This window comes from Budorcas taxicolor, chromosome 2, assembly GCF_023091745.1.
Source record: "Budorcas taxicolor isolate Tak-1 chromosome 2, Takin1.1, whole genome shotgun sequence".
NCBI classification, from domain to species: domain Eukaryota; kingdom Metazoa; phylum Chordata; class Mammalia; order Artiodactyla; family Bovidae; genus Budorcas; species Budorcas taxicolor.
In genome coordinates, this window is record NC_068911.1 from 160141762 (window position 1) to 160213449 (window position 71688).

The following is a 71688-nucleotide window of genomic DNA, read 5'->3' on the forward strand; positions in this document are numbered from 1 at the left end:
TCCTGATTTTGATGCGGACAGTCCTGAAAACTAATTATTTAACTAGCTACCGAAGGTTTACCTTTTAAACACGAGATGCGGTGGCCGCACTTTGCCCACAACAAAGATGTCGCGGAATCGCCGTCGTACAGCCCCGCTCCTCTGCGTGGGTCTTAGGTCCGCCCTTCCTCGCGTCACATGACCACGAACCTGTCTCAACTACAGCTCCCGGAAGGGACCAGTCCCGGGCGTTCTCGCGTCTCTCTTTCTCTCCCCGCCCGCTGCGGGCGTCTCCGGCCGGTGATTTGCCCGGGCGCCTCCGTGCGCTCGGCCAACGGCCTCTGAGACCGCCCACCCGAGCACCAGGGGAGCCGGCGGGCGGCGGCCCTCGCCGGGGACCCTCCAGCGGGCCCAGGGGTGAGTGCTGACGTCTTCCCGACCCGGGATCCGCGGCCCGAGCCGGATGCGGGGCCTAGCGCTGTGGCCGGGATCCTCCGGCAATGGAGGGACCGGCTGTTTGCCCAGCCGGTGCGTGGTGCGGTCTTGGCCTTCCCCAGGGGCCTCCCCGATTCAACCCTGACCTTTCCTCCTTCTCGGGGCGTTGCTCCCCCCTTTAGTGTCTGAGGAAAGCACGGGAGAGCAGCGCACCCTGTTGCAATCGTTCTGGGGCTAACCTTTCCCGCTTTAGTTCTGTGCCTTCGTTTGGTGGAAAAATTGAGTTTTCCACGTAGAAGATAGTTTCTGGCGTGGGAAACCCTAAGGGCGTCCTGAGAGTTACCACTCAAGCCTGTCATGCTTCCCAGCCGAGGTCCTGGTACCTTCCAGGATGACCTTGATCCCGACGCCTTTCTCTTTGAAAGTCGTTTTTGGTTTGTGGGGAGGCAGGACGTGTTGGAGAAGAAAAGCCTTGTTGGAAGCCCAGCGCCCCGGGGAGGTCCCTGGTCGCGCCGATCGGGAAGCATCCTTGCTGCAGGTGTGGATGCCGGGAGATGCTCCAGCGTTTCCTTCCAGGAGCTGGAAACTGGAGAAAGCTCGGATTCCCCTTCCGTCAGTGTGTGACCTTCTTCGTCTGCAGGACGAGTTCCCCTTTTGTGGTAGAAGAAAACCCCGGGCTGCCTCCTACAAGAGGCTTTCTCGAGGGAGGAGAACCCTTTCAAAAGTGGTGGCGTCTTTTAGTTGCAGAAGATAAAAAGCCTTAGCGCCTTTGTTTCAAATATAGAACCAGTTGTATACAGGCCTCTCACCCCACAGAGGGACTTTAACTGAAGGATCTTAAATGTTTTCTCTCCCTAGATGGAAAAAACATTTCTTTCGGTGTTGATTGCATCACCTAATGAGATTCCAAAGGAAAAACCCTTAGGAAAATAGATTGGGAGAGAATTAGAACGATTTAGTTGTACCTCGGAGTCTCTGCCCGTGTAATTAAATTGTGTGTAGGACCTGCTATCTTTTTGGTTGCAAGCACTTGTGAGTTGGTTTTGCTCTTTTGTTTTTTTTTTTCCCAAAGGAAATTGTGTTTTCTATCCCTTCCTGTCTGATAGGGCTACCGCGTTTTATGATTACAAAGTTTAGCGGTTACTGTCTTCCCTTTGGTGTTGAAACTTGTTTCCTGTGGATTGATAGCCTTATTTTAAAATTCGTTAACTCGTATTTTTCCAAGTTTTCAGTGACTTTTCTTTAAAAATAAAAATGAATCCTGGGTTACTACGGTGTGATTTTCTTATACACCCATTATTTAAATGTGAAAGTCAATCAGTCATGTCCAACTCTTTGCGACCCCATGGACTATACAGTCCATGGAATTCTCCAGGCCAGAATACTGGAGTGGGTAGCCTTTCCCTTCTCCAGGGGATCTTCCCAAGCCAGGAATCGAACCCAGGCCTCCCACATTGCAGACGTATTCTTTTTAAGTATAGTTGCTGGAAAAGAGAACGGAAATAGGGTGACCAGTATAAAAACCTTGAACTAGGTCCACACAATAAGTGACAAACAACCTGACTTTTTTTTTTTTTTTTTTGGTACTTGGGGAATTATAGAAATCTTTGTAACCACAATCAATTTGACCCAAGTTCTTTCTGTGACTTCCTGGGCTGTGTCTTTCGATCCCAGCATTCTAATACAGAAAATGAGAACGTAAAGCTTGATTCATTATGTCCCCAAATTGGGGACACGTTCCATCACGTGGAAGTGGATGTGACTTAACTCTAGGTGGTTTGCGGGTGAGGGGTTTTTGTGAGAGTTATGTTTTTGTTACCTGTTTTTGTGTGTGTACATTAAAGGATTTTGTCTCTTTAGTTATATCACAGAGACTCATGTACCTAGTAGATTGGAAGTGACAGAACTGGAGTTAATGTCTTAACTCCAGATGAGAAATTTATTTTCATTTATGCCAAAAGATACTACCAAAAATGTCATAGTCTAATGGAGGGGGTGTGGGGTGGGATGAGATTTTGATTGAATTTGCTTAAGCAGAAAAGCCAATAATTGGAACAGTACAATGTTAAATTGTAGTAGAAAAGTTTAATCTATCTTGTAAGTAGCTCATATTGGCTGCAGGAGAATTTGGCTTTTTCTAGAAGTTGTCTTTTCAGTGTCCATCTTTGGTGATTTAAATCCGTGATACTTTACAAACTCAGAAGGTCTTATAAGCAAAGATGTTGCTGTAGAATGAAATGCTGAGACCTGTGGTATGTGGTAGTGGAAAGTTAATACGAAGGCTGAAATGTAGTAAATGGAGTGAAGAGAATGGCACATTTGGGGGAGATACTGTTCTAGCAATTTGCATCCCTTGTTTATTATTATAAAATTTCAGTTTATAATGTCTTAAGGCTATACTCCTTTTGAAGTGTCTCTTTCAGTGTTATTTCCAAATACAAGCTTTTACTGTGCTTCAGGTACACATATATGTTAAGTATAAGAAAGGTGTCTCATTTCTTATTTAGAATGATGCACAGAAATTGATAAGCGGTTACCTCTGGGGACCTGAGTTGTTATATAGCATAGGATCGGTGGGACACTTTATTGTTCTGTATGTTCTTGTGTACTTTGTACCGTGTGCATGTGTTACTGGTTCAAATTAAATACTGAATTAAAGTTATGAATGAAATTAAATACTGAATGAAAGTAGCTGGATGAAAATCTCGCCAGTGTATTTGTTTCTCCTTAATATGTGTATGTATATATACACATATATATGCCTAAGTATTAAGATTCTGTTAAACATATATATATTTCGTCAGCTATGTTTTTCTAAATTCAAATCAGAAACAGTAGTCTTTTATCTTGTATTAACTAGTGAATGGTTGTAGGGTTCTGTCTCCAGGCCTAAAATTGGTGGTAAGTTTGTTCATTTTTTCTTTATTTATTTTCGTGTTTTTTTAATGTAAGGCAATGCATCTTTAGTGGCTTTCATCATTCAGAGGATTTCCAGCAATGAATCTCTGATGTCAGTATCATCTAGTTTTTCAGTTAGCTCCTGTTTTTTCTCCCCCAGGGACAAAAGTGGCTCTAAATCCAGCACGTGCATACTGAGGCAAGTTAATGGATTTAATATGAAGCACAGAAGCAGATAATGCCAAAGAGCAAGCAGTAATTGGTACACATTTGTGAGTAAAAATTGTCTCTTTTGGGTCTGTTGTGTTAGTCTTTAAACCATCTGCATGCCAGATCCTTAAAATTCACACATTTTGGTAAAGAATAAAAGGTGCAAGTTAGCAGTCATAATTAACCAATTGTCAGGGTGTAGCCCCGTAACCAACCTCTAAGATCTCTCCAAAGCATGTCAGTGACGTGGAGTTTGAGATGTGTGATGTGTCTGATATGGAGTTTAAGAAATGTTCCCACTGTGACTTAAATTTATACTCCTTAATTTTTTAATTGTCTTTAATTTTCATTGACCTTGACTTAAATATAATATCTTTCACTGAAAATTTAGTGTAATTTAGTTTTCAGAGTTATTTGCTTTTAAAGAAATCATTACTTATACATCAAATATTAAGCTACCACAAATACATTTTTCTGCCCTTTACATTATCTTTGTGATTTCTTCATTTGTACTTAGTCTAAAAAAGAAAAGGATCCCCTCCTCCTTCAGAATATAATACTTAGAGGAATTTTGTGACAAAATGTTTTCTTCTAATCTGACTTCACATTTGTATATATGTTTGTTTAGCTTTTCTTGACCCTGTTTGCAAAATCATACTATAGTGACTATGCTTAAAATGGCCCTTATGATTTTTGAGGTAGAGAAGAACTCTTTTTAGGAGAGATTTGAACATTGGTTTTGGTTGAAACCAAAAAATAATTTTAAGTAGATATTTACTTTGATTCATAGTTTTCATATGAAATGAATTGTTGAAATACTGATTTTTATTCTTTCTTTTTTACAGCTGGAAAAGCAGTGTCCGTGTTGTTATGTACACCTCCAAAAAAGTTCAGATCTGTAGGGGAATTGTTGTGTAAAGTAAACAACTCCAGGGTAGCAGTATTTTAATAGCTTTTATAGACGTGTATTTACTGTATTAAAAATGAGTAAAAGAACAAGCAATGACACATCACTAGGAAGGTCAGTGACATTTTATTCAGTTGAGCTGGTGCTATAGGCTTGAGACATAGTGGTTTTAAAGCTGATTGCCCATAGGCTAATCATCTTTTACATTGTGATCAATATTTTTTTTATCTCGGGCAACTTCCTTTCTGCTGCTTTTCCTTGGAGCATGGATTCTTCTCTAATTTAGAAGATTTTGCAGTGCATATGTTTTGCCTTTCCCTTTGAAGGCATGTCATGTTTTTTTTAAATATACATGCAAATATATTCAGTACAAATGATGAATAGTGTGAACCTTTCACACTATGGTCCCTCAAAATGAATGCATACATTAAGGATTTATTAATGTATATTCTTTATTTGATTTTTAAAATTGCATCTCAGTCATCAGGTATACATTCAGTAGGAGAAGTTTTAATTTGTATTTTGTGACACTCGGGGTTGCTTCTTTTTTTAGTAAATTTAGAATTAACATTATTTACCTTCTGAATCTGATTTTCATCATTAAAAACTTTTATTTTTTCCATGCATGTAGCAGTTTCTAATTTCATTTTTATAAAGTCCTAGCAGCTTCCCTTCAAATAATTCACTAGGAAATTTCTATTTGAGTTTTATTTTCGGCAGTTTTTAGTTATAAGCAGCATGCCTGTCTGTTTAAGCAGTGAAGAGGAGAGTGTGTGTATGCGTATATTCATGTTGTAGTTATACACAAATTTTAAAAATTTGCTCCTGAGTAATGAACTCAAGGTGCAACTTCAACTAAGTGGGAAGGTATTATGTTGAGAAAAGCGTTTTCTTCAATCTTGTATTTTTCCTTTGGTATGTGTTCAGTACTCAAAAACGAGAAGTCTTCTTGTGCTCTTTCTAAAAGGTATTGTCTTCTAACTTCACTACATAGAGAAGACGGGCATTTTAGCACTCATTCACCCCGTCTGTAAATTTTTTGCCCACAGAGTGAGTGGGGCGGCCTTTCCTTCTCCCACTGCTGCTGAGATGGCGGAAATTAGTCGAATTCAGTATGAAATGGAATACACCGAAGGTATTAGTCAGCGAATGAGGGTCCCAGAAAAACTAAAGGTAGCACCACCAAACGCTGACCTGGAACAAGGATATCAAGAAGGAGTTTCAAACGCTAGTGTGATTATGCAAGTTCCAGAGAGAATTGTGGTAGCAGGTATTTTATATTTGTTTATAAAGTTGTCTGATAAACCTTTATTTTATATATTTTTATGAAAACTTTTGGAACTTTTCAAAATATTTAGAAAATGGATTGGGGCCCACTCCAGTATTGTTGCCTGGAAAATTCCATGGACAGAGGAGCCTGATGGGCTGTAGCCATGGAGTTGCACAGCTAAGCGACTGAGCACGCAGAAAAGGGGCTGAGAAATGCAACTTTACATTTTCTTCAAAAAGTTTATTAATTACCATAGTCTGAAATTTCAAATAGTATTTGTTAATAGTGCAGCTAATTATTGAAGTATTATTTACATACATGAAATGTGTGTAATTTTAAATTGTATAGCCTGATGATTTTTGACAAAAGTATACTCCTATGTAACTCTACCACAGTCCAGATATAGAACTTTTCATTATCCCACCCTGAACAGTTTTTTATTTAGTTCTTACCCCTCAATTCCAGGCAACCATAATCTCCTTTTTATAACCAGAGATCAGATTTATCTTTCCCAGAGTTTTGTATGAATAGAATGATAACACTATATTATATACTCTTGGGTCTGGCTTCTTTTGCTTAGTGTTATGTTTTTGAGAGTCTTCGATATTATTGTTTGTATCAATTGTTCTTCCATTTTCTTTCTGTTATTCCACTGTGTGGATATACCACAATTAGTTTATATATTCACTTGTTGGTGAACAGTTGAGTTGTTCCTTTTTTAGTGCTATTAAGAATAAAGCTGCTATGAAGACAGGTGTTTTCATATCGCTTAGGAATAAGTTGCTAGATCACATTATATTAGGAACAGCTGTCAAACTATTTTTGAAATTGGTTGTACCCTGCTATGTTCCCATCAGTGACATACGAGCACTCCATTTGCTCTGCATCCTTGCCAGCACTTTGTATTGTTAGCCTTTTTAATTTTAGCTATTCCTGGTGGGTGTGTAGTGGCAAATAACATTTGAATAAAACCAGTATCTTTTTAAAACCCTCCCTCCTCTTTATTGTTTTTACTCTCAGGAAATAATGAAGACATTCCATTTTCAAGACCAGCAGATCTTGACCTTATACAGTCAACTCCCTTTAAGCCTCTGGCTCTAAAAACACCACCTCGTGTGCTTACGCTGAGTGAAAGACCGCTAGATTTTCTGGATTTAGAAAGACCTGCTCCAACCCCTCAAAATGAAGAAGTAAGTACTAGAGTTTTAACAGTATCTGAATTTGAAATAACATAGACAACAGCAAAAGTGAAAGAGGCGTCAAGAGCCTATAAATCATGTCATTAGCAATATGTAATGATATCCTTCTGCATGAACCATTGATTGCTATAAATTCTGGTTTATAGATACTCAAAATATGATACTGTGCTTTTTTTTAATTTAAATATCATATTTCAGGAAAATGACAATTTTATGGAAGGCATTAACATTCATGGGGTCTTGAAGGAAGAGCTTTTATGGCTAGGAGACACTTTAAGCAATACAGAAAATTTGGGGAAATTTAGCATGGGAAAAAATTAATGCATCACTTTGTTATAAGAGCTGTCTGGCAGTTGGCAAAAGCTCTTTTTATCCCCTTGACACTACCTATCCTCTTGCTTGCTCCGAAGTTTCTACTGAGTTAGTTATCGTGTTATGTAATATTACTATCCCTTTTGATCTCAATATGGCAGTGTATGGACTTACTAAGATGTTAGTAGCGAAGTTCAGATTTTGCCTTTGCTGTTGATTTAGGGCCAGTCTTGTAGAACCCCTTTGCTGTGATTTCTATAGTTGCAACTTTTTCATTATAATTCCTAAATTCCTATGTTGTCATGATTCTAATAAAAGACAGTATGCGAAGATAAGTTTTTATTGGTAATGAAACTGCCTTCGAATAGTCCTTCCTAGGAGGGTAAATCATGCGCATAGTCTACAGGAGTGCAGTTTCCCAGGACTAGGTGTAGCCTCTTCCTAGGCTGGAAGTTTGTGCTGAGGTGGCTCAGATAATATAGGTGCCAGTTTAGACATTCCATATGTTTGCTTGATGAAAAGTACTAACTTTGAATCTTCACATGATGAAAAGGCACTGAGGTAAATACAGCAGGACTGTATTTAACAGACATCTTTTGAGCTTTTATGTAAGACAGTGCAGAAAGACATGCTTCCTTCACAGTGGTCTGAGTGAGGAAAGACCTTTACGGCTATGAATAGTACTGTCTTGGAATGAGGGTTCCGCCAGAAGAGAAACCCTCCCTTTGATATTCCTTTAGTTTTATTTGCCTTCTGATCTTCATGATCCCACTGTTTTAGACACTGCTTGGGGTGAATAACCAGCCTGAAAACAAGCTGAGCACTGTCATGAATGACTATTTTTATATTAAAATTATATTTTATTTAAAAATAATAAGTGGCACTTGTGTTTTTGTAAATCACCTCCTTTTTTCTGAATGATTAAGGATGAGTGATAGAAAATTTTCTGCCAAGATTTCCCTCAGTAGACCTAGGTTCTAAGCCTGTGTGGGGTTTACTCCTGCAATCATTATGATATTTAGTCAAATGTGATGAATGTGAGAAACTGAGCCTGAGAATTAGTCTTAATTTCGAGGGCCTACTTTGCTGCTTACTAACCACATAATTTTCATCTAGTTGTTTAACTGTTCCAAGACAAGGCTCATCTCTAAAATAAAGAAGAGAATAATGCCAAGTGCATAAGATTACTGATAGTATGTACAGTATGTAATTAGGTGTAATAATATGTATAGTATGATGTATGTAATAATATGTATAGTATGTCTAGCACATGGTTCTAATTGATGTTAAAAGATCAATAGATACAAATATCATTGTTATGAAAGTTCGCATCTTCTGGCAGAAAATATGGAAATAAGTGTCTTAACATATGAATGGATAAAGACAATGTGAGATACACACAGAGACACACACAAATACAATGGAACACTACTCAGCCATAAAAAATGAAAATTTGCCATTTACAACAGCACGGATGGACTTGAAGGGCATTACGCTAAGTGAAAGAAGTCAGAGAAAGACAAATATGATATGATATCACTTACGTGTGGAATCTAAAACGCAACAAACTAGTGGCTGTAACAGAAAAGAAGCAGACTCTCAGATATGGAGAACAAGGGGTCGGCATTAAGAATTGGGGAGTGGGAGGTACAAACTATTGGGTGTAAGATAGGCTACCAGGATGTATTGTACAACATAGGGAATGTAGTTGGTATTCTGTAATCACTATAGAGTGTAACTTTTTAAAATTATATCAAAAAAAAAATAAAAGGGACCATTATAGGGGAAAATACTAAGGCATCTGAGCAGATTCTTGAGGGAGAGATAAGATCTGAATAAATCTGGAGAACCAATAAAAAAAAGACCTCATGGACATTGATTTGTCCAAGATTAGTTTTTATATATAAATGCCTTCAAGTAATTTTGACTTTTGGTTTAACTGCAAAGAACTCTTGCAGTAGGCTCCAAGCCAACTCCTTTTCTGGTATTTTTTTTCCTTTTGTTCAGATCAGTAAGTGGTTCATAATCATAACCAAATTTAAACCACGCTTTGAAGTTATGTGCTGCTTAGTATGATTTTAAGTTTTGCTGGCATGACATACAGGATTTTTTCTGCTCTGATGGTGCTTATACCCTGGTGATCTATTCCCAGGTCTTTTTTAAGAACATTAATAGATGTGGGTTTGCATTTTTGAGAATGTTAATCTTCAAGTCTGTTGTTTCACACACCAGTTGTCATTTATAATAAAATCTTTTTTTTTAACCATTAAGTTGCCAGAGGTGTTTTTTTTAAGCAGAAAAGTTCATGATTACTATTATTTCAGTTATCTCCTTTGTGTGTGTGTATTAGTCACTCCTTCGTGTCCGACTCTTTGTGACCCCCATGGACTGTAGCTTGCCAGGCTCCTCTGTCAATGGAATTCTCCAGACAAAGTGCTAGAGTAGGTTGCCATTTTCTTCTCCAGGGGATCTTCCCAAACCAGGGATCGAACCTGGGCTCCCACATTCCGGCAGATTCTTTACTGTCTAAGCCGCCAGGGAAGCCCCAGTTACCTCCTGCTGCCCATTAAACCACCCTAAAGTTAGTGGCTTGAAATAGAAATTGCTTATTTTGCTCATGGATTTTGTGGGTGAGATATTTGCATCAAGCATAGTGGGGAAAGCTTGTTTCTGTTGTTTATTATCTGGGCCTAGGCTAGGAAGTCTCAAAGGCTTGGGATGACTCAACAGCTTGAGGCTGCATTCATCTGAAGGCTTACTCACTCATAGGTCAGTTGATACTAGCTATTGTGTAGACCTCAGCCAGGATTACTGACTGGTATAACCGCACATAGCCTTTCTGTCTGGCCGCTTGGGTCTTGGTGCTATTGTTCCACACAATGAAAGGGGGAAAAAGCAGAAGCCTTAGTGTTGTCTCTAATTTAACCTTAGAAGTCACATTTATCATCTTTGTAGCAGTCACTAGCCTACCTAATTTCAAGGGAAGGAAACAGATTCATCCTTTAATTCCATCTCTTTAATGGAAAGAGATCAATGATAACATTTTGTACAAAGAGCATGTAGGGTGGAAGATTGTAACTATTTCTAGAATTCTAAAACATTTAAGCATGTGAGATTTCTTTTAGTTTTCAAATATCTAAACTAATCTGAATTTGTTTTAACCTCAGAAGCCTTATTTGTACTATTTACAAATCTATCCCATTTCCTATAGTGTAAGTGCCTTTAAAAGCTGTTGTGAATTGTTCGTTAAGTAATGCAAGTATTGATGCTGAGAAAGATTGAGGGCAGGAGGAGAAGGGGACAACAGAGGGTGAGATGGTTGGATGGCATCACCGGCTCAATGGACATGAGTTTGGGTAAACTCCGGGAGTTGGTGATGGACAGGGAGGCCTGGCGTACTGTAGTTCATGGGGTCGCAAAGAGTCAGACGTGACTGAACTGAACTGAATGTAAGTATATTGCATAATTATAATAAATAAAAATATTAATAATTGTACCAGGTAAGATTGAGACTTAAAAAAGCAACTAGAAGTCACTCTTTTCATAAAGAAGATAAGCATTCCTAAGTTTATCTGCATTATAGTAAGTAGAGGTTTTTTCCTTAACATGCCCTGCATATAATACACACACTGAGTAGCAATTCATGGTTGTGTTCTTTTTTAATTTTCTGAGTAGCCTTAGATTAAGGTCCTTTTGATGCTAAGCAACTACTAGACTACTAAGAATATTTTCTGTTCCTTTTCCTTTCTTTGTGCCTAACAGATTCGTGCAGTTGGCAGGCTAAAAAGAGAACGCTCTATGAGTGAAAATGCTGTTCGCCAAAATGGACAGCTGGTCAAAACTGACTCCATGTGAGTAGAACCACTAAGCATTGTATCTCATTCATAAGTTGTCTCTATACACTGCCTGTCCCATCCTTTTCTAAATGATTTACTTACTCTCAAATATTTAAAAAGGAAAAAAAAGGATGAAGTGTATGTTTTATACCTAAGAACCTGAAGAAAAAAGTCATTTACTTCTAATAGTGTTTGCAGTTGATTATGTAATACATTTACATCAAGTTTTATATTTTTGTAGTACTCTTTATAACCTTAAATTTGGGGAAAGAAACAAAATAAAGCATAAATACTTTGTTAAGGAAACATCTTCATTTTCAGGTTACTAAAGAATATAATAAGCAAATGGCATTTTTTTTTCTTTCCAGGATTATGTTTTTAGCTCTCTTCCTACTGAGTCACAGAATTCTTAGACCCTTTTCATTTTCTAAAAATTTAAGTACATTGTTTAAAGGACTGTTTGTGTAAACCTTTCTTTCTCATTTGGTTACATTATCATACCCTGATCTTAAAAACTACCCCTACCATTAGATGTTTTAAACTGGACAAGTGAGTTTTGTTGTTTTATTAAAATTGGTTGGTTTTTTAAATAAAATATCCCTTTAAAAACTGGTCAGAATTTTTTAAGTTTCAAAGCCATTGGTGATTTAGATTATGTAAGTTACTGTTTCTTCCTCATTAAATTTTCAACTTTCATCTGCTCATTTATCATGAACCTGATTTGATGTCAGGCATCACGTTAATTTCTCTGGAAACTAGGAAAGAATCAGGAGGTGATAATGTCTCTCACAGCTTGCAAACCTAGATAAAAAGCAAGACATTTAAATTTACATGGAAAATAGCATACAATACAATTAGGCCATTTGTATTAAACCGGATGAAGTTTTAACTTGGGCTTGACTAAAGAATATAGGGACACAGAAGGGACTTTGATGGGGACTGAGTCTCTCTTTTTCTGCATTAGGTGCAGAGGAGAACTGTTTTCATTTCTTGGGGAATCTTGAAATGCTTCCTAAAGTAGGTAAAATTATTCTGAAGCATAATATAGGGAGATAGAAAGTTTGAAAGAATATATGTCTCCTTCAGGAAAGGCTTATCTGAAAGGTTCAGCCATTTTTAATAATGAAATTTTTTGTGGTAATTGTATGTTTTCCTGCAGGTCCATGGCTAGCAGTGATGGCCAGTCCATGGAATTCCTTTTTTTAGACTATGTTAAAATATGTTACACAAATGGTGAAAAGACTACCTAATTTATGGTGAAGGTAGCTTCTTGTTTGTTTGTTTGTTTGTTTGTTTGAAGGTAGCTTCTTGATATTTAGAACTTTCTGAGAATGATTAAACATAGACCTAAGGGCTTTTGTTATTTTCTATTTGTAATATTTTTTAAGGCACCAAAAGTTTCTAATTAACTTTCCTGTTATATAAAGATATTGCTTTTTATTTAGGCCCATGATTACTTTGAAATGTCCCATAATGAAATAAAAATAGGACTATTTTACTATAGCATCACTTTTGGTTTTTTCCCTCGCACAGTATGTATTACTGATAGCTAAGTTCAGCTGACAAGAAAGGAAACTGCTCTGCTCTATAATATATAAAAATCAGCCTTATGAAGCATGAGTTAGAGTAAATGACTTAGTTCATAGATATTTTTGCAGTTACATGATCAAAGTTCCTCAGAAAAGATGAACAAAGTTAGCTAATATTTGAAGTATTTGTTTAAGTCCCTTGAAAGGCATTTTCTAGATCAGGGGTACCGCAGTCCCCAGGCCACGAACCAGTACTTGTCCGTGGCCTGTTAGGAGCCAGGCCACACAGCAGGAAGTGAGCAAGCCTGCAAAGCTTCTTCTGTATTTACACCCACTCCCTGTCGGTCACATTACAGCCTGAGCTCCACCTCCTGTCAGATCAATGATGATGTTAGATTCTCATAGGAGCACAAACACTAACCCTAGCATCAAGGCAGAATGTCCTGAGATTGCCACAAAAGAGAAATAAAGTGCACAATAAATGTAATGTGCTTGAGTCATCCTGGAAACATCCCCGTCCCTGCCCCTCTGTCTGTGGAAAAATTGTTTGCAACCAGTCTTTGGTGCCAAAAAGGTTGGGGACTGCTATTCTAGATGTTTAATAAAACAGAATTTCATGTTTTAATTTTTGGTTGTAAAAATAGCATGAATATTTAACTATACAGTTTTTTGCAATAGAATGCTTACTTTCCCTAACCATACTTTTTGTTTTGGTAGTTAGGTATGTTACCATGGTAAGATACTTAACCATCTTTTTGTTGATAGTGTTGCCCTTTCTTCTGCTGCTGTTATTAATTTTATTATTTATAATTGTATTCATCTTTAAGAATCTACATTTAATAAACTTTCAAATTTTTATATAATGAGCAAATTATGTATTTAATGCTGGTAATATGGTAAGGAAGAAACTATTAACATGGTTCAGCTGTATTTTACCTCTACTAAAGTAATTATTGGACTCTTCCTGTCTTTACCTACTTCAGCCTTTTCTCTGTGATGTAATCTGATTATGTGTCATTGTACATGAACCCTTGCCTGCCTCCACTTTATTTTATTCCTTGTATTTAGGAATAGAAGTCCGTAGGAGTATAAGAGCAGAAGTGGCGGCCTTGTTCTCTCACTTACTTTCAAAGAGATAGTAGGGCTTATTATTGAAACGAAAATGATCAGTAGATTCGTATTTAGCTTTTTTCTTTGTGTTATAAAAGCTGAATATGTAAAAGAAGCATAATTATTATTTAAGGTGGCACAGATCAGATTCTGCCCCAAGAAATAAAATTTCAAGGTTCCAGGCACCGATTTCTACACTGGAGTACACGTAAGATTTTATCTGTCTGCTCTGCTTTTCACAACTAGGAGTTTTAATTTTGCAGGCTTTGTGACACTAATATTTCACCAGGTAATTGGCATGTACTGCCCTAATTATCTTACTGTTTGGCTTTTAAGTACCTCTGTTTTAGGATTTCTCAAGCTGTTACCATACACTTTGTTTAAAAAAAAAAAAAAGCTAGATCAACTAAGGAAGTTACATGATTTGCAGTATAATGGTGCAAGTAGAATGGAATAATTGAATAATTTATACCAGAAATCCTTTCTAGTTCCTTTATTTTGCTTTGATTGGCATATTAGTTCTCTGTGGACTCAGTTCAACCAGATTCAGTGCTTTCAATCTTTAAAAAATTTTAGCACACTGTCTTTTATTGTTTATTTTCACTCAGAAGGAGAAAAGGAGTCTAAGTATAATGAGTCATTTAAGGTTTTTTTTTAATTCCATATATTAAAATTAAGCTTTGGAAGAATATTTTGAGATCATAAACCCAGCTGTGTGTGACACACAGCAAGGGATGGGAATGAGTGGCCTCTTAAGGGGAGGGGACACTTTGGCATGCAGTATAAGATTCAATAGCTGTGTAGCTCTCAAGTACCAGAAACCATTATAAAACCAGTGATCTCTCTCTTAATTCTGATTCTCTTATTATACTTCAAAGACCTAGTAAATTACCTTAGTGGAAAGAAATTAAAACTTCATCTGTATTTAAAATTTCAAGAGAAATGGTGCAACATTTGTGATTCAGTGAAAACTTTTTCTTCCCTTTTTGACTGTTTTACCTTTACTATATTTTTGGAAGAGACTAGAGCTTCACCAAAGAGATTATCCTCACAGTTTGAGAAACGCTATTCCTATGAAAACCCGTGGAAAAAAGAGGTGTTTGACTTTGGACTTACATTATAATAATAGTTATGCCAAGTCAATTTTCATTTAAATTTGAGTTCTAACATTGGCTAGTGTTGTTTATTCAACACTCGCATAGTAAGAGTTCATACAGGCATGAGAGAGAGCTATTACTAATGAAATAATATGACAAACATAAGTACATTCTTCAAATTTTCCGTACTTTTATAAAAGAAAAAGGTAAAACTGAGATTTTGCCGTTGTGTAACATTACTAGGATGAATTTGTCATCAACATGCATTTTTACCTAATCACTAATACTATAACATTTGCTTGAATAATCTCAGTGCCTTTGCAAAATGTTTACTTATTTTTCACAGGAGTTCATGTGTCAAAACAAAAAACCAAAGTCACTCCACTTAGGTGGGTGGGCAGAGATGAAACTCAGCTCTGAAAGCACTGTTTCCTGTCACAGTTAATGCCCCCAGTACCGGGCATCCCAGCTAGCATCAGACCTATCACTAACATGGGGCTTATTCTTTTTCTGTTCTTAGATTTGTTTATTTTTAAAGACTCTTGCAAGACTGCTTAAAGCTTTGAAAAGAAAGAATTACTAGACTCTTTCTTCTAGTTAGTGTAGCTATGGTCATCTTATGATTTAATCATTCAGTTCATCTGTAGATAGAAATAGATTAACCATTAAGGGCATTTAATCTGTATGTATACTGCCCAAACTGTCATCAGTGTATGAATACTTCCTACTCTGATTTTGCTGTTTATGAAAGATTGTTTATGGAAATTTAAGTTTCTTAACTAATCTTTGAAACTTTTGAGAAAGTTTTCTTTTGAGAAACAACCTGAAATCCAAATATGTTTTTGATGTTAATCTTTGATGAAATATCTTTACTAGCATTAATTTTAATTTTATCTTTCTACATTAATGTTTTCTTATTAAGTTACCATTGAGGACTGTGTATGGGTTTTTTTTTCCACTTAATACCACATTCTAATTTTATATGATCATAGAATCTTAGAATTGAAGATGATCTTACAGACTTTTTAAAACTCAGTCTTCTGTGCATTTCATCTGAAGAATGCTTTGCAGTTAATCTGAAAATAATTTATGCTTGATGACCTGATTTCCCATGTATGGACAGGAAACACTTGTACTTTTAGAGTTTAAATAAACAATTCCTATTGCTTATTTCTGACAAAGTGAGTTTGCTCCAAGGAAGCCTTCTTTCCTTTTGAATTCTGATGGGCAAAAGTCCATCAGTTTTTTTCATGGATTTGGATTCAGTTTGTTGGCATTTTTGCTCTAATATTATAATTCTAAATAGTGATCATTATAGACTTTATATAGGTAGCTCATTTATATACTATTTCAAATTGGTATATGCAGTGTTCAATTTAAGCCCCAGAATATGAAGGCAAAAGCTTCAATTATGTCAATAGATATTGTCCTGAATAGTCTTTTAAAACTTGCTTAAGTTAGTTTAGCTAGGTATGATGGTGTTGCTATCAAGAGCAGTGTCAGACGGATGCCTGTTTATGTTGGTGAAGAGCTGGCCATTTTATTCCTGCCTCTGGTGACACTTTTCTAACATGAATTGAGTCTGTTTTCTTAGAAGGAGCAAGAACTTCAGGTATTCTCTATGCTGCCTGAAGAGAACGTTGAGTACAAGCCTAGTACGTAGACTTTGAGTCCCAGATATACTGTTTCTTTTACTCTTTTTGGATACCCAGTTCGGATTCTGCCAAGTACCATGGATGGAGAAGGCAGTGGCAACCCACTCCAGTACTCTTGCCTGGAAAATCCCATGGATGGAGGAGCCTGGTAGGCTGCAGTGCATGGGGTCCCTAGGAGTCGAACACAACTGAGCAACTTCACTTTCAGTTTTCACTTTCATGCATTGGAGAAGGAAATGGCAACCCACTCCAGTGTTCTTGCCTGGAGAATCCCAGGGATGGGGGAGCCTGGTGGGCTGCCGTCTCTGGGGTCGCACAGAGTCGGACACGACTGAAGCGACTTAGCAGCAGCAGAGTACCATGGATCAGTTGATATTTATTATTGTTGATAAGCTATGTATATTCCAGAAGATTCCTTGTCTGTGGACAGATATTTCAGGTGACCATCCATGAGTCTGCATCTGAAAACTTGCATTTATCTTGACAGCATGAGGCCTCATTCATATGGTGAATCAGCCCTGACAGATTACTTTCTCAGTATGCCAAGATTTGGCTTAAATCTCTCTTTTAAGTAGTCTTTGGAAAACATGGTTTTCATGTATTTTGTACTTTTTCCTTTGGATAATCAAGACATTGAAAGTTATTCACAAAATTATGGAGATTTTGTTTTTAATTTTCTGGGACTCTGGAAATAATATTAGATGACAGTTACCCTTTCAAAAATTATCCCACTCATTTCTCGGTTCCCAAAAATATTAAGTAAGAAAAGATTACATGGATCAAAGTACAATCTTTTATCTTCTCCACCTTCTCCACCTTCACTCTTTTGTATATAATATGCAGGGATGAGGCTTAGTCTAAGGTGTTCTTGTCCTGACACTGAGAAAAATTGTTGAGCCCACATCCCATAGTTCTCTTATTGTAACAAAACATTGTAACAAATCGGATGCCATGTCCTTAAATCAGTTAAATACCTCACATCGCTGATCATGCTCTAAAATTAGTTCTCTGAAAATAAGAATCCAGATTAGAACTGTAAAATCGCTTCATTGAAATGTGCTTAGCTTTTAGAAGAAACTGTAAGTGGAACCAAAGACATTGTAAGTCTCAACTCACACATAAAAGAATGACCAAGATTATTGTCACTAAGAAACCAAAAAAATGATCATTTAACCTCCATCTGGATAATTTAAAAAGTATCCTTGCCTTTTGAATGTATTCACAGAATTGGTCATTTAGCCAGGGAACGTATGCTTTAATTGAGTAATCAAAATGCTTTTTGTTAGCTTTCCAAAACTTTGGTTCATCTTTAAATTTACTCATCATAAACTAATTTCTTCATTGTCTTTGTGAAGTATTTGAAATTGGCATTTTCATGGAATCCCTTTCGTTTTATGCATGTAAACTTTGCCTGACACCTGTATCCTGAAATTCCCTATCTTACTCTTCTGATCGTCTGTAAGCTGCAGTGCCCTGTTGTTTGTTAAGAGGCTTGGGTTTACGCTAAGTAAGGAAGGCTGTTTCTCCAGAGCCGGGGGTTGCAGATGCTCTGCCGTAGTTCTCTTCCCTCTTAAAGTTGTTCTTGCATATTCAGTCTTTTAATTTGATGCTTAAAGCTACACAGTTACAGATGCTTCATGGTAGCTGGGTTTTTAAAAAACCACAGAAACAATTTAACATGTTTATTAACTTATTTGGCCTGACTCTTTGGGGGGGAAATGAAGGGTGGGGGAAATGGGCAAGAAAACTAAGCTAATTTTTAAAATATGAGTGTTTGGGGAAAATGTTGAGCTGGGGTTTTACAAAAATCTGACTTGAGTGTTTTTCTCTTCATTTGCTGTGCTTGTGTGAACAGTGTGACACCATCGCCACCGCAGGTTCGGGTTTGCCCTCCCCGTATGTTACCTGAAGATGGAGCTAATCTTTCCTCTGCTCGTGGCATTTTGTCGCTTATCCAGTCTTCCACTCGTAGGGCTTACCAGCAGATCTTGGATGTGCTGGATGAAAATCGCAGGTGACTGGCCATCACTGACTTGCCAACTTTTCTGCATTATTTTTTGGCTCCTTATTAGTGGACTGTGGTGTCTTCCTTTTATGTTTGCACCTTTGTCTCCTTCTCAGATGCAATGATTTAAAGAGCTTGCTTTGCTTTCTTTTAATTTGAAATTATTGTCCAAAATTCACATTTCAGAATATTCTGTTAGCTTCTCTCCAGTCGAGGTATGGCGGGAGGGGGTGGGATACAGTTAATAACTACCTATACACGGGAAATATAGATTTTTTTTCCCCCAAGACTTGCTGAGCTGTTCTAAGGACTTGATTCCATTTTGGATGTGCTGAGGGGTACTTTTGTATCCAGTGTGGGATGTTAGGCTGAATTGTACTCATTTTTGTTAGTAAGTCTTTAATCATTTATGATACTAATGTGGTTGGATTAGTAAGCAAATCTGAGAAGATGAAGTCAGTGTAGCTGCCAGGGCTTTTTTTTTTTTTTCCCTTTGTTCTTCACTAGGGGTTTCTAAGCCTGTGCTAAAAATCCCAGGTGCTGTTGTCTTTTTATTAATAATACTGATTGTTCTCAGTATGGATGGCATGTCTCACTTTTGAATGTATCCAGGTAAAATCACTAGCAGTATACCTAGAATTGTTCATTCAAATGAATTTTTTTTGCTGTTATTTTGAATACCTTTTTCTCCTTGCTTCATTAGTAGATAGTGTTTTAAAAAGATGAAGTTTGAGAGCTTTTTGGCAGAATGTGAGGAAAGTACAGTCAATTTCACTTCAACTCTAAACATTTTATGTAGTAATAACTCTGTTGAGTCAGGGCTTGAATTTTCATAATCATTTTATTAGGCTGTTGACTTTGCTTTTGGAAGAATTACCAATAAATTAAACAGGCCTTTCCAGTAAACCTTCTTTCTTACCTTTGGAACTGACATGTCTCATGACTTACTCTGAACAAACTTTTGCTTATTACCTGCTCTTGAGCCTCACGCAAGCCCCAGGTGTTTCACCATCCTTGATGAACACCCATCGTTCCGCTGGACTAGGGTTCCTGACCCTTCCCAGGGTTCCCATACGTGTGGGCCCAGGGACTTAAAGCCATACTAGAAAGAGCATAACAGAGAAAGCTCATGGCAGGGGCAAAATTGCGTTTATGTGTACATGTATTCAGGTATAGGTGCGGGTGTGTGTGGGTGTATATATACCCATATTATGAATATGGAATATATATGTGTATATATATCCCTCCCTAAGGGTTTAGAGTCCCTCTTACACTCTTTAAGGCTTCAAGGACTATATTAGATTATAAGAAACATCATGGTTTAGAACAAAAAGCTTGGATTAAAGGGATCGGATTTAATCTTGGTCCACCGCACTAAATAATTAGCCACATGCTGACCTTGGACAAATTGCCTAGCTTCTCTGGGCCTTGTTTTCTTCACCTGTTAATATTAATATTACCTAGTTTTCTGGATTCTTGTGAGGACTCTTCTTTCCTCCCCTATCTTTATTTTAAGATATAAAGATGGCCTCAAATTTTTTGTTTAGTGTCATGAGAGATGCTTTAAAAGATATTGAATATAAAGTACCTGGCACTTGACTAATATTTCCAAATGCCTGTTTTCTTCTCCCTCCCTAACATAGATTTATTCTTTACCAGGTATCCTCTTTAACTTTTTAATTGTAATAGGTCCTTAGAAGAGGCTAGATTATTAGGTCAAATTCTATTATATCAAATGCTATTACAGTAAAAATAGATGAATGGAAAATGTTTTATAAATCCTATATAGATGACAAAGATCCGTTCCCCTGTATACACACAGCTCAATGCAGTATATGGAAAAATAGTTGGATTTTTTTTTAATCCATAATGAAACAGTTTTGCCTTAAATTCAAAAGTATAAAATAAGAAATCTTATTAATTGTAAAATTTGCTTTCTATTCTTTTATTTATGAAAAATTATCTTGAGCTTTAAGTGATTTTTTTTTATTGAAATAAATTGACACTTTAAAAATTCCCTTTTCTGGGAAGGAAGTATTTTTCTTATTCACTTTAAATGACAGTTTTTAAAAATTCATAAAGTAGTTTAAGTAATAATTCTTTGCTCCTGTATATATACCTTGGAACCTGGAAGAGTAGATTATCATTAGTATTATTGGTTGCTTTCAACTTCAAAGGTTTTTCTTTTCCCCGTTGTATTTACTAATCTAAGTGTTGTGCAAGATTTAATCAGAGTTGTAGATGTCAAATTAGTTTTTATTTCTATTAGGAGAACTGTCTAGCTTGACTTATCAGATACAAGAAATAGGAATGTGAAATTTGGATAATGTTCTACTTGCATGACTATTAAATAATATTACATATAAAGTTTGAAGTGCTTTTATGTTCCTTGCTCTGTACGTCTTTTTTTTCTTTTCTACTTTTTATTCCTGGCTGTTATGCTAATACAGTGTCTTACTTTTGGTCTTAAGCCATCGCATTAGATACAGTTAATAAAGTTAGAACTGTTTGACAGGAAGAATGAAAAAAACCTTTCTGCCTGTTTTATTATCATAAAACAATACATTTGTGCAGTTGCTTGGCGTAAGAACTATTTTTAGTTTATACTCTGAGGGTCACTGTTGAAAGATTTATGTATTTTGTTTTTGTTTTCTCATCTTGAGAACTTATATGACCCAAAACCAAGTTCAACGTGAAAACAAAGTTAAATTCTAGGTATACATTAGAAAAGTTTACTTACATAGGTCAGTGCTGTGCATTTGGAAACTGAGGTATAAGAAAAAAAATTTACCAAAACATCTGAAATAGCAAGTACCAGGTGTGTTCTTTGGATTTAAAAATGCTGTTTAGTCCTTGCTAGTTAGGAAATGCTCACATCTCCTGACACCTTCTAGAGCTCTGTATCTCACTCTCCAATACAAAATATTAATGTTTTAAAAAAGAAACTTAATACCTCTGAAAGAACACTATTTAAGTACTCAGATTATTCATGCTAAGCATGCTTAAGTTTTATACTTGAGGGAGTTCCCTGACAGTCCAGTAATTAAGACTCCACTCCTCACTACAGCTGCTGGGGACATAGGTTCGAGCCCTGGTCAAGGAACTAATATCCCACATGCTGCTCAAGCACAGTCAAAAAAAGGAAGGGGCTTGATTATTTCTGGCTTTGATTCAATAGAATAAGAAGCCAATTCGTAAATAATTTATATTTTTTGCAATTATCCATGTAAATACATTACTTGGAAGACCTAGAAATGCAGAGTTGCAGTTGAGACAGTATCTGTTATTTATAATTTATCTTTTTAAAAAATACAGATAATTCCTGGTACATCTACCTTGTTTACTTACTGTAGCAGTTTCCATTTTTTTTTTTTTTAGCAAAAAACATTCTACTAAGACCATTTATTTACTGAAAAATGTTGATATACAAGTTAACACTGGAAGAGCCTTGAATCTCATTCCCTTTTACCGCTTTAGTTACAAAACATATTTTCAAACCTAAAAAGATTTTTTAATATATTAAATCTTATTTTCAAATTTTAAATGATTCTTTAATGTATGAAGTCATATTTACAGTAGAAAGTGGTACTTGAATATAGTTTATAACTTTGCCAAACACCTGTCTAATTTACTTTTATATTATATGTGTCAATTGCCAGTGTGAGAAGACAAAATGAAATACATTGTGAAAGGTAAAGGCTGCATTATTTTCTGGCTCTGCATAAAAGGGAAATCTCTATGGTGGAATATGTTGGATATGGCGGATCCTTTTGAGCATATGCTTGAATTTTTTTAAAAAGCTTTCGGTAGCACACAGCAGTGGCTTCACTTTTAACCTTTCTCATGTTAGTGTGATATAGGATTGGAAAGTAAGTTTTCCTAATGTCACAGAATAAATGAATTAGTAGGATGGGATGAGTTAAAAAACCTGCCTCAAGCATTATGATTTCTTGCTATTCTTTAGCCAACAAAGAAGTTTAATATCTGACTCAAAAGTCCCTTCCCCTCTAGGTTCTGTAAATTTCTTTAAGCACCAGTAGTGCCTTTAGGAAACATACAACCTAAGCATTAAGATTTTCTCTTATAAACTGATGTGAAGTAAAATAGTGGTCTGTATTGTAACAAAAATTCTACAGCGCCAACTTTCAGAAAAAAAGTAGTAACATTTGGTGTTAAATGTTTCCTCTAAGAATTGTGTTGATACTTAAATTCAGGTAAAACCTGATCAGCCTGTAGAGAATGAGACATTCAAAACAGAATAATAATTCTTCAAATCCTTAATGTGGCTTCTGCACCCCAACCTCCTTTCTCTGGTTACAAGTATTGCTGATTACTTTTGGAGGAGTTGACCAGTGACTACACAGAGCCTTTGTTTCCTGATTTAAAAAGTAAAATTTATTGAAAAGGTTACCTCTTATCGGTAGAGAACAAATTGTCCTCTAGAATCAAAGTATGTACTCAGTGAAAATCCCCACAAAGTTTCCCAGTGCACCTTAGTCTTCATTTCCAGCAGCCCTGAACGTCACTCCTGGTTGCCTCTCGGAACTGGACGCACACATCCAGTTGCAGTTCCTGTGATGTGCTGTATTATGCCCTCAAGACCTGTCCCCAACCTCCTCAGCTCCAGAACTGAGCTCCAGTTCTGCTCTTGGGAGCTGAGGGTTTACTAAGCAAAATTAATGAGGCGGGAGGCAAGGAGTTGTGGCAAGTGGGAGTTACTTCAGATTTTTAACTTTCAAGATAGCTGTTGATACCAGATGAGCAGCCATGGCCACGCAGGTGCTACTAACCAGTTCTTGACATGCTTCTAAAGTTGCCGATGGTGTTTATCTTTTCCAACTCGAAGCGAGGAGTTACACGTTTTGAACAGAATTAGTAGGATGTCAAGTACGAGCACCAAAAAATTATTTTATATGTTGGTGCTATTTTGTTATGAAAATAAGAGGATCCCTTTGTTTTCTAACTCATTGTAAAATGCTCAGTTCATGAAAGTCATAGCATGGAGGACAGCGAGACAAAGATACGTAAAGTATTTGAAATATATTATATTGTATTGAAACATACAATATAATCCTATTTGACATTTATTTGTCTTATTTTTGCTTTTATTTTATTACTCTCTGTTTCCTGATTCTGTCTTGTGCCTTCTCCTGCAAAACCCCGCCTTAGACCTGTGTTGCGTGGTGGGTCTGCTGCCGCCACTTCTAATCCTCATCATGACAACGTCAGGTAAACTCTGAGACTTTGTAATTACCAGGATGAACAGTTGGTTGAATGTGTTTTATTTTGCAGGACGTAATGCATGCAGTAGCCATGCCTTTAGATTATAGCTTTAACTTCTAGAGTTTTCTCTAGGTGGACTCCCTGCTTTTCTGAGAACAGTGAGTCTAATCATTCGTGACATTTGGCCGAGAGGGTATAAAGAAAAAGTTACAATACATTACCATGTGAACATCTAAGACGGTGTATTTAAACACAGTTTTAATGGACAATCATGCTAGTACACAGAAAAAAAGAATCTTAAACCTTGCTTTATGTGCATTATGTTAATTGTTGCCTGAGGTTCTGTCCAGCATTTCCTTTTTAGTTGTTAATTGTCTATAATGTCTTGGTCACTTTCACTGTATAGATAAACATGTCTGTAAAGCATCATTTTAAATTGGGGAAATTAGGATTGACAGCCTGAGAGGTTAAATGTTTAGAAAGGGAATTTGGTTTTTAAGCACTTTTGTCATCTGTTGATGAAGGCTTTCTCTCTTATTTTGTCCCTTTCACGTTGAGTTATGCTTAGCCTAAAGTAGGTATTTCTTCCTGTTATGCATAAAGACAGATAGAATGGCACATACTAATACTTAAGGTTCTCAAGTACCCAAAATCTCATTTCCCAAGTTGTACAGTTGAAAAAAAAAATGGTTGGTACAATAATGACACCATTACTGTAATTTTTTCAGAGCCAATTTTATTTATTTTAAGCAAATCTGCAGCAGTAGATTTCAAACTGGCAGCATTATTTCAATGATGAGAGGAAGCGAGCTGGCACATTCATCTTTAGGCAGAAGAGGGAAACATGGGTTTCTCATTAATACTAAATTCTTGGAAAATTGAAGAATGTGTCCTTAGGAGTCCCATTCCACTCAACTGACTATTTTTACATTATTAACAAGTTTTTCCTTGTGTATTTCTCATAAATTTGTGATCCTTTTATTTTTCTGTTATTTTCAACCAGTAATCTGACTTAGAATTTCTTACAGAGATTTTAGGTCTGATAAATACATGTTTTGGTTAAAACACACATTTTAAGTTGAATTATACAGGTAGAGTCTTTTGCAAATCCTTAGATTTCTTAGCAAATGAAGATTTCCTTTACAGATATTTAAAACTGTAGTTAGTTCAGAATGTAAGTTGTGGGGAGTTCCTTTCAGTTACAGTTCATTTCTCTGCATTCAGTCTGGGTCTGTTTACCTTTGAAGCAGTTGCTTCTGTTGTTTGATATTTTTCCCCCCAATTATTTATCTCATATATGACCTCAAAGAAATAGAAAACTTTTATTTTGAGGATAAAGTGTAGAGAAGAGGAGTCTTCAACCTTTATTTTTTTTCCACTAACCATTTAATAATTCTGCTTAATGTTAAGAGGAATTCAGATGTTTGTAAACCCATAGTTCTAGCACCTACTGACTTAGTAGCTTACTTCTCTACCCAATGCTGTTATTCTCAGTATTCCAGTATATTTGCTCTATTCCCATGACAGAAAGGGCAGATCACCTACTGACTTGGTAGCTTACTTCTCTACCTGATGCAGTTACTGTCAATATTCCAGTATATTTGCTGTATTCCCCCATAAAGGAAAGGGCAGATTAGGAGAAAGCAAGTTAACTTAGCCATAAAAGGAGTATTTAGAGATTCTAGGTTATCTGAAGTCAGTACACACCAAGTGTCATTGAGACGGCAACCTATATAATTCTAATTGGTGTTCAGAATGATGGAACTGCAGGATTATAAAATTGAAAATTGTTTCACATGATTTATTAAAGTATTTTTGAATTGTTTTCAGTAGCATTTATAGCAAAAGGATTTTCTAAATAGACTTGTCTTTAACATGTCTGAATGAAAAATATAATTCTCTTCATACTACTTTGTACCCCTTTGTATGGTAACGTGCTTTTTGTTATGGGGACTTGCTTAAAGTATTAAAAACATGATGTATGTGCCAACTCTAGATTACATAGGAGTAACTTTTAAGTCTGATTTATTTACAATCTGCTCATTCAGAAAAGTTAGTGAGCCATTTTATTGAAATAGCCATACAGGATTAAATAGTCTGTACACGTGTGAAGTGAATTATCAGGTATGTAAGTTGTATCTTAAAACATATTTTAAAAGTGGAAGTCGAGGCAGAGAGGAATAATAGCATTTGTCTGTTTCTCAGTAGTTGATTGTCATTTATTTAAAAATCAGTGCCCCTTTAGAAGTAACTGCATTTGAACAAGAACTTTGTAATGTTTTCTCAAGAGTTTGTCTTAGTGGCCTTCCAGCATTATTTTGTACACAGCTCCTTAATTACGCTACTTAAATTCTGGATCTGAATGTAGTGGCAAGGTGTGTTCAGGTTATTTTAGAACCGCTTCTCTGGAGATACAGGAGAGATTAGATGATTGGAAATAAGTGAAGAGTAGAAATGGCAAGAGGGGAAGTAGAAATGGCAGTGAGAAGAGATGGAGAAATAAAGAACGATCAGTGTTAGGCTTCTAGCTGGAGTTTGCTTACTTTGTGTTCCCTGCCAGTGAGTCTCAGCAGGGACTTCTGAGCAGAGTGACAACTCTCAGATCTTTTCAAACCAGGTATCCTTTTTTAACACTGCCAATCTCTGGGTTGAAAAGTGTCTCCTTATTTACATCCTTAGTCAGAGTTTCTCCTCTTTCTCTGACCTTCAAGACAGTTTCCCAAGATTGTAGGTAGTTGTTCCCTTAAGTTCTTCTCTTTATTAATACCCATTCAGATTGATAAATATTTTAATAATTTGTACTGTTAAATACCAGTCTTTATAACTGTCCTCTGAGCATTACATAATATGTTATGTGACTTGAAAGGTACTTTGAGTTCTGTTGTAATATTAAATCGTGTTTTATTTCTCAGGTATGGCATTTCAAATATAGATGCAATGATTGAAGGAACTTCAGAAGACATGACAGTTGTAGATGCAGCTTCATTAAGACGACAGGTATTTAATGTACCAAACAGCATGTGACCCTAAATTCCATTCAGGTTACATGTAAAGTGGTAGTTCCTAACATTTTATCCATTTTATCGGTTTTCTCTCCATTGTAACCCATGAATTGAAATACTTTTTCTATCAAACTATTAAACTGTAATTGATATTCCCATTTTGATTAAAGATATATTAAATCACAGTTTACAGGTTTTCATCAGGATAAAACAGTATTACCAAAATGGATTGGTGTAATTCTAGCCAGTAACACGGGGTGTTAACATTTTAAGCAAATCTATACAGCTGTATATTGCTCTGAAGCTGGGATAACCCTTCAGAGTTGGAGCAAGGAACCTGGGCCTTTAATGCCATCACAAACCAGTTGTTGGATGCACACTGTCTTCATAAGGGAGCATGAACTTGGCAAGACAGTTGTTTGGCCCAGGGCCGCTCATAGTAAGGACCAACAGCCAGGAACAGTGCTGTTGACCAGTGACACTCCTGGCAGGTGGAGAATTAGCATTTTAGTCCTGAAGGGCCTGGGTGGCAGATCACAGGGCCCACTCCAGTAGGTTAAAACATGGGGGTCCTCTGAGTAACTCAGAGAAAGCATAAAGCATTTAAAGCGGGTTAAATAGGAAAAACTGAAGCTGAGTGACAGAATCTCTTAAGAGAATTTAATGAATTTAAGCTCTCATGGGTAACATTTTTTTCCCTATATACAACTTTTTTTTTTGGCGCCAAATGAAACTTCTCATGTTTGTAATAATTCTTTTAAGAAATTAAACTACTTAATAAGAATCTGAATGCATCAGGCATTAAAGCTTCTATTCGTTTTTCGATGTTGTTTTTCACTCAGATAATCAAACTAAATAGACGTCTACAACTTCTGGAAGAGGAGAACAAAGAACGGGCTAAAAGAGAAATGGTCATGTATTCAATTACTGTAGCATTTTGGCTGCTTAATAGCTGGCTCTGGTTTCGCCGCTAGAGGTAACCTCAGCTCTCAGAAATATTGTCTCAACAGCTGGAAATATAAAGAATTTGCAAACTTCTTTGTTTTCTGTCTTTGCATTGTATGGCGTTTCACAGTCCACGCCCTGAAAATGTATTTCTCCCAGAAAGGAGGGGGAAGGACTTACATGTGCAGAAGTAAAGGTATATTCTGTCACTTGACTGTATTTACTTTTAACCAGTTCTGCCATAACACCTACTTAAAATTCACACTTTGCATGTTTTGTAAATAGGATCTAGTTGTTTTTTTTTCTTTTTTAAGGAATTTTTTTTTGCCTCTTCAGTCTGCACCACTAATTCTGAGTGTGAGAAAGTGTATAGAAAATGGGTTTAGTGAAATGTCTGTAAAGGAAAAATAGTAATTCATTTTGTCCTATTTGTAGTGATTTCTCAAACCCTATTAAACGATTTAGTTATAGACCTTTTTGCATCCACATTTCAACATTAACACTACTGAAGTCCTGGTCTGGTGTCAGATTTAATAAAATCAAGCCACCCCATGTTTCATGATCCAATGAAACATGATTGATCCTCCAATAAAATAATTCCTAACATTTTCAGTGGTTTATCTAAAATGTGGGCAAAAATGTGCATTTTTATCTTTATTTTGCAGATGGTTTTCTATAAGGTACATTTTTACTAAGTCCGTGTGTGAATGATTAAAAAAACTACAGAATAAGGTACAAATGTAGTGTATTTAATAAACTGTCAACCAAAGCTATATTTGTCTGTTGAAAGATTTTATTTCATCATATTGTGCTGTGTGCTATAATCCATGTCATATTTCTTGGTATGCACCTAAGTCTTCCCATCTCTGGAGCAACTAGTACAGTTAATGACATGGCAGGTAGCAAGTCAGATCTTCGTCCTGGTAGTGGTTGACGCTGGTTTTGTTACAGCTGTTTTTCTAATATGTAGTGTCTATAATGTGATTCAGATAGAAACACCATCAGTTCTGTTGCTTTTTCCGTTGTGTTTAGCTGATGTTCTAAATTTCATGAGATTAAAAGCATCAAGGAAACCAAGTGCTGGGAGCCTTTAGTTCCCAAACTATTTGTTTCTTTTCCTTTTTTATTTTTTGATTCAGAAATGGATAGAATTTTACTTAGGTATAGCATTCGCCATACATCTTCAGTATCTTTTTACTGAGGCAGTGAGTTTTGAGAAAGGCATTTAAGGGAAATTCTTTAAAGGTGTATTCAACTATTCTTTTCTTGCTTCTTCCCTGTCCTTCAAAAAGTACATGGAGGAGGGATTCTTTTCTTTAATTCTTAGAGTTTATCATGAGTTTGGTGACAATTTTTTTTTTTTACCCTTGAAAGTCTTCTGGCTTTTATATTAATAATATCCTTGTGATATCATTCATTATAGCAATTCTCTTTATATGTATATCTCAAGCTAATTTCTGTGAATAACTGAAACTACAAAAATTATTTAAAAAATAGTCAGGATGGTCAGGAAATACATCTTAGATATTCAAGCTGAATCTCAAAGTAAATAAAGATGTGATTTCAACAAGCAGAGAATGAAGAAAAGATTTCAGATGCAGGAAACACTGCAAGAAAAGGATACAGTTAGGGCCAGTAACCCATTGTTCAGCCTCCCAAGCTCACTAGGGCCATGACAACTAAGTGTAGCAAGTGTATTGTGCCACTACTTTCGGAACTCTATTTAAAGGTGGGGTTTTTTTTCACTTCTCAGAATATTTGTTAAAATTTTTGCTGGTTATTTACATTTGGGGGATGATTTTATGAAAATATATTTGCAAGATAACTTTCCTTCCTTTCCTACATGAATGTCTGTTATCCAACTTCTTAATTATATTTGTCATTGAATTTGAACTTTTTCTGGCCTCAAGTTTGGAAAAATTTAATTACTGTAACTGTTCTTTTACTTACAGTTTATGTCAATAAGCAGACACTCCTCTGTGCACAGCACTGACCTTAGCAGTAAGCAGTTACAGCAGATACACCACCACAAGCCCCACTGTTAAGACATTGATAGATTGATGGAGGAGAAGGGAAATAAGGCTCATTAATGAATTAGAGGATTATAAAAATATTTTATGAAGGAGAAGGAACTTGAGATAAATGCTGTAGAATTGGGAGAGACTGTTTCAGATGGTGGATACAGTTAAAAAATTCCAAAATGAGATTGAACATGGGGGTGGAAGTGAGAAATAAAAAGCAATGAGCTTAAGGGACTTAGGTGCATGTTAGGCTTTCCTGGTGGCTCAGACAATAAAGAATCAGCCTGCAATGCAGAAGACCCAGGTTTGATCCCACGTCAAGAAGATCCCCTCGAGAAGGGAATGGCTATCCTCTCAAGTAATCTTGCCTGGAGAATCCCGTGGACAAAGGAGCCTGACAGGCTACAATCCTTGGGGTCACAAAGAGTTGGACACAATTGAGTGACTAACACTTTCAAGTGTACATGTATGTTGTTGGGGTGGGGGTGGAGGGCATTTGTACAGACATGCATTTGCAATTTTAGGTACCAGGGTAGAGATGACATGTAGCCAACCCACCGCAGGTGGCCCATCAGCTTTAAGCATTTAAAGGCATTTTGGTGTATCTGCTATACATCGTGGCAGCAGTTTCCACAAGACCAAAACAGCAAAGAAATGGCTTACCAGCCATTTCAGCCAATTGTGCTTCTGTCAACCATCCTTTTTTTTGCCCTCCAAAATGAGAGGCTCAAGTCTCTGTTCATGACCCTGTAGAGAACTGGGGTCATCTCTCAGCCATTTCCAGGCTGATGAGGATTATATGCATCATCACTGACTTGTTTAGTCAAGTACAGGGAGCTGTCACATTTACTTGTGTTTTAATTTTATGACTCCTAGCAGGTTGGCCTTCATTTAATATGCAGTGAGTCTTGGCTAAAAAATAGGATTCATTTATTCGATAAAGTATTCATAGGGTCGCTGCTTTGTATCAGGTACTGCACTTGGTACTGACTCTGCCAGAGTGAATAAAAGAAACATCCGTGTACCCCGTGCAGCTTATGGTCTTAAGGGGGAGAGTGAAATTTAAGGAACAAGCGGAAGTTAAAATGCTGTTGCCATTGCTCTAAGTCCTGTAAATGAAAGAATGCTGAAGGAGAGAGGATGGGAAGCCCACTTTTCATTAGGCTATTAGGGAAGGCCTCTCAGAACAAGTAACTTATTACACTGTGACTTGGGATGAGATATGATAACCGTGGTTTCGGTACCTGCTGATTTTTGTTGAAATCATGCACTCTGGGAAGGCTTTCTCAAGTAGAAGATATTTAACGGTAAATAGGTGTTTATAGGAGCATAGGGAGAAGATATTTATAGAGTAAATTGGTTCAGAAAAAAATGCCTGTAAGCTCTTGATGTTACTGATTGGGGGATGCAGGCAGCTATGGGAATTGTAAATTATTTCTAGAATCTTAAGCCCAGTGGATATAATTTATAAATAATTGAAATAAAAATGCAGGCATGATCATAATTCAGAAAATGGTAGATTTTGAGTTTTGTCTGTAATGTTTTAATATGGCCAATACACTGTTTTGTTATCCTGTCTTTTGAACTTGGCATATGTATAAGCCAGATTGTGAAAGACTTGATTTCCCCCCCTAGGTATTTATTGTTTTTTAATTACTATGAAAAATGCAAACATAAGAAAATTGAAGCATGTGATGAATTGCCATATACCTGTCACCTAAATATAATAATTAACATTTTTCCATTGCTTCATTTTTTAGGTGAAATATCTTAAAAACATGATGTTTTCCCCAAACACATAAATATGCTTTTCTGAAAAATAAAGACATTTTCCTGCATAACCATGAAACCATCATCAGGCATAAAAAACAAACAAAAGTCTTTAATCGTACCTAAACCAGTCCTTGTACACGTTCCCCCAGTTACCCTGACAAGTCCACATAGTCCATTTGGTTGGATCATACCTGTCTCTTTGGTCTCTCAACCCATCCAACTTTGTGTTTTCTTTCTTGTACTACATTTTCTTGTTGAAAACAGTTGACTGTTATGTGCTGTCCCACCTTTTGAATTTGTCCGAATACGTCCTCTTTTCTTGGATTTCCTCTAAGCTGAATGAGGTCTGTAAACTTAATTATATTCAGATTACCTTTCACACTTGAACAGCTTGGAGGGTTAGGGGCACTAACTTTCTACACAATCCAATGTTAGAAGTGTTAGTTGCTCAGTCGTGTCTGACTCTTTGCGACCCCCTTAACTGTAGCCTTCCATGCTCCTCTGACCATGGGATTTTCCAGGCAAGAAAACATGGCTGGCCCTCCATGTAATATGCCTGTTTTTCCCATATCCTTGGTTCGACTGTATCCAGGGCTCTTGTACCCACAGATTCAACCAACAGCACCGAAAATCATGTGGTACTCTGGTATTTACTGTTGGGAAAAATCTGCTTCATTAGTGGACCTGCACAGTTGAAACCGGAGTTGTTCAAGGGATAATTGTATATATTTATCTTTTTTAATTATAAAGAAATACAAAAAAAGAGAAAAATCCCAAACTTTGATTTCTGTTATAACTTTTGTCCTGCTTACTCCCCCTCCCTTTCTCCACATAGGGGAATATAGTTAGAAAATCAAATAATACACAAGTACAGAAAGACACAAAATAACCAGAAAGCTGCTCTCTACTTTTCTCCAAAGTCAATGACTGATATTTTTCTTTCCATGTGAGAATTTGCATTTACCAGCATGCTTAAATGTGATTTGTTTTTTAGTTATATCAAAGTTGACTTTAAAAACAACCTTTTGGGCTAAACTGACTCATCCACAGCTTTCTAGGTAATGTTCTATTATTGAACCTCTAAAAGCATATCTTTTAAATGTTCTCAAATGATTTAAACTTGTATTTCCATTTTATTGTTACTAAACTACACGATCTGGCTTCTTCGCTTAGAGACTCCTCCACACAGACAGCCAAGGAAGCCGATGATTATCTGACTGAGTCCAAACAGCATCTCGAGAATGCCCACGAGCAGTAGACCTAAAAATACTGAGAAATGGATAATCCTGTGTTTGTTTTCTATAGAATTGAAGTGCAAGTTGTATACTCTCCAGTTACTGGCTGTTGTGTTGGTGATGGAGGGATTATTGGAATCCATACGAGAAACACAAGAGTCTTCAAAGAACCACTGCAGATCAAAGGATTCGTAATAACTGGCACTGAAAAAAAAGGAAAGAAATGATAAAAAAAAATATTCAGAAATACCACTGACCATCTCAAGAATACATCATGGCCTCCAGAAAAGGACATGTCCAGTAAAACAGACACTGCTTTTAAAATATTGTGCCCAGAAACTGTGGCTAGGATCAGAGTTCCAGAGGATGTACCCTTGTATGCTTAACAGCTATAAAAGGTTGATTGATTATGTATCTCATCAACAAGCACTTCTAGGGGTTCCCTGGTGGCTCAGTGATAAAGAAACTGCCTGCCAGTGCAGAGGACACAGGTTCGATCCCTGGTCCTGGAAAATCCCACATGATGCAGAGCAACTAAGCCCGCAACTCAGGCACAACTGCTGAGCCTGTGAGCCGTAGCGCCCGTGCTCTGCAACAGTAGCCCCCACTTGCTGCAACTAGAGAAAAGCCCAAGTAGCAGCATAGCCATAAATAAGAAAAGTGAAAGTGGTGGGTTCCTTCTCCAGGGGATCTTCCCAGACCAGGAGCCCAACCCAAGTCTCCTGCATTGGCAGGCAGATTCTTTACCACTCAGCCACCCAGAGGGAAGCCCTCTGATTTCCGATTCCAACCCTATTAGTAAAGGGAGTTTCTTTGGATTTTGATTCACAACTGTGGTATGCAAATTTTGAGAGAGTTTTCTTTTTTAACCATTCAAGATAAGGAAAAAGGAGCAGGTTTTTTTTTTCCTGTAACCACAAAAGTGAATTCTAATTGTTTTCCATACTGAACAATGTATAATTAACAAATGAGATTCTTATTTTCTTTCAGTTTTACCAGTTGTGCCTAGATTAAGGCACAGAACCATTTTACAAGACTGAAATGAACCATTTCCATGTAACTCCTCAGCATTACTTGCTACTCCGTGACTTAAACTTTTGACTCATCCCCATGCTTATAGTGTATTTATATTATGTTTGCATGATTCCACTGGCTGCTGCTTTGTTTCTTTTTTAGGGATTAGTGGTAAGCCTCTAGATTTTATTTACTCACTGTTTTTGTTCAGATTTTCAAAGTAATATATGCTTAGGTTTTACAAGTATAGTTGGGCTTCCCTCGTGGCTCAGACGGTAAAGAATCTACCTGTAATGCAGGAGACCTGGTTTTGATCCTTGGTTCAGGAAGATCCCCTGGAGTTGGAAATGGCAAACCATTCCAGTATTCTTGCCTGGAAAATTCCATGGACAGAGGAGCCTGGCGGTCTACAGTCCATGGGGTCTCATAGAGTCAGACATGACTGAGTGACTAACACTTTAACCCATTTCGCTACAAGTTTACTTTGATCAGAGGTATTGCTCCTTTCCTTCCCCGAGGGCATCCTCCATTACCATTCTTCAAGGATGAAAGTTTCTGGTGCACATTTTCAGAAATTTTTATATACATGCACGTATGCTGCCATAGATTTTTGGAAGACAGGATAGTCCATCTAAGACTGCTCCTTTTAGCCAAGACCATACCCAAAGCATTCTGAATGCAGTGATTCCTCCATTTCTCTGAGGTTGCGCCAGCTGGGACTACTGTCCTAAATCCCTAAGACTGTCCCATGAGAGAAAACATGGCACCAGGTCAGCACCACAGTCTTCTAACCTAATTAGCTGCAGCTGTGTAAGGAAGCAAACAGTTACTCACGTTAAGTTTTCAAGTGAAAATTCACAACTGGAAGTTGTGTTGCTTTGAGAGTTGCAAATGAGAGGGCCCTCCACGAGAGCCTGGATGGACACCAGCAGGCAGTACGCAGCTCCAATGACTGTGACGGCGCTCAGAAGTGATGAAAGAAACATCTGAAAAATTGAGTAGGCACGTTTGCACACATTATTACATGAGCGTAGTCTGTTACAAGTTTCAGCAGCATATGTGGTCTTTATCATCCACCGCTGCCATTGTCCAGTCCGCCTTATAGACCTCGATCTTAGGATCTAGGTGTGATTAGGTGGGATTTACGCAAGAAAGCAGAGGGCAGGGTCCCTGCCATTTGATTAGACTCTTCAAAAGATCGTTGGTCTTGGGCTTCTCTGGTGGTCCCGTGCTTAGGAATTTGCCTACCAATATAGGGGATACAGGTTTGATCTCTGGTCTGGGAAGACCCCACGTGCCATGGGGCTACTATGCCTGTGCACCACTGCTGACCCCACATGCGTAGAGCCCACGCTCTCCAACAACAGAAGTGCATATGCTGTAGCTAGAGAAAACCCACAAATAGCAGCAAAGACCCACTGCAGCCACAACTGAAAATAAATAAATGATCATTGCCGTTGTTTCTGAAAAACCTGAACTTGTACGCTCTACCTGAACCTTGTTCATTTCAGTGGACCATTACAGTATGTCAGGACCAGAGAGACTACAAATAACTAGATAAATACCAAATGTCAGAAAAGGTATTTTTTAAATTAATTTTCTAATGTATGGTTATAAATATGACACTTTTAAAAAGTGGCTCTTACCCCTGGGAGCATATTAGAATCACTTAAGGTGCTTTTGAAAAATACTGATATAGAATCAAGGAGGGCCACAAGCCATGGGTATTTTTAACATTTTCCCTAGGTGGTTCTAATGCTCCTATCAGGCTGAGAATGATTTCTTTGAAACCTTAGACTCAGCCAGGAATATTTACTGTGATTTCTGGTTTATTGATCTACTTGCTTCCTTAAAGAATTGTGAGAGGAGTCCTCAGAGTTACTGTGTAACCATGTTCATGGCATAAAGACTGGGAATTTTGGAATCTGATGGTGGTGGTATGGATACAAATCTCCCTGCTAATGGCGCAACACTGGCAGTGTTTTGCTTTCTCTGAGGATTAATTTCTCAGTCAATAAAACAGAAATCATAAAACATGGACTTTCAGAAAAATAAGATAACATGCTTGAAAATGTTCTGAGTACAGTGAGAGACTGGAAAAGGAAATGGCAACCCACTCCAGCATTATTGCCTGGAGAATCCCTTGGACAGAGGAGCCTGGCAGGCTATAGTCCATGGGGTTGCAAAGAGTCCTACACGACTGAGCAACTAACACACACACACAGTGAGCGAAGGTTAGTAAATATTAATTTTCTTTACTTTTCAAACTTCCTTTTTTTTTTTGCCACACCAAATGACATGTAGGTTCTTAGTTCCCTGACCAGGCCAGGGATCGAACCTGAGCCCCCTGCATTGGAGGTGTGAGAGTCTTAACCACTGGACCACTAGGGAAGTCCTCCTTTACGTTTGGCTTAGTTACAATCTTAATCTTATACATACAAAAACGTTTGGGGAAAAAAATGTGATGTTCTCTTTTCACTGCATAAAACATTCTGATGCTAGTAAAACAGTCTTTCACGTGCATGAGAAAACAGAGAACTTTTCCCTAAGTATTTTATACACATCACAAAAATAATGAGTACTTGAGTATTGTGAAACTGATTACAGCTCTGAGCGTGACTTATAAATCTTTCTTTGAAAACCTTTAGATTGAAACTGAAGATTGAGGAAAGGTCCAAAAGCTGGCTCCAAAAATAAAGTTTTACGGGGAAGCACAAAGACAAACTTCAGTCTCAGTATTATCGTATAAATCCTCCTAAATAGCACATGTCTAGGACCAGTCCCGCCACTGGAGACACACAGTTGATGCAGTTGATGCTGACGCCTCGGCGACTTTGCTGAGGTGCCAGGAGCTGCTTCTGCCCTTCTGCTCCCAGACCAGCTGCACTGTGCTCACCCCGGTTTTGCTGTTGCAGCACGCTCTTTTCCTCGCTGCCAAGGACATCGTTGTTGCTGGAATGGCCTGGAAATTACATCAACAGGAACGATTAATATGACTACTTCCCAGCAGATGACAAAGCAGTAATCTTCACCTTCTACTTACCAGCAGTTGTGGGAAGCCAAGGCTTAAGAGGACAAGAAGGAAGTGCGGCAGTGTCCTCTATCTTGTGATCCCCGTTTGGACCATAAAGATTACAAGGGAGGGCAAAGGATAGGGGATTTCAGGATAGCAGTTTCCGACTTTCCTGTCTACATTTTAACACTACTCTGAGTCATCATGAGAGAGACTTGGATTTTAAATACAGTGAGTTACTTATTAATTATTTTGAAAGAAATGTTTCTGAAAGAGGTGGTTACATCATCCAAAATTCACTTAAAAAAAAACTATAATCTGCAACCACTTACCCAATTTCCCTAAAACGGTGTGAGTTAATCCAGCAACTGTTCAGAAAGGAAATTGATGGTTTTGTCTGCCTGGCAGTTGGGAACTAAGAATTCTATCATCACCCTTCTCCCACTCCCAGGGGCACCACTAGCTCCCTCATTCCCCAACCTTGTGATTTGAGAATTATTTTTAGCTCTACATTCTCCTTTCCACTCCTGTGTCCATGGTATGAAACGGTTTCACTTCACATTGATGTTTAGAAATCCTGTATTACATTCAGTGTCAAAGGAATACATACTGCTGGTGAAAGCTATAAGGAATGATGTCACATTCTCAGGAGTTAAGTTCAAATGTTTACCAATAACTAGTCAGCAGCTGGGGTTTCCCTGATGACTCAGGAGTAAAGAATCCACCTGCAATGCAGGAGACAGAGGAGATACGGATTTGATACCTGAGTCAGGAAGATCCCCTGGAGGAGGACATGGCAACCCACTCCAGTAGTCTTGCCTGGAGAATCCCATGGACAGAGGAGCTTTGGTGGGCTGCAGTCCATAGGGTTGCAAAGAGTCGGACATGACTAAAGCAACTGAGCAGGTACTCATGCAGTCAGCAGGTATGACTAGAAATTCTTCCTAGAAGAAGTTTTATATCACTGAAGGGAGGGATGTCGAGTACTTCCTTCCGCTTAAGAAATTTTAGCCACAGGGTTTTTGGGTTTGTTTCTGTTTTTTGCTGTCTCAGCACAGCTGCCCTTGGGTAATTCTCTGTCCTCCCACTCTTCTTTGTAACATTTTGTTGAGTTCTAACAGCATAACTGTTAGAGCTATTGTATGTCTTTTAATTTATTCGGAACCTCATAAAATTCCTATGAGGTAGGTGCTAGCTATCCCCATTTCACTGGGGCAGAAAACTGAAGCCCAGAAAGCTTGAGTAACTTGCCTGAGAAAGTAGAAGAGATGGGGGGAGGGGGGTCAAAGCTGACCGCTAGGGTTCCAGAGCCCAGACTCTTAACCACCATTCCAACCACACTGGCCAGTTCTTAACAATTCTCTTTTCCTTCACAGAGCTTATTCATTCTCTTCCCTACCACCACCGTCACCTCCCTCAGTCATCTCAACGTCCTCCTAATTGCTCCTTCCCCCCAATCTATCTTTCCAATATAGTGTCTACCTTTATCCTTTCAGAGCAGATCTAAGATTGAATACCTTGGTTTAGTCACTAAGTTGTGTCCGACTCTTGGGACCCCATGGACTGGGAATCTACTAGGCTCCTCTGTCCATGCGATTTTCCAGACAAGAATACTGGAGTGGGTTGTCATTTCCTTCTCCAGGAGAACAGGCATCTTTCCTGCCTTACAAGGCAACTTTCCTGACAAACTTCACCCTTCTCTGACCGTGAACTGACTCCGAAAACACTTTGTATTTTTATCAAGCTTTGCCTACAGACTGCCTTGAACACCAGCACCCTTATGATTCAGAGAGCACATGTATGTATAGTAGCCTAGACCCTCAGTTGCTGAGAGCCCGGAAGAAAAGAGAAAAGAAATTTATGCACCCAAATAGGTGTCAGTGTTCATAGGCTACACGTCTTATGTGGTACCTGTAAGTGATACTGTCTCCTGAGCTTAAGGAACAAATTGTTTAGAATCGGAACTGACAAACTATGGCCCACAGCCTCTTTTTTGTAAAGTTTTATGAAAACACAGACATGCCCATTCACTTACTTAATTTTTCATGCTGGTTTGGTGCACAAGCAGGAGAGGTGAATAGTTGTGAGGGAGACTGTCTGGCTCCCAGAACCTAAAATATTCACTACCTGGCTTTTCACAGAGGAAAAAAAAGCTAACCGCGATTTAGAAAATTAATTAATCTGTTAAAAAAAGTTGGAGCACCATTAAATTATAATTTAGATGGATAAGTCATTCCATGTTCCTTATTGATATAAATTAAACTCTGCTAAATTTCTTAAACATTAGCTTATTTCAGAGATGCTGAAAGAGATACATTCATAGTTCCCTTCTCTTACGAAGGGGCTTTATAAATAATAGCTTTTCATATATGAATCTTCACCTGGTTGACTTCTGGCATGTTGACACATCTTTGTTACGTTATTACCGGCAGTTTGATAGCTCATTGTATTTCAACCATTTTGCCCATTCAGAACTTTGGAAATTAGAAGGGTTCTTTATAGGATGGACATTAAAATGTGCAAGTGTGTGTGTGTGTGTATGACTGAATTATAAATCTTGCAGATTGTCTCCTACAAAAATAAGTAATCTGGAGAATACTCTTTCTCTTCAATTCCTAAGCACATTCGAATGTATCAGAGTTTTTGTGAGACTATTTTTCTTGATAGTCTTTTGTTTTTATAAAGAAAAGAAGTAGCATTGTTCACTTTTCATTACAGAAGCCCATACTTTCATCCAGTTTTAGAAATAAGGCATAGGATTTCATAAATGAAGTCCAGAATAGCTTTAGACCACTACAACTCTGCTAGAATGCAGATTTCTGGGACTCCTCAAAGTACTTGAATATGAAAGTAACACACAAAACCATGGCTCACTATAAATATAGAAACTGTATTTTGAAATTTTTATTAAACAGTATTTTCTGATTTAACATTCAACAATTTCTATTCTGAGACTTTAATAATTGATTATTACATAGTAAGTGAACTCAATAAATAATCATGATTAAGATTAGGCTTATAATTAACCTATAAAATAAAACAGTCTTTCTATTATTTAGAGGAAATATTTTAAGGAAACATTGCAAGTTGTTTTTTTGGTACTTGGGAAAAGAATGTGTATTGATTTTCCATGTAGTAGATAATAAGTGAAGATAATAATATTTGAATACTCTTAGTCATGGTTTCAAAGATGAAAAGATTCATTTCTGTTCTGGATAAATCATAAAGCCATAAAATAACTGTATTTTATGATGTGATCGATGATGAATTCCATAGTTTTTATTATTAATGACTTCTTGCAAAATTCCCTGTTTTTGAAACTAATTTAAAATGCTGCAGGTTAGAACTGGATTTCAAGAACTATGACAAAAGTGCTTATTAAGGGAGTGATTTCTGGGTGTATACAAATATATTGAGAGTTCAATATTTTGAACTAAGTCAGCATTTAGATTGATGTAAAGGACACAATTCCCTTTGAAAAAGATATTCTTCCCCATTCTATACATGGCTGAGGATCAAGAAAATAGCCCTTCTATCATCCACCTATTTGCTTGTGAGCCTAGTCTAGAGTCTGAATCTCTGTCAATAAAATGTCTATTGAATGCTTCAGAGAGTTGTTGATGCTGTGAAGATGTTGCATGATACTGAGTAACAGCAAGAACCTGGTGTGATAGCAATACATTGTTAGTATTTATTGAGGGTGATAAAGGAATCTTTATCTGGAAAGAAAGTCTAGATTCTCTGAAACAGTTTCATACTTATGTAATCTTTCTATGCTTTGGTTTCCCGGTTACTTGAGTTTATGGGTTAAGTTGTAGATTTTCTCTTTCCCTTTGTCAGCCTGAGACAGGTCATGAGGATTATGGTGCTAATACTGATGGGAAACAGAGGTTTGGAGTCTGATAAATCTGGAATTGGGTTTCACGCCTACTGTGCTACCTTATTAACATTCTTAACCTTCTCTTGGTCTGTTAAAATACAAACGTTAATCACTACTCAACCAGATTTTTATAGAGTTTAAATAAGGTAGTGTAATGTATGAAGTCAGTGGTCTCTCTTTCTGTGTTTCATATATAATGACCCAAAAGCAAGGAGATTGAACCTGTCAATCCTAAAGGAAATCAACCCTGAATATTCATTGGAAAGACTGATGCTGAAGCTGAAGCTCCAATCCTTTGGCCACCTGATGTGAAGAGCCGACTCATTAGAAAAGACCCCGATGCTGGGCAAGATTGAAGGCAGGAGGAGAAGGGGACCACAGAGGACGAGATGGCTGGATGACATTACTAACTCAATGGACATGAGTTTAAGCAAGTTCCGGGAGATGGTGAAGGACAGGGAAGCCTGGCGTGCTGTAGTCCAGGGGGTCGCAAAGAGTCAGACATGACTGAGCGACTGAACAACAACAACAAAGACTGTTTTCATGTAAGTCAGGGAATAAGACTAAGAACAGTAACCGATCATCATTATAACACAAATGCATATCCAAACAAGGGTGCATTTCTCTAGCATTCATGAGACCACCCTTAAGTAGGCCCTCAATGGTATAACAAAAATAAGCCTCTTGAATGCTGACTTTCCCAACTTTAATTACATTCCCACTTTTACTGATATGGAAACAAAATCACAGGATAAATGATTTGCTAGTAGTAATATATTGGGGACCCAACCAGAACTGAGATATTCTGCCAGGTCTGAAAACAGGATTTGTTGCCACACCATGGGTCACACCTAACCTATCTGCACCAGAATTCTCAGGAAAAGGCATATAAATCTGCAAGTATTACAAGTGCCTGGGGGTGATTTATGGCCAGGTACATTGGGCAGTTCTACCTTACACTGCTCAGCTACAGATTTCAACAAAGATAGATCTATTAATAATTATCAAACTTTAAACAAGCACCATGATGTTTGGGTTGTAAGTAAGATCTGAGTCAAAAAAGTTGCTGAGGTTAGAGAGAGCCAGGGTTTCAAGTCCCAGACCTCTTAGGTCAACTCCCCTAGGGGCAGACAGTGTCATACTCATGCCTTACAATTTTCATCCAGTAGGTTCACCGAGTGTGAAATGACCCACCCCCTTCCTGCTGAGTACTTCCTCCTCCTGTTGTTTTCCCTGTGAATACCTAGAGACTGGGATTGGCAAAGGAAAGCTGAGGCAATGAATTCAAAAAGTGTTTACCACTACCTCTGAAGCTTGGGAAAGCAGACTTATATGCAAAGAAATATTGAAATGGAGCACCCTCCTATGATCCTTGCCCCTCAGGTCCTCAGCCTGCCTTTTGTCTGTGGAGAAACTTTAGCCAAAGAATAAAATTAATCAGAGAAGTGGGAAAATGCAGAAACAAAGGATAACAGTGAAAGCAGACCGAATGATAACAACGTAGTCATTAAACAGGCTTCCCTGGTGGCTCAGATGGGAAAGAATCTGCCTGCAGTGCAGGAGACCTGGGTTTGATCCCTGGGTCAGGAAGATCCCCTGGAGAAGAGAACGGCTGCCCCACCCCAGTATTCTTGCCTAGAGAATTTCATGGACATTTTAATTCCTTCTCTGTAGGTAATATTCTGAGCCGGATTCTGTGACCTGCCTTATAGATACTGAAATCCCCACCAGGTGGAAAAAGTTAACTACATGGCGACCAGAATGTAGCCATGACATAAGCTGCCACAATTCTGAGAACCAGCCTCAAGAAACTTGGAACAAACTGAAACTGAAGACTAACTGTACCTAAAACAATCAAGATGACGCTGGTCAGACCACCGGTGACCAATTTCAAGATGGCCGTCAGAGCTGACTGTACTGTTGTTGCATGTAGCCGCCTCCCTCTGTCTATAAAGCTCTTGCCCACTGATTGTTAGTTTGAGGGAGTTGGATTTTGGACAGGCATCCCCCCACCACCACCCCCTCAACACACACACAATTGCTGGCATCCAAAACAAAGCAAAGTTTCCTTTCCACCAGCCTGAACTCTATGACTTTTGAGCAGTGAGCCGCCAGACCTGGATTTGGTAACAGTATGATACATAATAATCCAACCAACTTTTATCAATGCATTATTATTTTTTGGCCCAAGCTCCCTAGCCTATACCAGAGTTCATTTAAATTGCCATTCTTCACTGATGCCAATACAAGTTAATACCATACCCATTTCCCTGCAGTATATCCTCAGCCAAGACAGAGCTCACTGCAAGGCTGCAAGGTTGTCTTTAGATCATCTTCAATATAACAGGCAGGCCTTTCGCCAAACTGAGTCAAGTAAATATCACTCACCATCACACCTGCTCCAATAATTCCAGGGAACCACCATTCAAAGCAGGAGATGGGGTTTTTAAAGAATTGGTCTTCATCCACTAAGTTGACAATTAGAGGTATTACGTTGAGAGTTACTCCCAACAGAAGTAGAACCAGCAGGCTGAATCCATTGCAGGCTGTCCATCCTTCGCAGCAGGTCATGGTTACCCCCTGGTTTAGGAGAAATCCTGTCTGGGTGGCTGTTTGTCTGGCACTGTTTTGCCTTTTGTCTTGTGCCTTCTAAATAAAGCTCAGCACTTATAAAAAAAATTACAGAAAGCAGTTCAGAGTCCAATAGGGCAGGGCATTATTATGAATATTACAGGAAGTAAGGATGGTTTTATATTATGATGGGGTGGAGGAAGATAGGTGGAAAAAATCTGTAAGTGCGACTAGATAAATTTATGCATGAAAATAGGCAAAAAAAATTTTTTTAAGCTTAAGATACGCTCTTCTAATACATTTTACATTTTACTAGTATGCCATATAAAAAGTAAAGTTAAGAGTATCCAATTAATATAACCTATTTTTTCTTGTATTGACATTAATATCAGCTATGAAAGTTCCTTATTTTGAAGTTGTTCAACAAAAAAAATGAATATATATAAGATTGGGAGAAAAAAAGTATTTTCTCCACTGCAAACATTCTTAATTAGTCGAAATGTTAGGGTTCGGTTTCAGGCTGTATGCTCATACACACAAAACAGGAATTCTACTTCTTAATCTCTACCCTATGAAGACTGACTGTGGGTCCTGCCTTTGTTTCCTGAGATGCCTCTATATTCTTTTTTTTTTAATTTATTTTTTAATTGAAGGATAATTGCTTTGCAGAATTTTATTGTTTTTTGTCAAACTTCAACATGAACCAGCCACAGGTATACATATATCCCCTCCCTTTTGAACCTCCCTCCCATCTTCCTCCCTATCCCACCCATCTTCCTCCCTATCCCACCCCTCTAGGTTGATGCAGAGCCCCTGTTTGAGTTTCCTGAGACATACATCTAATTCCCATTGGCTATCTATTCTTATAATAAATTTTCTCTTTGTTAATACTTTAACTGGGTTTCCTTTTTTTTTTCTTTTTTTCAAACAAAAGCTGGAAGTTACTAACACCAAGGATAGAAAAGTATACAGATAACTTGTCACATGCCGTACTAAAACAGCAAAAGAAGTTCAGAAAAAAAGGAAGGATTCTATCAAGATGGGCAAAGAATCAGGATTCCTCTAGGCTTTGGAAGATGGCTACAATTTGACACAAAAAGATGGTCAGAATAATATTTTGTATATCAGAGTCAGTTGCAGAAAACCCAAACTCTTCTAGCTATATTAAGCTGGAGGAAGTGTAACTGAGGGATTCCCTAGCGGCACAGATGGTAAAGTGTCTGCCTGAAATGCAGGAGACCCGGGTTTGATCCCTGGGTCGGGAAGATCCCCTAGAGAAGGAAATTGCAACCCACTGCAGTACTCTTGCCTAGAAAATTCCATGGATGGAGGAGTCTGGTGGGCTACAGTCCATGGGGACGCAAAGAGTCGGACACGACTGAGTGATTTCACTTTCAGTTAGTGTAACTGGGGATTCGTGTGTACAAAACTGCTGGGAGGTCTGGAGGGGCAGGCTCCAGCGTGGCCTCCAGGAGTGCCTCCCAGGACGTGACTGCCAAGTGGCTGCAGGGCAGCTTCCGCCTCTGCAGTCCTCAGAAAGGCAGGGAAATTGAGAAATTGAGTCTGACCTCTGCAAGGGTCAGACTCAAGCATGCACCACAACAGTCACAGTCCAGGGAGCCACAGCCATTGCTGCTGCCCCTGCCCCTGCACACACACAACAGTGGTAACAAGACCCCGGAACACTGAACTTGACTTCTGCTGTTGCTGCAACTGCTTCTTAACACTGTGAGAGTACAGAAAGCACAGAACCTCCTCCTGCACCCATCTGCTTTCAGAGCCACAGACGGAAGTAGCTGAAAGAGGGCCTCCACCTCCTTGCTGTCTTCCAGTGCATGCTAAGTCACTTCAGTCGTGTTTGACCGTGCACGACCCTATTGACCATAACCCGCCAGGCTCCTCTGTCCATGGGATTCTCCAGGCAAGAACACTGGAGTGGGTTGCCATTTCCTTCTTCAGGGGATCTTTCGGACTCAAGGATCCAACCCGCATCTCTTGCATCTCCTGCATTGGCAGATGAGTTCTTAACCACTAGCACCACCTGGGAAGCCCTGCCATCTCCCATATTGTTATCAAAAGTGAGGTCTGGCTGCTTGCTGCTCAAAAGCCAACAAAAAAGCCAACTGGGGGAAAGGAAAGTTTGCTTTATTTCAGATGCCAGCAACTGAGGGGAGGATAGACTCCAGTCCAAAGGCTGACTCCCCTGCCCCCCCAACCACCACCACTGACAATCATGGTGCAAGAGCTTTTATAGGCTGAGGGAGGAGGCTACATGCAAAAACAGCACAGTCAGCTCTGACTGTCATCTCGAAATTGGTGATCTGACCAGCATCATCTTGATTGTTTTAAATACAGTTAATCTTCTGTTCCAGGGCTGGTTTGTTCTCATTTCCTTGAGACCACTTGTCAGAATTGTGGCAGTTTATCTCATGGCTACAGTCTGGTCATCATATAGTTAACTTCTCCACCTGGGGTTTTAGTATCTATAAGACAGCTCACAGAACATGGCTCAGAATATTATCTATAGCTCTTGAAGAGGAACTAAAGGTCCTTGTCTTTCCTCAATGACCAAGCTATCATTTGGTCTCCTTCGATTGTTTTCCTTTGTTTCTGCATTTTCTCACTTCTCTGATTAAACTTATTCTTCGGTTACAGTTTTTCTGCAGACAAAAAGCAGGGTAACTACATGGAAGAGGAGGCAAGGACAATGGGATCTTCCTCTGTTTCAGTATAGCACAAGGATTGATCTAATCACCACAACATCCAGACCTTATAGGTAGAGTATTCTGGAAAATGTAGTGTTTAATCATCACAATCTCTATTGTACAGAAACGTATACTAGAATGACATTGACACAGACATTGAGCAAGATAATTCACCATAGTGATTTCATTCAAATGGTATGGAAGGAAGCTTTCTCTACAGTATGGAGTATTACCATTACTATGTATCATTTAAGTGATTTCGATCATGTTTCTGTTTCTTCCGTGGCTTGGATGCCTAGAGTGTCTATAGGTATGCTTACATGTCTAGGCTGACATGTAACACTCTAAATGAGAACACCCTTAAGAATATTAGGAAAACATGTTTCTTCAAGACAGAAGAGAGTTAACATATGAGAGAGGATGGCGTCATGGTCAGGAAATGTTTGTGCCATTAGTGAAAATAAGAGGTAGTGCAAAAGCACTTTGTTCTGTTTTTTCCCCCACCCCGAAGCTTCCCCTCCTAGTCACATGCACACTGTGGACCTAGGAGCAGTAAGGGTCACAGCCAAACAGGGGCCATGTTTCCCAAAATTCTCTAGCTTTTACCATCTTCTGCCCACCCGCATGAAAGGTTAAGCAGCTCCAACCATGCTCTAAGTGCACCTCACAGTATTCCCCCAGGAGGAATTCAGGCAATATTGAACGGGTATTAAACACCCACCCATGTTCTGTCAGGCATCCTCTTCTAAACACACTCCAGTCAAACCACCTGAGGGTTTTAATAGAACTTGGGCTTTATACATAGATATGGCTAACTGTCCATCAACATTCATGCTTTTACCTTTCATAAAACAGTGGTTGAGAAGTGTCTGGGAACTATAGTTCCCGGTTTTCCATGCATCTAGGTTGGGCCATGTGACTTCTTCTAACCAATGAAAAGTCACTCTCAATCTAAGACACTTACAAAGTGACGGACGTTATCTATTTTCTTCTTTTCTATCCATAGTTTGCAGACAAGTAAGCTGCCTTGGAAGTCATGTGCTGAAAATACCAGCTTTCATTAACCTAAATCTCTACCAGTTAGAGGCCCCATGCCCTTCCCTTTCTGTCCATCTAGAACTGTTCAAGATAGTTGACATCAACAAGCAATAAATGTCTATTGCGTTGTCATCATATAATGTGTCAGCGTTAGAGTAGCTAGCATTACCCCCAGTAAACCCAGTGTACCCCTTGTCTTTGGCCTTATAACCTTCCTAACCTTTGCAAGATGTTGCCAAACATCAACTATGTCACTCCCACCTCTCCGAAAACGTGACATCAAAACCAGACAGGGAGATACCATATTTTCCTAGAGTTTTATTCATAAATTATATTCAGGAAGATTAGGGAACATTAGAAACTGTAAGAAATGTACAGTATATAACAAATATAAGCAGGAAGCTGTGCTTAATCATGTCTGACTCCTTTGTGACCCCCATAGGCTGTAACCCTCCAGGCTTCTCTATGCCATGGGATTTCCCAGGTGAGAATACCGGAGGGGGTTGCCAATTCTGCCTCCGGGGGATCTTTCTAAACCATGGATGGAACCTACATCTCCTGTGTCTCCTGCATTGCAGGTGGATTTTTTTTACTGCTGAGCCATTGGGGGAAGCCCATAAAGTGGAGAAATCCCAGAAGCAGAAAAGTACACGTTTCAAAAGAATGAAACATCTTTGAGAGTATTATTTCTTTCCACTGAGCTCATTAATAGGGACTTTTGCACCCTCGGTACCAAGCTTGCCTAGAGAATTTTGATTAATGGATCATATTGGGTTGAGAGTTGTTTATATATACATAAACAAATTTAATGCCTGCTATAACCAAAGAATATACATGAGTGTGTGGGGTAGAGAAACTGTGAATTTAATTTTGAGAGCTCAGTGGATATATGTACTGCTAAAGTTGTAAAGGTTCATGGAGAGTCTTAGCTCAATCTTTTTGCTGTATAGATGAGTGAGCAAGACAGTAAGATCCAGGGAAGCTGAGGTGATGCACTCATGGTTAGGTTGCTCTGGCAGAGCACGGACATGAATTTGGGATTTCTGACCTCCAATCAGTTGTCTTTCTATTAAAGTATAACCTTGATGTTTAGATGAACCCAATGAGATGAAAGTTTAGGACATCTAAAAATGGAAGCACCTGCCAAGAGGACGCTGCCTAGTGGCAGCCTCGCTACTGACAACAGCCCTTCCCACACCACAGCCACATGAGTTGCAGCTGCAGGTGTGGCAGTGGCAGCAGGACACAGGAACACAGCAGCAGCCCCCACAGCAGCCGTGGAGCAGGGGCGGCAGCTGGCGCAGCAGCTGACCTGGCAGCAACTGCAGGTGGTGCAGCTGCCACAGCCACTGCCGCAGCCACCACCACAGCCCCCGCCACAGCCACGGACACAGCCCCCGCCACAGCCCCTGCCAGAGCCCCCACCCAGCCCCTGCCACAGCCATCACCACAGCCCCCACAGCCCCCACCACAGCCCCTGCCAGAGCCCCCGCCACAGCACCCGCCACAGCCCCCACCCAGCCCCCGCCACAGCCATCACCACAGCCCCTGCCAGAGCCCCCACCACAGCACCCGCCACAGCACCTGCCACAGCCCCCACCCAGCCCCCACAGCCCCCACCACAGCCCCTGCCAGAGCCCCTGCCACAGCCCCCGCCACAGCCCCAGCCACAGCCCCCATCCAGCCACTATCACAGCCCCCACCACAGCACCCACCACAGCCACGGCCACAGCCCCCGCTACAGCCCCCGCCAGAGCCCCCGCCACAGCCCCCACCCAGCCATCACCACAGCCCCCACTACAGCCCCAGCCACAGCCCCCACAGCCCCCGCCACAGCCATCACCACAGCCCCCACAGCCCCCGCCACAGCCATCACCACAGCCCCCACTACAGCCCCAGCCACAGCCCCCACAGCCCCCGCCACAGCCATCACCACAGCCCCCACCACAGCCCCAGCCACAGCCCCCATCCAGCCACTATCACAGCCCCCACCACAGCACCCACCACAGCCACGGCCACAGCCCCCGCTACAGCCCCCGCCAGAGCCCCCGCCACAGCCCCCACCCAGCCATCACCACAGCCCCCATCCAGCCACAGCCACAGCCCCCACCACAGCCCCCGCCACAGCCCCAGCCACAGCCCCCACAGCCCCCACCACAGCCCCCATCCAGCCACAGCCACAGCCCCCACCACAGCCCCCATCCAGCCACAGCCACAGCCCCCACCACAGCCTCCACCACAGCCCCTGCCAGAGCCCCCGCCACAGCCCCCGCCACAGCCACGGCCACAGCCCCCGCCACAGCCACGGCCACAGCCCCCGCTACAGCCCCCGCCAGAGCCCCCGCCACAGCCACAGCCACAGCCCCTGCCACAGCCCCCACCCAGCCATCACCACAGCCCCCATCCAGCCACAGCCACAGCCCCCACCACAGCCCCCGCCACAGCCCCAGCCACAGCCCCCACAGCCCCCACCACAGCCCCCATTCAGCCACAGCCACAGCCCCCACCACAGCCTCCACCACAGCCCGCACCACAGCCCCCACCACAGCCCCCATCCAGCCACGGCCACAGCCCCCACCACAGCCCCCATCCAGCCACAGCCACAGCCCCCACCACAGCCTCCACCACAGCCCCTGCCAGAGCCCCCGCCACAGCCCCCGCCACAGCCACGGCCACAGCCCCTGCTACAGCCCCCGCCAGAGCCCCCGCCGCAGCCACGGCCACAGCCCCCACCACAGCCCCCATCCAGCCACAGCCACAGCCCCCACCACAGCCTCCACCACAGCCCCTGCCAGAGCCCCCGCCACAGCCCCCGCCACAGCCCCCGCCACAGCCCCCACCACAGCCCCCGCCACAGGCCCCACCACAGCTCCCACCACAGTTACCAACACAGCCACTATCACAGCCCCCACCACAGCCCCCACCACAGTTACCAACACAGCCACTATCATAGCCCCCGTCACAGCCCCATCCACAGCCCCCACCACACCCCCAGCCACCACGACAGTTACCAACACAGCCCCTACCCAGCCCCCGCCACAGTCCCCGCCACAGCCCCCACCACAACTTCCACAACCGCAGCAGACCACGGTGTCAGTAGAGAGGACTCAGGAGACGTGAGAAGGGAGACTCAGGAGGGGAGGGAGGTCTGAAGCTTCCTTCTGCTGGAGGAAGCCCTTGTTACTGTGTTTGGCTTGGCCTTGACCCAAGCACGTGACTAGTTCTCTGTTGTTTATCTCAATTTCCCTGGGAGAAGTTTACAGTGCCTCTGGTTTACTTCCTTAAGGACTTATGGCCTCATGAAATAGCTTATTTCAGTTCTGAATTTATTTGTTTTAGGGGCATATTTAGAATAGGATTATGAGGGTTTGAAATATATTACTGTTATCTTTATTTTCTGTTCAATCCATGCAAGTCTGACTCAGAAGTCTTTTTTTTTTTCATTTTTTTTTCTTTTTGACTCAGAAGTCTTAAGTGAATCATAAACATGAGTAAAATTGTGACGTTTAATCTTTCCCATCTTTTGTTCAGTGTCTTCATTGATCCTTTAAGAGATGAAGCAAGGAAATACTTTCTGAGGCTGATATCTCTACCAATAAGAGGCCTCAAAGTTTACATTTCCAAAACCTCCTATGTCTCATATAAAAGGAGAAGAATAATCTGTGGGTCTTCCCCATTCTTTTCCAGGCTTTCTACTGTCCCTGGTTAGTGTTCAGATTCTACAAAGTAGGGATTCACTCCAAAACAGGCAAAAAGAAGACTCTTTCAGAAGTGCAGGACTTTGGGTCACAGAGTCAGGATTCAGAGCAGCTGGTTCACAGAAACCACATGCGATCCCACAGCAAGAATGAGATCCAGAGATGGACCCGTGGCTGAGCCTGTCAGCCCAGGAACCGGAAGCATCTTCTTCCCCAGAGAATGGTGGCTTCCCACCCGGGCACACAAACAGGATAGAGCTTCCCAGGTGGGACTACTGGTAAAGAACCTGCCTGTCAATGCAGGAGACATAAAAGACACGGGTTCAATCCCTGGGTCGAGAAGATCCCTTGGAGGAGGGCATGGCACCTCATTCTAGGATTCTTGCCTGGAAAATTCCATGGGCAGAGGACTACAAGTCCATGGGGCCGCAAAGAATCAGACACGACTTAAAAAAAAAAAAAAAAAAGAATCAGACACGACTGATGTGACTTAGCATGCAGGCAGGAGTAGTTGGAAAACAGAGTCAATACAATTTTTCATTTGACAAATTAAATATGTGTTACATTTGAAACACAACAAAATGCAAATAAATTTTGGCTTTAAGCCACAGGTCCTCAAAGAGACTGCACTGGAGTGGGCACTCCTGTACAAACCAGCCAGTTCAGTGACACGAGCTGAGTCCTGGTTTAAAGTCAAGTCCCATGAAGACTTCCATGGCAGTCCCATGGCTGGGATTCCACACTTCCACTGTAGGGTTTACCGGTTCGATCCCTGGTTGGGGAACTAAGATCCCGTGTGCCACATGATATGGCCAAATGTCAAAGTATTTTTTCACATGCTTAAAACTTAACTTTTTTGAAAAAAAGAAAAAAAAAACTTCAAAATTACCTACAAAATTAACAGAAAATCAAATTATAATTAATGACCATTGTAAATCAAAATTATTTAAGTAAAGCTAAAATATGTGTATCTCTACATCCTGACCCATCAACATAATACCCAAACACAAAGCATTAGTAAATAAATTCAATTGTCTTTGATATTTTGCCAAAAGTAACACATGCATACAAATTTTTATATGGTTTTTATGATGCTATATTTGACCAGGCAAAAAAATGAAGCACATTATAGCAGTTTCTTAGCATAATTTATTGCTTTACAGTATTGGAACTGTACAGTCTGAAGTTCCATGAGTTCTCAAATCCCAGCCCTGCAAATGTTAGGGCTTTGCTACATGCAGACAAAAGCAGACAGCATTCAAGCCAAGTACAAAAGAGGTACACAGCGATTAGGGCAGGCTCAGGCCAATCAGGGTATGTGTATCTGGAATGGAAGGAGCAGAGAGGAGCAGGGGTGGCAGGGGCCCCAGTCAAAGAGGCCTGAAAAAGGCCACTCTTTTTTTCTTTTAATACTGTTTTTTAAAATTTAATTGAAGTAATTTATTCTTTTTTTTTGACTGTGCTAGGTCCTCATTGCTGCCTGCAGACTTTCTCCCTTTGCAGCAAGCGGGGGCCGCTCTCTCGTCGTGGTGCATGGACTTCTCATCGCGGTGGCTTCTCTTGTTGCAGAGCACAGGCTCTAGGATTCACGGGCTTCAGTAGCTGTGGCACACAGGCTCAGTTACCCCTCAGCATGTGGAATCTTCCAGGACCATGGATCAAACCAGTGTCCCTGCATTGGCAGACAGATTCTTAACCACTGGACCAGCGGGGAAGTCTTGAAAGCCCCTCTTTACTGTCTGGCTGACCCAGTGGGGACTGGCAGCCCCGAAAGTTGAGGTGTAGGAGGAGGAAGCCCTAACAGTGAAGAGGTGAACTGTTCTTCTGCAGGGCAGTCAGTTAGGATGCTCAGAACCATGCCTCCTGGGAGAGGAACCAGAAGATGCTGTGCCCCTTCAGATGAAGGATGGGAGGTAGGGTTTGGAGAAGTCCAATGCAAATCCTGCTTTCATATGTAGTTGCACCCCTTTTAGAGCAGTGGGGTTTTGTTACTGCTCTCTGAAGCACCTGAGGCAGAAAAATATTAAGAAAAAAAATAACATATCATTTAAAATAGAATATCTGGTCATTTCTTGCTTGTTCAAGGGATGCTGATGGATAGAATATCCTTCAGGGGAATGTTGTGGAGAGTGAAATTGGGGAAAAGTCCTGATATAGTAGGAAAATGCACTGGGAGGCAGGAGGCAAGGCGGCCCCTCTATATGGTGGGCTTCTGCTGGTTCCTTGCTTCCTGTGTTTTACTCACCAAATTTCTTCTTCACATCTTATGTTGCTATGATGTGGTGGTCATTCCCTGATCCTCTATCACATTCCACATTTCATTGTCTGAGAACATTTCTCACAGAAAATAAACATTGCTTTAAAAAAATTTTTTATTGGAGTGTAGTTGATTTACAATGTTGTTTTTTCTGCTGTATAGCAAGGTAAATCAGTTATACATATATCCACTCTCTTTTAGATTCTTTTCCCATAGAGGTCATTATAAGGTATTGAGTAGACTTTTCTGTGCTATATGGTAGGTCTTCATTAGTTATCTATTTTACACATTGTGTTGTTGTTGTTGTTCAGTTGCTAAGTTGTGTCCGACTCTTTGCAACCCATGGACTACAGCACTCCAGGTTCTCTTGTCCTTTGCTATTTCCCGGAGTTGGCTCAAATTCATGTCCACTGAGTTGGTGATGCTATCTAACCATCTCATCCTCTGCCACCCTCTTCTTTTGCCTTCAATCTTTCCCAGTATCAGGGTCTTTTCCAATGAGTCAGCTCTTCGCATCAGGTGACCAAAGTAATGTAGCTTCAGCTTTAGCTTCATCAGTCCTTCCAATGATATTCAGGGTTGATTTCCTTTAGGATTGATATCATTGAAATCAGTCCTTTAGGATTGACTGTTTGGTCATCATTTGAGAGTCTAAGGGACTCTCAAGAATCTTCTCAAGCCCCACAATTTGAAAGCATCAGTTCTTTCAATGCTCAGCCTTCTTTATGGTCCAATTTTCACATCCATACATGACTACTGGGAAAACCATAGCTTTGACTATATGGACCTTTGTTGGCAAAGTTATGTCTCTGCTTTTTAATATGCCATTTATGTTGTCATAGTTTTCCTTCCAAGGAGCAAGTGTATTTTAATTTTATGGCTGTAGTCACCATCAGAACTGATTTTGGAGCACAAGAAAATAAAGTCTGTCACTGCTTCCACTGTTTCCCTTCTCTATACCATGAAGTGATAGGACTGGATGCCATAATTTTTTGAATGTTGAGTTTTAAGCTGGATTTTTCACTCTCTTCTTTGACCCTCATCCAGAGGCTCTTTGGTTCCTCTTCTCTCTCTGCCTTTAGAGTGGTATCATCTGCATATCTGAGGTTGTTGATATTTCTAATAGAGTTGTTTATTACATATCTACTATAAATAATCATGAGTGAAATCATAGCAAGTTCTCTCATCCACCAAGGTAGTTTTCCACACAGTTTCTAATCTAGTGCAGATTAGATATAGAGGATCTGACTGTGGTTTTGTGTAGTAGAAGCACATGTGATGATGTTTGTAGTATTCTTTAGAGTCGTGAAATTATGTAAGTCATTGGGGAATTGGTTGAAGTGTAACTCATTGATTAATTCAATTCATTCAGCAAGTGTTTGCTTGAGAATCTACTATGTGACAGGCCCTGTTCTAAAACCCCATGGGGTCCATCAATGAATGAACACAACACAAATCCTTGCACCCTTAATATTTCCATGAGTATGGGAGGAAACAGAAAATAAATATAATGGATAAGTATTGACTACATTAGAAAGTACTAAATTCAGTGGAAAAGTAAAGGAAAATTAGAAATGTGGTATGGTTTTGTAATTTCACATTAAATCATATCCATACTATGTGCTATCTGCAGCTATTAGAAAATTAGATAGATGCATATGGACACAATGGTAGAGCTCTAAAAGGAAGAGGAAAAAAGCAAATTACAGAACAGTTTGCTAGGAACTCATGCAGACATGCATGTGTGCATGTGTCTGAGAAGATCTTAAGAGATACACAACAAAACATACTTGTGCAAATCTCCCATATCCCCACTACCCAAACTGCAGCAGACACTATATAGCTCGCTTTGTCCTGGGTGGATTTTTTCCAAGCCCTCCTTTCACTGAGGGTGACCCTTTGAGGGTCCACATTTCCAACAGTGGTCTCTGCTTCAGTTCCCCTTTGCCCAACCAAATGCTGCTGCATGTCAAATTTGTAGAGCCTTCTTCCATTTCTTACCCTGAGAGCTGCCTTTATTTTCATGAGTCAACTCTACACTTAAAGGGGAGCTTTTTTTTCATTTGTGCAGAATCTCTAAATGTTTTGCAGAGAGGGAAGGTTTGGGGGGATATCTAGCCTACCATATTGCTAGAAATGAAAATGATCAATAGAATTTCCAAAGCAGCTGTAAAAAGTTACAGTTTAAGACAACAATTAATTTATTCTTTTTCTATCTGTTCTTGAAAGGAATATATTGACAATAGGATGCCACATTATGGGGAGGAAATTCTTTGCCTATCAAAATATTACCAGAGATACTTAGAGAAGATGATGGAGCCCTCTGGTATGTCATCAGGAAAAACATGCCACAACCCTGCAATCAAATCTGACTTACTTGTTGTTCTAGAAATGAGCACACAGCAGTAATTATAACGTGTATTTTACTAACTATAAAACAAAATAATTCTTAGGCATTACTTTTAGCTTCATTTTTAAAGATCGGGTTGCAATCACACTTGTTACTAAATTATTTGCTGTGAAACTTCAGTTCCTGTCTAAGATAGATTCAAGCTTTTTTTCCCCATACCAATTACTCCTGGATAATGAAGACCTACAGTATTCCTGTTTACAAAAAGAGGATACGGAGACTCCAGAAGGACAAGTACTTTGCCCAGCATACCCCAAGCAGTGACCTAGAGCCAGGTTTCTGGGCCAGGTCTCAGTGACGTCAGGCTCAGGCCCCGTCCCTTCTGAGCATGATGCCAGGGAGGGGCAGCAGCACCAGCAGCATCGCTCCAGCCCACCTTCCCCATGACTTGTTCCCCTTCCTGTATCTCATCCTCTCTCCCAGACCTGGGCCTCCCACTCATTTGGCCTCAGGATTCAGGATGTGGTTTTAGGTCTGCTTCCCAGGTTTCCATCCTCAGGGCAAAAACACGCTCCATGCCCCACCCCTCCCAACTCCAGGTGAGAGACCACTAGTCCAAGTGGGACCTGATTCAAATGGACCGGTCTCCCTCTGGGCCCAGAGCTGACAGGTGAAGGCTGTGTGAGTGCTGGATGTCATGTTTCATATTCTGTTCCTGTGACATCATCGTGATTAGCTGAAACCTTGACCTCAGCAATTTCAGCGGAGTGCCTGCGTCAGTGGGTGAGCTGGCCGGTCATTACAGACTGTGGCTGCCCTGTTTCCTTAATCTCTGCCTGCCTATGGGTCCCCTTGCCCCATTACCTGGGTTCCTGCCACAGCCCTATCACATGTTCAAGACACAATGACTCGTGATTTCTTATCACTGTTAATGTAGTGATATACTATACGACAATATTATAAGGTAATTTCTAGACTTTGTTTCTCTAACACAAAGACTATCTTTTATGGAAGATGGAGAAACCAGCCTTTCTGAGCACACAGAAGGTAATCATACAGTATTAGAATTGAGGCCAAAATTTCTAGGAGTGAATTTAAACATGAGACCAAATTAGCTATAATTGTGCAGATCCAACTGCTAGGAACACGCAGTATTGTCTTCAAATTAGATTTCATCCCACTAAAAATCACTAGTTGTCTATCTTGTTTATATAGATTCCCAAGAAAAGAGGGTGTTCAAACACTTTCTGAAATCAGGATTTTTTTTTTTTTTCTGCATGTCACTAACCTAAACACTTCTGTACTTTGAGTCTGGTTTTCCTCTGTCTTTGGAATAGATGGAAAACATCTGGCAAATGCAAGAAATTAAAAAGAGCCCTTCAGATGTTGACAAATAGTTACTATATTGGGCTTCCCTCATAGCTCAGTTGGTAAAGAATCTGCCTGCAGTGCAGGAGACCTGGGTCAGGAAGATCCCCTGAAGAAGGAAATGGCAACCCACTCCAGTATTGTCGCCTGGAGAATCCCATGGATACAGGAGTCTGGCAGGCTACAGTCCATGGGGTCACAAGAGTCGAACACAACTTAGCAACTACCTTTTAGCCATTTTCTTTTCTTTTCTAGAACATGTTATTCATAGCCTCATTATTTAACTTATTTATTTACTTACTTCTTTTAAAGTTAACGAGCTGTTTACTTTGTAATACCCTTGGAAAACCATCCTTGCTCCAGCAGCTGTGACCTAATAAGTGCTCAAATTATTTCTCTCCAGAATCTTTGGCCATGCCTAGAGGCTTGGATCATAATCAAGTCTCTCTTTTTTTAATTTAAATTTTAATTCATTAATTGGAATATAGTTGCTTTACAATGTTGTGTTAATTTCTGCTGTACAACCATCCATATGAATCAGCTATATGTAAACATATATCCCCTTCCTCTCAAGCCGCCTCCCAACCCCCCTCCATCCCACCCCTCTAGGTACTTACTTATTTATACTTCCTTATTCTTTTTCTTCAATTCAGTCTTGCCCATTTTCCCCCTTTCCTATTTAACTCTCTCCCTCATCTTAACTCCCCAGTGCCTTCTCAGAGCTTTCAGAATAAAATCCAGACTTATGGTGTTTCACAAGGCCATTCTTGGGGTGTGCAGTCTCTCCACTACCGCACCATTTTCCCTTCCTCCAGCCCCACTGGGCTCTCTTTCTCCAATACATGGGTTCCCACCTCAGAACTCTGCAGTCATGGTGTATATTAGCTGGAATTGAATCAGGAAAAGAGAAGCCACTCTAATGATTGCTTTTGAAGGAGAGAAAGATGCCATTTAGGGGATCCAACGTGTTGGTTGAAAGGATTAGAAAGGATTAGCTTTGCAGATGCAATCGAGCATCACGGTCCTATGGAGCTCAGGGAACTGCTGCTGATGGGTACAGCTGCCGCTGATGGGTACAACTGCCAAAGGGGCAACTGGCAGGGATATTGAGCTGCAGCACATGAAAGACCAAACCCTGCCCCGAGGAGGAAGCATATGGACCTGTCTGGCCTCCTCCCACAGTGCCATGCGTGGTGCGGGAAACATAGTTCCCAGCCTTCCAGCACCTTTGGTGGAGAGTTGGGGAATGGGGTTTGGGGCTGAAGCTGAAGCTGAAAGAAAACAACCAACCGATGTTCCTTCTGCTTCAGCCCACCAGCCCAGAGGCCCTCTCTTTGCATCCAATCAGATTTCTAGAGTCTTGAACCCCTCCCTCACCCAGCAATTCTTGCTTAGAAGTCCTGACTTCCTTCAGAACTTAGTTCAGTTCAGTTCAAGCCACTCAGTCATGTCTGACTCTTTGCAACCTCATGGACTGCAGCATGCCAGGCTTCCCTGTCCTTCATCATCTGGAGCTTACTGAAACTCATGTCCATTAAGTTGATGATGCCATCCAACCGTCTCGTACTCTGTCTTCCCCTTCTCCTCCTGCCTTCAATCTTCCCCAGCATCAGGGTCTTTTCTAATGAGTAGGCTCTTCGCATCAGGTGGCCAAAGTACTGGAGCTTCAGCATCAGTCTTTCCAATGAATATTCAGAGTTGATTTCCTTTAGGATTGACTGGTTTGATCTCCTTGCTGTCCAAGGGGACTCTCAAGAGTCTTCTCCAACACCACAGTTCAATTCTTTGGTGCTCAGCCTTCTTTATGGTCCAACTCATACATCCATACATGACTACTGGAAAAACCATGGCTTTGACTATACAGACCTTTGTCAGCAAAGTAATGTCTCTGCTTTTTAATATGCTGTCTAGGTGGATCATAGCTTTTCTTCCGAGGAACAAGCATCTTTTAATTTCATGGCTTCATTCTCTGTCTACAGTGATTTTGGAGCCAGGAAAATAAAGTCTGTCACTGTTTCCATTGTTTCCCCATCTATTTGACATGAAGCGATGAGACCAGATGCCATGATCTTAGTTTTTTAAATGTTGAGTTTTAAGCCAACTTTTTCACTCTCCTCTTTCACCTTCATCAAAAGGCTGTTTAGTTCCTCTTCACTCTCTGCCATAAGAGTGATGTCATCTGCATATCTGAGGTTATTGATATTTCTCCTAGCAATCTAGATTCCAGCCTGTGCTTCATCCAAACCATCATTTTGTGTGATGTACTCTGCATGTAAGTTATTAGTAATAGCCTAAATGATCATATATTTTTCCTTGTGTATTTTCTGTCTTCCACCACTACATATGTATATATAAGATTGCAGTGCTATATAAGGAAACACAAGAGAGGTGGGTTCGATCCCTGGGTCAGGAAGATCTCCTAGAGGAGGAAATGGCAACCCACTCCAGTATTCTTGCCTGGAAAATTCCATGCAAGTGGAGCACAGCGGGCTACAATCCATGGGGTCGCAGAGTTGGACACGATTGAGCAACTGAGCATGCCCACTGGCACAAGTGGAGACTCTGTACACACATTAGATCCTGCACCTTTGTAGACCCTGAACTCACTGTGTAGACCTAGGGTTCACAACAGTGCCTGCCATAGAGCAGAAACAGGAGAAAGAGTGTCCTTCCTCAACCCCTTCCTCACAGCCACATCTAGAAGGATTCTATTAACATAGCAGTCCAGATAGTCAGGGCTGGCTTTCCAAGACAAGTGAGCATGGTGGACCCACTGTGAGAAAAGCGTGGATTGTGACGGCCTCCTTCTGCGTTCTGATCAACTCTCCATCCTTTGTCTGGATGCTTGCTCACCTGCAAGACTTCTGCTTGTGCTTGTGGTGGCTGAGAGTCCCACCTGATCATCCTTTAGGGTCTGTCACTCACAGCTTCATGGAGAGAGGAGCCCTGGAAGGTATTGGCGGGCAGAGATGAAGCTTGAATCTAGGTTCTGCCTTTTCTGGTTATGGAACTCCAGGATTTGTTTTACATCTCTGAGGCTCAGCCTCCCCATCTGATGCCTCTTCCCAGGGCATCAAAAAGTATGATCTGGTACTGTGTGTACGGCTAGTTGCTCGGTCGTGTCTGACTCTTTGCGACCCCGTGGACTGGAGCCCACCAGGCTCCTCTGTCCATGGCATTCCCCAGACAAGAGTACTGGAGTGGGTTTCCATGCCCTACTCTAAGGGATCTGCCTGTCTTCCGCGGCTCCTGCATTGACAGGCAGATTCTTCACGACTGTGCCACCTGGGAAGCCAGGTGGTCTGGTACTCCCAGACCAGGTAGTACTGGCACTATCACTATTTCTCCTTACTCTACAGAAAGGGACAGCAAACTATGGCCCCAGGCCAGTTCTGTCCTTGGCCTGGTTTTGTACTGTCCCCTATTCAGAATTATTTTTATATTGTAAAAGTAAAAATGCGCGTCAGAGATGGTAGATCACCACAAAGCCTAACCAATTTACTACCTGCCCCTTGACAGGAACAGTTTGTGGCGCTGCTCTAAAGGTCTAACTTCCCTTAGACTGCTTTGTGGTTTACTCGATTGATTAGAATGAAACTAAGACTTTTTTCTTAATTAAGAAAGCATGATTATTGTTCTGGAGATTTTCCAAAAACTGATAAAACAGAGATACGTAAGCCAGTGGAGTAGGCCTTGAGGAACCAATGACTGATTGATGTTGTATTCACCTCCGTCATCCTCCTGGGATTTATACTATCTAGGTGTACCTAGGAATACATAGATTAGCTATAAATATGCCTTAATAGCACCTATTTGGGAACATTGGATGGATTACCAGCTAATGATTGATCTTGGAGAATTTCCAAGGTAACATTTACAGCTTTTGCTGTAATATTACACACATAAAATATGTCAACCCGAGGCCAGCTCATTCTGAGGAAAGAGGAGTCCAGGGTGGAATCCACCCAGCCTGTCCTCCACCCTGGCCGCTTCTGCATCTTCCAGCCCACTTCCTGTTTAGCCCTCCACTCCATGCCCCCCTCTGCCCCAAGTCTGCAAGGCACACATTTGCGGGGGGGTGGGGTGAAGGAGAGGTTTAGACAGTGGGTGCTTAACCAAGTTTGTAGGTTCAGGAAGTTTCCTCTGGAGGAGACAACTACAGGCTAAAGTCTGAACAGGAGCTGGCACTCAACATGTGAAAGTGAGAGCATTCCAGGCAAAGACAAGAACAGAAACTGAGGTAGGAATGTTCTAGAATCAGTGGACTTGAGGGAAAGCTGGAGATTACAGACTGCGGAAAAAGAAAGGGAGATGCTTGCAATGAGACTGCAGGGGTAGCAAGGAGCAAGTCTTATCCAGCATAGCAGGACCAGTGAAAATCCTGATCCTTCTCCTGGAATGTGTGTGTGTGTGTGTGCTCAGTTATGCTCAACTCTTTGTGACCCCATGGACTGTAGCTCACCAGGCTTCTCTGTCCATGGAATTTTCCAGGGAAGAGTACTGGAGTGGGTTGCCATTTCCTACTCCACGGATCTTTCTGACCCAGGGATTGAACCCACATCTCTTGTGTCTCTTGCATTGGCAGGCAGGTTCTTTACCGTTAGCACCACCTGGGGAGTCCCCTTTCTCCTGGGACAGCAGGTATACTCTTGGCAGGGCAGTGAGTGGTCCCTTTGCTGCTGTGTGGAGAGTGGGTTGGAAAGAGATGGAGAGACAATGAGGAAGCCATTATGATAGGCGAGCAGGTGGAATGGATTGGATGTAGGGGTAGAAATGGCTGTGGAAAAAAGTGAATGGATCAAGCATATGTTTAGGAGGACAGGTAAAGGAGGGAGGGGCACGGTCAAGATGGCTCCAGGTTCTGAGTGACCAGGTGTGGGAAGTGACTTCGTTGTTGGGGTGGTTTTGAATGAGGGCAAGATTGTGACTTCCTGTGATGACTTCCTGCCCAGGCCTCTCACTTCCTGTTTAGCCCTCCATCCACACCCGTCCTTTGTGCAGGATTGGAAATACCCATGCATTGTCAACATGGAGATGTCAGGCTGTGGGAAGGACAGACCTGGAACCAGAAAAGGACCAAGGTGGGGTAGCCCCTGTAGGGGCCACAGAAGGAGTGGCAGGAAAACCAGAGTGGTGGTCTGCAGGTGCCAAGAAAAGAAGGTACTTCAGGAGAGGGTGAGTGATACTGGGAAGGCCAGTTGGGCTGAGAGCACAGGGATGGGGCAGGCTGGACATGGCGCAAAGCATCCAGCAACATGGACAGCAAGGAAGGGCCACGAAATGCTGTGACAGGCTCCGTTAGAGTGGGCTGAAAAATGGAGGCGGGCGTTACACTGAGATTTCTCGTGGATTCTCCAACCAAGAAGAGCCCTATCTCAGGCCTCAGAAAAGGGAATTGTCTTCAGGAATCACTCTGAAACTCCAATCGATCAATCTGACTGGGCATCCTACACCCTTAGGAGCCGGCCCAGAGGCAGAGTTGTTATGTGTTTAATCTTTAATCTTATCCCTTTTACAGAAGAAAACTGTGAACCTAAGAGCCCTGCCCTTTACCATTAATCTCAATTTACGCTGAAGAGAAAATCAGAAAAAAATAATTACCGGAATAATTAGCTCAGAGCAAACAACACTCCACCTATGCTAGGTAGACTGCTGTGATCACCACTGCCTGTTGGAGCCCCTGGAGGCAAAGGTCAGATTTATTCTGGTAGCTGGACACAATTGGACCTTTGATCAGTGAGAGTAAAGAGAGAGAGAGAGAAGCAAGAAGCCTCTTTTCACAGAGATGACAAACACAGACACAGAAAGCCTGCTTAAAGGGCTATTAGAAATGTCATGCTACCCAAATACCTGCCTCAGCTCCTGGTCACTAACATGGTCTGTAAGTTTCTCAGCAGAGCTTTGTTCCCTGAAGTAAGGGATTGTGTAACCATTGAAAACGGGTGCACCTCGAAGGACAGAAGATGGAGGAGGCATAATCGCCGACAGGGAAAAGCACAGTAATGGTGGAATGAGAATCCAAGAGGGGCCCGCGCAGCTCACCAAGAGAAGCTCCCACGTGCTGCAATGAGAGAAAGCCCGTGGGCCCCAGTGAAGAGCCCATGCCCCACAACAAAGACCCAACTCAGTCCCCCAATATAATAAATAAAAATAAATTTAAAATTTAAGAGTTAAAATTAAAAAAAAAAGAAAAAAAGAATCCAAGAGGAGAGATAGGAAAGCCCAAGCCTGATCGGTTCAGTTCAGTCGCTCAGTCATGTCCGACAATTTGCAACCCCATGGACTGCAACACGCCAGGCTTCCCTGTCCATGACCAACTCCCGAAGCTTGCTTAAACTCATGTCCATCAAGTTGGTGATGCCATCCAACCATCTCATCCTCTGTCATCCCCTTCTCCTCCTGCCTTCAATATTTCCCAGCATCAGGTCTTTTCCAGTGAATCAGCTCTTCACATCAGGTAGCCAAAGGATTGGAGCTTCAGCTTCAGCATCAGTCCTTCCAATGAATAGTCAGGACTGATTTTCTTTAGGATGGACTAGTTGGATCTCCTTGCAGTCCAAGGGACTCTCAAGAGTCTTCTCCAACACCACAGTTCAAAAGCATCAATTCTTCAGCACTCAGCTTTCTTTATAGTTCAACTCTCACATCCGTACATGACTACTGGAAAAACCATAGCCTTGACTAGACGGAACTTTGTTGGCAAAGTAATGTCTCTGCTTTTTAATATGCTATCTAGGTTGGTCATAGCTTTTCTTCCAAGGGGCAAGCATCTTTTAATTTAATGGCTGGAGTCACCTTCTGCAGTGATTTTGGAGCCAAAGAAAATAAAATCTGTCGCTGTTTCCATTGTTTCCCCATCTATTTGCCATGTAGTGATGGGACAAGATACCATGATCTTAGTTTTCTGAATATTGAGTTTTAAGCCAACTTTTTCACTCTCCTCTTTCACTTTCATCAAAGGGCTCTTTAGTTCTTCACTTTCTGCCATAAGGGTGGTATCTGAGATCATTGATATTTCTCCCGGAAATCTTGATTCCAGCTTGTGCTTCATCCAGCCTGGCATTTCACCTGATGTATTCTGCATATAAGTTAAATAAGCAGGGTGACAGTGTACAGCCAGTGTACTGCTTTCCCGAAGACTTAGCACTTGTGCAAGCAAAATAGGGTTTTGGAGGCTTAGTCTGAACATCTGTGCTCTTTTGTGGAGAAGGTATTTTATGAGGACTGCTTCATAAGGATGGTCAGGTTATGCATGGCACACCTCTGAAACAATGTTTATTTCACAGCCAGGGTCTCCTGCAGAGGCTCTAACTGCAATTTTCTGAAGAAGTGCACTTGTCTGAGAGATGTAGCCATAGAACATACATTCCTACAATGCAAATTCCTACAGTGTCTTTTTAACTGTGCAGGACAACACACATTTGAGTGTTCGGGAGATAATTTTTTAATGTCAACAGTGGAAGTGTCTTTCATTCTAGTCTCTGCTTTAGAAAGAAATAGAATAGAGGCTCAGGTCATGAGTCTCATCCACACTGTTCTGGGCCAGTGAACATGGGCTTTTCAGATCCAGATGTTTTTCTGCTGTGCCAGAAGCTCACCTTGCATCTGCTGAAATGGTTGGAGAGAAGAGGACTGGCCAGGGTAGAGATTCAGGGTTCTCTCTCTCCAAGCCAAGGTGTGTGAAGAAGATGAACAGTCTTACATTGTGACTGAGAGTACAAACCCAGGGCATGGGTATATTTGTACCTCACACTGTTTGCATATGTGGGTGTGTGTGCTGTGAATGGACAATGCAACTCACCCTCCCAAAAAAAGAATTTGAAAGTGCTTCAAGGCAATGAATTGGAATATGAAGAATCTAGGAGTACATCTTCATTTTCTAATTCATAATTTCAGTTTATGGAAATGTTCAGCTCCATTAGAAATTAGAATTTTCTGTCTCTGAACTCTTGGATTTGGATTTTATCCTGCCTGATTTTTTGTTTTCATTTTCAAAGCTCTGGGTTGGGTAGTTAGTGCCATTTTCAAAGCATTCTGGGCTATTCTGGACATTCAGGGCAATTGGATGTGTTTGCTCTGCCTCCCCCTCAATACTGAGGTCTTTCTGCATGAATGGCGTCACTTGGCTGAGCTTTAGCAGCTGTTGGAAGCCACGTTGTCAAATGCATCGTAGACACAAGGGGGCGGTGTGTGCTTAGGAGTCAACCTGGGCAAGGGCGAGACGTTCACCCTCTGCAGCCATGTCTGGGTTAACTCCCGGACCTAACAGGGATTCATAAAATAGATTCTCGAGGGGCAAGATTGGCCCTAAACTTAATCAAAGGGGCCCCAACATAAAGTCAGCGCAAGGAGACAGCCTGGCAGGAGCTGGGGAGGAATTCGCATTCTTGTGTTTGGAATCATGGCACTGTCTGTGCAGCAATCTATGCTCACAATGATGGTAGAGACACGGCCTTGCAGGGATATTCAGAAAAGTCAGACTTCAAGACTGCAGAGAGTCGGCCCCGTCTCGATACCTGATCACAGAAACCTTATCCTGAGAAAGGCCCTCCTTCATTTGTGGGAAACTTACTGCGCATGTGCTATGTGCCAGGCATGAGCCTTGGGACTCAAACAGCCCTGAGTCAGACAGCCCTGGCCGTAACTATCTAAAGCTTTCTCTCCAATAGGAGAGAGGAACGCGCAAACAGGACACAAATCATTAACTTCAGAAACATTCAGTGTTCCCATCTTGTAGTTTCTTTTCTGTCTCAGCTGGTCCAAACCAGCACCATTTACATTATCTATCCTTTTTTCTTTTTTATTAACAGAGCTATCGTTGATTTACAATACGACAAAAGTTACAGGTATATAACATAGTAACACTGTGAATCAGTAATGCTTCTGTGAACAGTGGGGTGCATGTGTCTTTTTGAATTAGTGTTTTCATTTTGTAGAACTGGTGGGTATTATGGTCAACCTAATTTTGTTTTTTTGAAGAACATTCATATTGTTTTCCACAGTGACTGCACAAATTTACATCCCCACCAACAGTGTACAGATCCTCTCCTTTTCTCCACATCCTCTCCAACTGTTGTTATTTGTGGTCTTTTTGATGATGGCCATTCTGACAGGTGGGGCTTCCCTGGTGGCTCAGTGGTAAAGCACCTTCCTGCCAAGGCAGAAGATGCAGGTTCGATCCTTGATCCGAGAGGATCCCCCGAAGAAGAAAATGACAGCCCACTCCAGTATTCTTGCCTGGGAAATCCCCTGGACAGAGGAGCCGGGTGGGCTACAGTTCATGGGGTCACAAAAAGTGAATTACTGAACAACAACAATGCTGACTGGTGTTCAGTGTTATCTCATTGTGGTTTTGATTTGCATTTCTCTAATAATTAGTGATGCAGAACATCTTTTCCTGTGCCTGCTTGGCCAGCTGTTTGTCTTCTTTGGAAAAATGTCTCTTCAGGTGTCTGCCCATTTTTTAATGGGGTTGTTTGTGTTTTTGAGGTTGGGTTGTATCAGTTGTTTACATATTTTGGATAGTGATCCCTTATCAGTCATGTCATTTGCGAAAACGTTTTCGTTTTCCCATTCAGTAGGTTGTTTTTTCATTTTGCCGATGGTTTCCTTTGCTACACAAAAGCATTTAATTAGGCTACATTATGTATTCTTATTCTGCGAGAGAATGCGAGTCACACATTCAACTCCCAAGCATGGCTGCAGGCCACATTTTTAGAGATACCATCTGGCTGCAGTTGATCTGACAGTCTAGTGGAGAGTGGAGATTGCAACAGCCTTCTCCCAAATGAAAGGGGGTGATGGAAGCATTTCGTCATTGCCATGGAGATGGTCCCTGGCCTGGCCTCTTTGCATTCAAATGACTTGGGGCTTTACTCAACAAAGTGATATTCACTGGAAGGACTGATGCTGAAGCTGAAGCTCCAATACTTTGGCCACCTGATGCGAAGAGCTGACTCATTGGAAAGGATTCTGATGCTGGGAAAGATTGAGGGAGGAAGGAGAAGGGGGCAACAGAGGATGAGGTGGTTGGATGGCACCACCGATTCAATGGATATGAATTTGAGCAAGCTCTGGGAGATAGTGGAGGACAAGGAGCCTGGCATGCTGCAGTCCATGCGGTCACAAAGAGCCAGACATGACTTAGCGACTGAACAACGACAAAGTGAACGATGCCCACTCCCTCTTCCATGAAGCCGTACCTAACCTATTTAACCAGAAGCGAGCTCTATCGCTTTGTACAGAGCTCTAACTTATTTAACCAGAAGCACGCTCTAACACTTTGTACAGAGCTCTACATTCTGTACAACATGACACTGTTGGGGGAGATGACGCCTACTTCAGATCCCTGCCCATGGCGTCCTGTTTTATCTCAGTGCCAGCTTGTTTGTACCCTAACCTAGGGATCGAACCCAGGTCTCCCACATTGCAGGCAGATTCTTTACCAGCTGAGCCACAAGGGAAGCCCAAGAATACTGGGTAGCCTAGCCCTTCTCCAGGGGATCTCCCCGACTCAGGAATCGAACTGGGGCCTCCTGCATCGCAGGTGGATTCGTTACAAACTGAGCTAGGAAGGAAGCCAGAGCCTGCTCAGCCATTATCTATTGGAAAAATTGGGATCTGAGGAAATGGGAAGCAGCTACAGCTGTTACACAAACCATCCCCCCTCCTTCACACACATATCACCTATTGGATGGTAGCACCATGAACCTTCCCTGTGAAAACCCTTTCATCATTCATGAATGTTGCAACCACAAAGTTCATAAGGCCCTGTGATGCCCAGCACCTGGCTTGCTGTCTCTTCTGAGTTCAAGTTCCAGGTGTGCATGTTCAAGTTCAGGGTTTGTCAATTGGTAGCATTCTTCCAGAAAGGATCAAAGAGCCCAGCAGAGACAGGCATTAGCTGTGACCTGAAACACAAACCTCGTACATTTCTGCCAGGCAGTCCAGGAAAAGTGTACCTTTCTCCTCCTGCCAAGTGTTGCAATGGGCAATTCTGCTACTATCCCTTTCTTCTACTTTCTGTTGCATTGCTCCATCTTCCAGTTTCCTGAGACAGTGGCGTTCACAGCTCACCCCTCGCCCCGGGGCACTGGGAACTGCAATGCCGTGAAAATTTCAGCCTGACAGCACTGTGCTTCCAACCGAAAGTGGAACTCAACTTTTACGTCCATCAGTTCAGAAGAAATAAAAATAGAACTCCGTGGGTAGGTGGATGTGGACAGAGACTAGGTTGCCCTGACTCCAAAAGGCGTTGACTGGTTGAGTAAATTGATGCTAAGATGGACGATATCATTCTAAACATGTTTAGCTTTCTGGTTCTAGCTCAGCTTGGGTAAACAGTCCAAATTCTGTCAGACGTGTTTTTCTTTGGCTGTCAGCGCCGTGTCTGTGGCCAGGATTCTTCCTTCTCTCCATCAGGCATAATTTTCAGACTTTGTCTTTCCTGTCAGGAAAAGTTTAATTCATCATTTTCCTCAGGCTTTGAGAGAATTTCTTTAGAGGGAAAGTGGTGGTAGGTAGTGACTTCATGACAAAAATAAATAGGACAGCACTTTATTCATGTGTAATAAAAAATACTTATTTTTGAGTACACATGGTACAAATTCAAAAAGTTCAAATGTGAGTACAGGGGAGAAAACTCCATGTCCCTACTCCTGTTTCCCAGGCACCTGGTTCCCAGGAAAGACAGAGGCAGGGTCTTTCGTCTTCCTAGAAGTGGTCTCCATATAAATTAGCAGAGATATTCTTCATATGGGCCTCCCAGGTGACTCAATGGTAAAGAATCTGCCTGCCGACACAGGAGACCCAGGTTTGATCCCTGGGTCAGGAAGATTCTCTGGAGGAGGAAATAGCAACCCACTCCAGTATTCTTGCCTGGAGAATCCCATGAACAGAGGAGCCTGGGGGGCTACAGTCCATGGGGTCCCAGAAGAGTCGGACACGACTTAGCGACTGAGCATGCACGCATGCATTCTTCATATGGCTTCTGAAAGTAACTTTTTCTAATCCCTAATTCAGATGAATTCTGAAACCAATATATAAAATATATGTTAAATGTACCAAAATGGGTTGTCCAATGAAAGCCCTGAAGCTAGACCTCGTCATTTGTTTGGTGTTTCCTTTTATTGCTTTAATAGAAATGTGACTGAACTTGTAATCGGTCTGGAAGCATTTTAGGTACTCTGGAGTTTGATAGGGCAAGTTTCTTTTCCTTATTTTAATTGGAATATAATTGGTTTACAATGTTGCATTAGTTTCAGGGGGTACTGCATAGTGATTCAGTGATACACCTACATATATTCATTCTTTTTCAGATTCTTTTCCCATATAGGTTGTCACAGGATATTGAACAGAGTTCCCTGAACTATACAGTATGTCTTTGTTGTTTTTCTGTCTCATACACAGTAGCATATATCTGTTCATCCCAAATTCCTAATTTATCCCTTCCTGACTTACACTTGATACAGCGCGTTACTTATCTCTTAATGTCCAGTTCATCATTTCTTAGTTTTGGCTACTACTCATATCCCTTTGAAACGGAGGGTAGGGCCTCAATTCTTGAAAATGAGAGAACAGATTTTTTTAAGATGAGTTCTTTTGTTATTAAAACCCAAGGGACAAGCTAGCTGGAGATCCACCTGGCCATACTCCAAGAGGGGACCCTTGGTCACTTGAGGTATGTTTATTTTCTTTTTTTTAATCGGAGGATAATTGTTTCACAGCGTTATGTTGGTCTCTGCGATGCATCAACATAAATCAGCCACAGGTACACGTATGTCCCCTCTCTCCTGAACCTCCCTCCACTTGGGGCATATTAAACAGTCCAGGGAATCAGCTGGGTCTGGAGGACACACCTGTTTTGCTCCTGAAGCTTCAAATGGGCTGGAACTACAGCAGCTGGTTGAGTGGCCTGATCTTCAATGAACAGGCCTGGCCTAGCCCCACCTCCACACAGCAGATCTGCTCAGCTTCTTGCCAGAGGTCAGCGCTCAGGCCAGGAAATGTGTCACTTATCTTTCTCTTTGCCCTACTCCACCTCCTACCACGCCTAAGGGAAAGATCTCCAGGCCAGGAGTGGGTGCAATTTGTCGTTTAATTGCTCTATAGCATCTAGAAGATAAACCTATACAAAGTAGGCCCTCCTTAAATGTTGACTATCATAAGGCAACAAATTAAAAAATAAATTTTTATAGCATGTACTGTCATTTTATTTTATCATTTTTAATTACAATTATTCACTTTGATCTAGATTGCAAGATACCTGGTCACCGAATTGATTTTGCTGGGTACTTTTTGATGTCTGAGAGAGAAGTCTGATTTCCTTGCCTAGGGATTTGCCTCAGATGCTTTCAAATTCCCCTCCTCAGTCTGTGGAGTGAAGGGGACTCTTGTGTATACAGGCCTCCCTCCCCCACCCCCCCCACCCCCCCACGCTGTGTTGGGTCTGGAAAGTGTTAGTTGCTCAGTCATGCTAACTCTTTGTAACCCCATGGACTGTAGCCCACCAGGCTCCTCTGTCCATGGGATTCTCCAGCCAAGAATACTGGAGTAGGGTGCCATATCCTCCTCCAGGGGAGCTTCCCAACCCAAGGATTGAACCCAGGTCTTCTGCATCATCAGCGAATTCTTTACCTGGAAAGCTCTAACTATGGGGTTGACCAAAAAGTTCCTTGGGTCTTCTGTGAGATGTTATGGAAAACTCCATCTGAGCTTTTTGGCCAACCCAATACTTGTGACCTGGTGGCCAATAAAATGCTTCTAAAAAAAGTCTCAGCTTCCAAGATTTTATTGTATCAATACTCTGACTAATTTATCAGCCTCTGCTGTGGTTCAGTCACTCATCTGACTGAAATGAAATATCCACTGAAAGGTTGATATTTTTGGTGCCTTGCAGCAGCTCAATATATCTCTCACATCATAGAGCCCCGCCTCCTTGTTGTTGCAGGCCATGAAGCTGGGGAGGAATCCCGGAGACAGAAGGGAAATCCTTTCCTTTGGATTTATTTAATGATATAAAATATACCTGTAGTCCTCAACGGGGATGTGGTTCTTTCTTCTTCATTCCCTTTGGTGACTGTGGAGGAGAAAGTGTGTAGGACCTCCCGAGGAGAAATGATGGAGTGGAAAGATGTTGAGTCTTTCCAATATCATCCAAGTTGAATATTCCAGGGCAATAAATAACTCCACCAAGCCAATCTTCCTCAAGAAGGCACAGGTGTGGAATGAAATGACAAGCAGCTATGCCTGGGGCACAGCCAAACTAACCCCACTGCCTTCTTAGACACCTGTTCAGTTCAGTTCAGTTGCTGAGTCATGTCTGACTCTCTGCAAGGTATTCCTGTCCATCACCAACTCCCAGAGCTTGCTCAAACTCATATCCATCAAGTCGGTGATACCATCCAACCATCTCATCCTTTGTTATCCCCTTCTCCAGCCTTCAATCTTTTCCAGCATCAGGGTCTTTTCCAATGAGTCAGTTCTTCGCATCAGGTGGCCAAAGTACTGGAACTTCAGCTTCAGCATCAGTCCTTCCAATGAATATTCAGGACTGATTTCCTTTAGGACTGACTGACTTCTCCACCTTTTGGTTAAGATCAAGTGTAGACCCCCTGGGGCCTGAGTAATCCTTGAGACTTCCTGGTATAGGCCCAAGGTTCTGGTTATTCTGTTGTGACTGTGTTTTGACTCATCTAGTTCCCAGGCAAGCCAAGGCAAAAACAAACGTGCCAACTCCTACCTCAAATTCACTGAACGAGACATGGGATTTCTTTCTTTCTTTTTTATTTTAATGAATTTATTTTTAAACTGAAGGATAATTGCTTTACAGAATTTTTTTGTTTAATGTCAAACATCAACATGACTCAGCCATAGGTATGGGAGGGAGGTTCAGGAGGGAGGGGACATGGGTTTTCTTGGTGTTTGATCTGTTGTTCTCCAAGCAGAAGTTTCATTCCACGGAAGCATTTCTCAGTACCTGATCGCATTTGCATAACAATTTTTATGGAATCTGCAACCAAAGCCTTGATATTGATCCCCCAGCTGAGTGAAATGGAATATCTACGCACATAACAGCCCAGAGTGCCCTGAATCCTACCCCTTATTTCTGTTGGTGCCGCTCCCACTCAGATGGATCAGGTTAGAGTAAAACCT

At 40.9% G+C, this 71688-nt stretch overlaps 3 protein-coding genes across 5 annotated transcripts; 2 read left to right on the plus strand and 1 right to left on the minus strand.

The window, feature by feature from the left end:
* The first annotated feature begins 268 nt into the window (after nucleotides 1–268).
* Nucleotides 269–28420, plus strand: MFF (mitochondrial fission factor). 3 transcript variants are annotated; one of them, XM_052662179.1, is made up of 11 exons: nucleotides 269–396; nucleotides 3473–3584; nucleotides 4368–4543; nucleotides 5479–5699; nucleotides 6720–6889; nucleotides 10973–11061; nucleotides 13819–13893; nucleotides 18293–18451; nucleotides 23612–23671; nucleotides 26578–26662; nucleotides 27510–28415. In XM_052662179.1, exons 3-11 carry the CDS (start codon nucleotides 4506–4508, stop codon nucleotides 27639–27641), a joined length of 1029 nt encoding a protein of 342 aa, XP_052518139.1. In that variant the 5' UTR covers nucleotides 269–396; nucleotides 3473–3584; nucleotides 4368–4505; the 3' UTR covers nucleotides 27642–28415. The 3 variants fall into 3 exon arrangements, with proteins under 3 accessions (XP_052518139.1, XP_052518153.1, XP_052518146.1); XM_052662193.1 differs by lacking the exon at nucleotides 18293–18451 and having other exon boundaries at nucleotides 27510–28420; XM_052662186.1 differs by lacking the exon at nucleotides 4368–4543 and having other exon boundaries at nucleotides 27510–28413.
* A 4133-nt stretch (nucleotides 28421–32553) lies between these two features.
* On the minus strand, nucleotides 32554–43119 carry TM4SF20 (transmembrane 4 L six family member 20). Its single transcript, XM_052636321.1, has 4 exons — nucleotides 42937–43119; nucleotides 36552–36617; nucleotides 34490–34641; nucleotides 32554–32845 (listed from the first exon to the last, which is right to left on the minus strand). The coding sequence occupies exons 1-4, from the start codon at nucleotides 43117–43119 to the stop codon at nucleotides 32554–32556; spliced, it is 693 nt and encodes a 230-aa protein (XP_052492281.1).
* Nucleotides 43120–48069: 4950 nt separating this feature from the next.
* Nucleotides 48070–49815, plus strand: LOC128061144 (uncharacterized). The gene has a single exon (XM_052653406.1). The coding sequence runs from the start codon at nucleotides 48070–48072 to the stop codon at nucleotides 49813–49815; it is 1746 nt and encodes a 581-aa protein (XP_052509366.1).
* Nucleotides 49816–71688: the final 21873 nt, after the last annotated feature.

What these genes read in the sequence shown, in the direction of transcription:
- MFF (XM_052662179.1), top strand. Translation starts at nt 4,506, where the DNA reads ATGAGTAAAAGAACAAGCAATGACACATCACTAGGAAG. An exon ending in AGAGAGAATTGTGGTAGCAG is followed by an intron (nt 5,700 to 6,719) that starts GTATTTTATATT and finishes TTTTACTCTCAG; the next exon opens with GAAATAATGAAGACATTCCA. An exon ending in CCTCATCATGACAACGTCAG is followed by an intron (nt 23,672 to 26,577) that starts GTAAACTCTGAG and finishes TTTATTTCTCAG; the next exon opens with GTATGGCATTTCAAATATAG.
- TM4SF20 (XM_052636321.1), bottom strand. Translation starts at nt 43,119, where the DNA reads ATGACCTGCTGCGAAGGATGGACAGCCTGCAATGGATTCAGCCTGCTG. An exon ending in TTATTGGAGCAGGTGTGATG is followed by an intron (nt 36,618 to 42,936) that starts GTGAGTGATATT and finishes TGTAATTTCCAG; the next exon opens with GCCATTCCAGCAACAACGAT. An exon ending in TTTTCACTTGAAAACTTAAC is followed by an intron (nt 32,846 to 34,489) that starts GTGAGTAACTGT and finishes CTTTTTTTTCAG; the next exon opens with TGCCAGTTATTACGAATCCT.
- LOC128061144 (XM_052653406.1), top strand. Translation starts at nt 48,070, where the DNA reads ATGAGTTGCAGCTGCAGGTGTGGCAGTGGCAGCAGGACACAGGAACAC.